At 34.3% G+C, this 55,398-nt stretch overlaps 1 protein-coding gene across 1 annotated transcript; it reads right to left on the bottom strand.

Annotated features, from left to right (window-relative positions):
• Nucleotides 1–11,093: 11,093 nt before the first annotated feature.
• On the bottom strand, nucleotides 11,094–47,610 carry LOC149409307 (uncharacterized). The gene is made up of 16 exons (XM_089649765.1): nucleotides 47,289–47,610; nucleotides 46,513–46,618; nucleotides 44,824–45,029; nucleotides 37,764–37,985; nucleotides 34,964–35,116; nucleotides 33,076–33,468; nucleotides 31,588–31,740; nucleotides 30,866–31,111; nucleotides 27,735–27,941; nucleotides 27,062–27,314; nucleotides 26,610–26,733; nucleotides 26,058–26,389; nucleotides 24,186–24,382; nucleotides 18,191–18,387; nucleotides 14,728–14,848; nucleotides 11,094–11,480 (listed from the first exon to the last, which is right to left on the bottom strand). The coding sequence occupies exons 1-16, from the start codon at nucleotides 47,415–47,417 to the stop codon at nucleotides 11,094–11,096; spliced, it is 3,426 nt and encodes a 1,141-aa protein (XP_089505891.1). The 5' UTR covers nucleotides 47,418–47,610.
• Nucleotides 47,611–55,398: the final 7,788 nt, after the last annotated feature.

Below are 55,398 nucleotides of genomic sequence, written 5' to 3'. Positions count from 1 at the left end.
AATTGATTATTATTTTGTTTTATTTGTTTACTGACATGTTATTTTTCAGAAAGCTTGCTCCTCGGGATGTAAGGAAATAGTCCTTGCAATGCTAAAAAAAGGTAAAGGAATAAAAATTTCTTATCTGGTATTTAAAAATATTTCCCTTGTGGGAGCTGTGAAAATATTTTGCAGAGTTTCACAATAAGTTCTAATAGGTACGTAAATGTTGTGCTTAGATGCGGGCAATGTTTATCATTTAAATATTTGTAGGTGCTGACTTAAATTCTACTACATCTAAAGGACATACTCCATTATACCTCGCTGAAAATGCTATCATAACCAAAAACATAAACGACATGTCTATATTGGATTTTCTGGTTGTAGCCGGTTAGTACTTATATTTACTTAACGTGAATTATAATTTACCGACTTGCAAACTTATCTGAGGGCATTTTAGGTCCACGGTGTAAGCTCAAGGTTCGAAAGAATATTAAACAAGGTTCGCTCATACATGGTGTAGATCGGTGATTGGTTAGAAAGTCGTAGCTTGAAGTCCGCATTTTACCGGGAGATTTGAATTGACTGCTGTATGACTTATTTATGTATTTACTAACTTACGGGAAGTTAATTGCAAGGAGAAATGTTACAATACAGCATAGGGCACCAAAACACTTATAATAATTAAAGAGAATGTCAAGTGAAGGTTTTGATGGAGTTCAGGATGGATATGAGTCAATCATACTGTTAATAATTTACAAAATGCAGATGAGATCAAAGTCCGTCCTAAGTTTTTTCTGAAGAAGAAATAATTAATTTTACTACAAGTTCATCGTAAGAGTAATCGCCTCCTTCTAGGCCTAATTTCCATGCAATTCCCGTTAAGAAGCTATGCGGATTGTAATGATTTAGCAAACTATTTCAATATTTACCAAACTATAATGATCTGGATATGAGACAGGGAAAGTAATTTTATTCGTACGAAGAGTCTCAAAACATGGTAGATAGAAAACGAATTTTATAAAATATATTATGATAAAACTATACTAACAGACCGAGCGATTAGTCATAATAGACCCGATATAGTTTTACATAACAAAATTAAAAAAATAACTTATATCATTGATGTCGCTATACCAAATTCCTGTAATATTCAAAAATCTGTTAGCGAAAAATTAAGAAAATACACAGATTTAGGAAATGAAATAAAAAGAATTTGGCATTCTCAGACTATAAAAATATTACCATTCGTTATTTCGGCTACTGGCATTATACCTAGCTCTCTAATTAAAAATGTAGGCGTATTAGATCTTTCAAAAAAATTATATATAAAGATGCAAAAGTCGGTCATTTTGAATACATGTAGGATAACAAAAGATTTTTTAAATATTTATGTTGAGGGATCAGTAGGAATTATAGGCCCTGTTAGAAGTTCTACCGAGCCGAACCCTCTGATATGAAAATATCTGGAGTCGGTGAATTATTTTCCCATTTGATCTCTTGTGAGTTGACGTGTTGTTCTTGTATTGTTTTGTATTTATTTTGCTTATATAATGCACTTACATAATGTTGATTGACTAGATGATCATTTGTGGAAAAGTGAGTGGAAGGGTTTAGTTTTTCCTATGGGGAAGATTTAACCCGGACAACAAAATCGGAAGCATAAAAAAAATAAACCTTAACTAATTATTATATACCATTCTTACTGTTTATAAATGATATTGTAAATATATTTGATGAAGTAAAATCAAAGACTTAGACATACCTAGCAACAGTAAATTAGTGTCCTTTGACGTTGTTTTAATCTTTTCCCAAGCATTCCCACTAATGAATGTAAAAACCTAATTGTAAACATTTTAAATAATTCCCATTTAGATCGAACCATTGTGAAGGAAATGTCCACTTTCTTAGAAATTTGTACCAATCAAAACTACTTCACCTTTAATGATAAATTATATAAACAGCATAATGGTCTCCCAATGGGAAATCCCGCTTCTCCATTGTTTGCTGAAATATTTATGGATTCCTTTGAAAACAAACTTTTCGAATGTGGACTTTCCCTTTTAGCTAATGTATTTGTTTGGTATAGATATGTTGATGACATTTTTGTAATTTGGACAGGTAGCAACAGACAATTAGACAATTTTCTCACTTTTATAGTTTTATACTTTTATACTTTTATAGGACAAAGTTCAATTGTATCAATGTCCAAATGGACAAAGTTCAATTATATCAATGTCCAAATGGACAAAATTCAATTATATCAATGTCCAAATGGACAAAATTCAATTGCATCAATGTCCAAATGGACAAAGTTCAATTATATCAATGTCCAAATGGACAAAATTCAATTGTATCAATGTCCAAATGGACAAAGTTCAATTATATCAATGTCCAAATGGACAAAATTCAATTGTATCAATGTCCAAATGGACAAAGTTCAATTGGATCAATTTCCGAATGGATAAAGTTCCAATGGATGAATGTCCAAATGGACAAAGTTCAATTGTATCAATGTCCAAATGGACAAAGTTCCAATGAATGAATGTCCAAATGGACAAAATTCAATTGTATCAATGTCCAAATGGACAAAGTTCAATTGTATCAATGTCCAAATGGACAAAGTTCAATTGTATCAATGTACAAATGGACAAAGTTCCAATGAATGAATGTCCAAATGGACAAAATTCAATTGCATCAATGTCCAAATGGACAAAGTTCAATTGTATCAATGTCCAAATGGACAAAGTGCAATTGTATCAATGTCCAAATGGACAAGGTTCAATTGTATCAATGTCCAAATGGACAAATTTCAATTGTATCAATGTCCAAATGGACAAAGTTCAATTGTATCAATGTCCAAATGGACAAAGTTCAAATGGATCAATGTCCGAATGGATAAAGTTCAAATGGATGAATGTCCAAATGGACAAAGTTCAATTGTATCAATGTCCAAATGGACAAAGTTCAATTGTATCAATGTCCAAATGGACAAAGTTCAATTGTAACTTTGTCCATTTGGACATTGATACAATTGAACTTTGTCCATTTAGACCTTCATTCATTGGAACTTTGTCCATTTGGACAATGATACAATTGAACTTTGTCCATTTGGACATTGATACAATTGAACTTTGTCCATTTGGACATTCATTCATTGGAACTTTGTCCATTTGGACATTGATTGGGAGGATTATTGGGAGGGTTATTGTGCACTTATGTTAATGTATTTTATGACCGTCTTTGAGTTGCTAATATTTGTATCATGTTGTCTCTATAATATATTTGTATCATGTTGTCTCCCTCTATATTTTGTTTGTTATATATATGCACACATTATGTACTTCTTGTTTAGTATTAATTTGTACCCTGATGATGCTTAAGTAAAGCGAAACCGGTCGGTTCTTAAATTAATAAATATCGTGGTTTTAAAACAAAAAAGTATTTTATTTTATTAAATATGTCAAACCACAAAGTGATTGCTTTCTACAATAATAAGAAATATTTAATTTCTTTCACAACATCGCAAGGCTTTCAGCTTCCTTTAAAATAGTATCGTTCTAATGATGGTAATGATCAACGGTTTTTGGGGAATTATTCCATGTAAATAGACAGATTGCCATATTTAATTTCTTTCACAACATCGCAAGGCTTTCAGCTTCCTTTAAATTAGTATCATTCCAACGATGGTAATGATCAACGGTGTTTGGGGAATCATTCCATGTTAATAGACAGATTGCCATATTTAATGCACAGCCGAAATGTAGGAATGCTTGTTTGACAATCATTTTTTTGGAGCCTGCTCTAAGGAACTATCAGCATTGATCACCTGTGCACAGGTGAACATGCGCGAAAGTCGAAAGACGCGAGCGGAATACCCGTTCACAGTTGATCTAAGTTCGTGAGAACGGGTCGTTTCTTCGACTTGTTTTTGTGTAAGTAGGCTCGTATGTGGAACGGGCTACAGAAAACTGTTACACCTACTTAATTTATTCCAGAACTCTTCAAATTCCGGTAAGTTTTTAGATTCTCACGGCCAAAAGCATTTTTGTTGTTTGTTTTTGGGGTGTTATGCCGTGTTGCGCTAACTCTTTCGGACAGCGTTGCAGTGTCCATCATCAGGGCAGATCCGGTAGATCTTTCTCGGGAGTCTTCAGATCATCTTCAGATCTACCGGATCTGCCCTGATGATGGACACTGCAACGCTGTCCAAAACGTCGGCTAAAGAAGGAGTTAGTGCAACACGGCATAACACCCCAAAAACAAACAACAAAAATCTTCAAAATCCGTATTAATAAATCCTTTCCTACAGCCCCTTCCTTAACCCGTCCCACAACGCTGCGCGACCCGCAGCGATATAGCTCCACCGTTTTTATACTGTATAGACAGAGGCACTCTTATGAGGTGTCACAGAAAAATAAAATTACTTGTTAAATTTTAAAATTCATAACAGTTTCATAAAAAAACAGTTTTTTGTGATTTCTCTAAAATTTGATAAATGGAGGTTACACATTATGTGAATTAAGAGGTCGATGTATGAGTTTTACAGTGTATTTTGATAATCCAAAATTTTTATTTTATTATATTTATGTCATATTTTACCAGTGTGTGTTTTAGGGCGTAACTGCGAGTTGCAGGTTTGGCGCGGACTTCATGTCTCATCAAGTATTTTATAATACTTCATAAAACGCCGAGCCCCTTCCGATTTCGAAATAATTTATGACGTACATTACTTTAGAATGCTCCATGATGACGTCGATACGAGCTCTGCCTGGTTTAGTAGTGAAACGTGAGTAGATACCGTGATTGTTCTTGAGATGCCTGGAGGGGTGGCGCGGGGGAAGAGTGGCCATGGGGGGAGGGATTGGGTCCCCCTCGCTAGTGCTGCCGCTGCTGGCGTTCGACACATTACTCACGTCACATGGATCCTGAAAACAATCATTATGTTCAATTTTAAAAAACATACTACTGAATAACTTCAATAAGGATAATCAGATTGATCTTATATTGAGTTTGAAAAGACAGAACGGAAAAACCCTATCTTTTACTTCAATGCGTTTATGGAAAACTTTTAAATAGAAATTCAAAACATGTTGTTCTCTCTTTCTAATGTTTAATTTAACCTTTCCCTTACTGTCCTAAAAAAATACACCCGTTACGGTGCTGTGTAGTCAATACACATCTTAAAATAAGCGATTTTAAATCGGAAAAATATGAATATTCATAGCCAATCGCTTATGTTTATTATATTTTATGTCAAAAGTGATAATAATTGTAATTTAATAGCTGAAAACATGAAAAAACCATCGGCAGATGCTAAAAAAACGTGCGAGGAGTGCTTATCTAACGACGGTCCGTGACCGAATGGCGGCTGATTCCGCTGATGGGCGCTGGACTATACGCACACAGCTTTGCGTGTTTACGCTGCCAGTCTTGCAGGGGTTTCAAACTTAAATTTTTTTTTAAATGAAATAAACCAATGTGTAAAAAGAAATATTATATTGAGAAACTAAACATTAAAAATTCCACATGCATTATATTTAAATATAACAGCAAAATTATGTAAGAACAAAACAATACAGCGAAATTAAAAATAATAAAAATTTAAAACCAAATATATAAAATTGTTAATCTAAATTGCATCGCAATTGTGACAGGAAATATATTTTTTTTCTTTTCTGTGGCTTTTGCATACAGATTTTTGACAAATATGACAAACTATGGTGCTTCTTTTTTTTGTGTTGTATGGGCAAAATCTGCAAGTTTTCGACGGTGCTCGGGACACTAGTACATTTCTTGAATCACTCGTAATATCATTCGTAACAGCAGTTGCGGGTGGTGTTTCTTGATAATATGACAAAACTGTCTCGAAAGCATCTTGTTGTTGTTTGTGAAATTTGACCGTGCTGTTTTTTCTTTTCATTACATTGGGCTTAGCCAACTCTAAACCTATCTGTCTTATGAATAATTTCCTTTTACTTCTATTATTTTTTTTCCACTCCGGATACTTTTGAATCCATAATAAATATGTGTTCAGTGCAGCAATGTCTAACATTTCCATGAACAAGCGAAACGGCCATCTTCTTGTCGACCTTACACACGAATACTCGGAGGTCATTTTGTCCCCTGTGTCAACAGCACCTTTGGTTTTATTGTAATGTAAAATAATATCTGTTTTTTTTGTATCGGTTTGGCTTATTTCATTTCCAAGGAATTGAGTTGATAAGAGCAAAACTGCTTTATTTTGCTGAGGCACATATGATACAAGTGTTTTATTTGATATAAACCAAACTGGCTACTATACAATGGCCTTTCTGTTGATGGCAAAAACTCTTTAGGGATTTCCCTCTTATTTTTGCGAAGAGTGCCAGTTATGGTCAGATTTTTAGACAAAAGATTGTCCGCCAGTGGTACTGACGTAAAAAAATTATCTATGGTTATGCCTCTATTGGTGCCATATTGAGGTTCCACCAATTCCATAACGACACGATTGCCTTGATTTATTTCTCTTTTATTATTTATCATACCGCTGTATATTTGCATGTTACATATATATGCGGTTTTAGCATCTGCAGCGATCCATATTTTGATGCCATACCTGGCTGGCTTTGACTTCATATATACCCGAAATGGACATTTACCTCTAAACGCCGCCAAACGCTCATCCACGGTTATATCAAGCGATGGAGAGTAATTTGATTTACACGCATCTACCAATTTACTGAAAATCGACTTAATTGGCTCTAGCTTGTCTGAAGAAGCTTCAAATCTCTCTCGTCTTGTATCTCTATTATCAAAACGGATCTGACTATAAATATTTATGAACCTGTCTCGAGACATAGCTGCCGTGAAAAAGGGCTGACAAAATGGACTTTCACTTGTCCACAACTCATTCAAACTTAGTTTTCGGGTGCGATTTCTGCCGGAAGCAAGCATTATACCGATGAAAGCATATAATTCATCTTCGGATAATTGCTCAATCATATTCCCGGGTAAACGCCTCAATTGACAATTCGTTTCTTGGCATATTTCTGTCACCATATCTGCGCTTATAAATAAAGCAAACATTTCTCTTATTGTGTTAGATAATAAACTACCATTTTTCAGGCCGGAAGTTTCATTGACAATATTGCATTGCCGACGTCTCGATGATGATGGTGGTAATACACTCCATTCGAATCCGTGTTTTGAAACTAGTATTTCTCCCTCGTCTTCATTTTCACTAGTCGATTCCGAGTCTGATTCTTCTAAATGTTCAACCAAATCTTCAGTATCTGATATGTCATTGTTCATTTCAAACTCAATATCACTATCATAATCAAGTTCTTGCGCTATCTCTTCTTCTGTTGAATTTCTGTCAGTCATTATTCTTCCTGAAAATTGAAGGGTTTTTGTAAATAATGTAAAATGCAGTATTGCTTAACTGAATATTAAAACGAATAAGAAAAAAATGTGAAATAAATATTCAAAAATAAATCTTAGATCAATGATTAAATGACGAAAGCGCACAAATAAATAGTTACGTAATACACACTTTTCAATACTATAATATAAGGTAATAGTATAACACAGTATTCGGAAATAAATGAAAAAGTACTTACAAAAAATTATTAATTTAATTATCGAACGGAAATAATGATTCACTTTAGTACCCCTGCACAAGTTGGTCACGAGACGAAGCTACACAATGCGGCCGTAGGTATCGATGGTCTAAATAGAAAAATAGAACTGGGGACAAGTGGATTTCTCATGTGCACGCATAGCGAAGTAAAGCGGGACATCAATAGCGTGTCATTTCCTCGCGCACTCTTCGCGTAGCAATGGCACACGGTTGAATGTATTGGTATATTTGCTCCCGATTTCTTACAAAAAACTCTGATTTTTAATTGAATTTGAAAACTATGTTAAATATTATTTTTTAATTCAGTGCATAAATGTATAACGGAGGAATACCTAAAATCTGAACCCAGAATTTATTATATTTATAGAGTTATTAAAGATATTAGAAGCAATGTGTAGTAAATACACACCACAGATGAGGAAAGGTTAACCTTTCCCTTACTGTCCTAAAAAAATACACCCGTTACGGTGCTGTGTAGTCAATACACATCTTAAAATAAGCGATTTTAAATCGGAAAAATATGAATATTCATAGCCAATCGCTTATGTTTATTATATTTTATGTCAAAAGTGATAATAATTGTAATTTAATAGCTGAAAACATGAAAAAACCATCGGCAGATGCTAAAAAAACGTGCGAGGAGTGCTTATCTAACGACGGTCCGTGACCGAATGGCGGCTGATTCCGCTGATGGGCGCTGGACTATACGCACACAGCTTTGCGTGTTTACGCTGCCAGTCTTGCAGGGGTTTCAAACTTAAATTTTTTTTTAAATGAAATAAACCAATGTGTAAAAAGAAATATTATATTGAGAAACTAAACATTAAAAATTCCACATGCATTATATTTAAATATAACAGCAAAATTATGTAAGAACAAAACAATACAGCGAAATTAAAAATAATAAAAATTTAAAACCAAATATATAAAATTGTTAATCTAAATTGCATCGCAATTGTGACAGGAAATATATTTTTTTTCTTTTCTGTGGCTTTTGCATACAGATTTTTGACAAATATGACAAACTATGGTGCTTCTTTTTTTTGTGTTGTATGGGCAAAATCTGCAAGTTTTCGACGGTGCTCGGGACACTAGTACATTTCTTGAATCACTCGTAATATCATTCGTAACAGCAGTTGCGGGTGGTGTTTCTTGATAATATGACAAAACTGTCTCGAAAGCATCTTGTTGTTGTTTGTGAAATTTGACCGTGCTGTTTTTTCTTTTCATTACATTGGGCTTAGCCAACTCTAAACCTATCTGTCTTATGAATAATTTCCTTTTACTTCTATTATTTTTTTTCCACTCCGGATACTTTTGAATCCATAATAAATATGTGTTCAGTGCAGCAATGTCTAACATTTCCATGAACAAGCGAAACGGCCATCTTCTTGTCGACCTTACACACGAATACTCGGAGGTCATTTTGTCCCCTGTGTCAACAGCACCTTTGGTTTTATTGTAATGTAAAATAATATCTGTTTTTTTTGTATCGGTTTGGCTTATTTCATTTCCAAGGAATTGAGTTGATAAGAGCAAAACTGCTTTATTTTGCTGAGGCACATATGATACAAGTGTTTTATTTGATATAAACCAAACTGGCTACTATACAATGGCCTTTCTGTTGATGGCAAAAACTCTTTAGGGATTTCCCTCTTATTTTTGCGAAGAGTGCCAGTTATGGTCAGATTTTTAGACAAAAGATTGTCCGCCAGTGGTACTGACGTAAAAAAATTATCTATGGTTATGCCTCTATTGGTGCCATATTGAGGTTCCACCAATTCCATAACGACACGATTGCCTTGATTTATTTCTCTTTTATTATTTATCATACCGCTGTATATTTGCATGTTACATATATATGCGGTTTTAGCATCTGCAGCGATCCATATTTTGATGCCATACCTGGCTGGCTTTGACTTCATATATACCCGAAATGGACATTTACCTCTAAACGCCGCCAAACGCTCATCCACGGTTATATCAAGCGATGGAGAGTAATTTGATTTACACGCATCTACCAATTTACTGAAAATCGACTTAATTGGCTCTAGCTTGTCTGAAGAAGCTTCAAATCTCTCTCGTCTTGTATCTCTATTATCAAAACGGATCTGACTATAAATATTTATGAACCTGTCTCGAGACATAGCTGCCGTGAAAAAGGGCTGACAAAATGGACTTTCACTTGTCCACAACTCATTCAAACTTAGTTTTCGGGTGCGATTTCTGCCGGAAGCAAGCATTATACCGATGAAAGCATATAATTCATCTTCGGATAATTGCTCAATCATATTCCCGGGTAAACGCCTCAATTGACAATTCGTTTCTTGGCATATTTCTGTCACCATATCTGCGCTTATAAATAAAGCAAACATTTCTCTTATTGTGTTAGATAATAAACTACCATTTTTCAGGCCGGAAGTTTCATTGACAATATTGCATTGCCGACGTCTCGATGATGATGGTGGTAATACACTCCATTCGAATCCGTGTTTTGAAACTAGTATTTCTCCCTCGTCTTCATTTTCACTAGTCGATTCCGAGTCTGATTCTTCTAAATGTTCAACCAAATCTTCAGTATCTGATATGTCATTGTTCATTTCAAACTCAATATCACTATCATAATCAAGTTCTTGCGCTATCTCTTCTTCTGTTGAATTTCTGTCAGTCATTATTCTTCCTGAAAATTGAAGGGTTTTTGTAAATAATGTAAAATGCAGTATTGCTTAACTGAATATTAAAACGAATAAGAAAAAAATGTGAAATAAATATTCAAAAATAAATCTTAGATCAATGATTAAATGACGAAAGCGCACAAATAAATAGTTACGTAATACACACTTTTCAATACTATAATATAAGGTAATAGTATAACACAGTATTCGGAAATAAATGAAAAAGTACTTACAAAAAATTATTAATTTAATTATCGAACGGAAATAATGATTCACTTTAGTACCCCTGCACAAGTTGGTCACGAGACGAAGCTACACAATGCGGCCGTAGGTATCGATGGTCTAAATAGAAAAATAGAACTGGGGACAAGTGGATTTCTCATGTGCACGCATAGCGAAGTAAAGCGGGACATCAATAGCGTGTCATTTCCTCGCGCACTCTTCGCGTAGCAATGGCACACGGTTGAATGTATTGGTATATTTGCTCCCGATTTCTTACAAAAAACTCTGATTTTTAATTGAATTTGAAAACTATGTTAAATATTATTTTTTAATTCAGTGCATAAATGTATAACGGAGGAATACCTAAAATCTGAACCCAGAATTTATTATATTTATAGAGTTATTAAAGATATTAGAAGCAATGTGTAGTAAATACACACCACAGATGAGGAAAGGTTAACCACATGTAAATCATATATCTCATCGTAAAACAAAATGAGATAGCATGAATTTTATAGAAATATCTCTCAAAAAGACTAAAAAGAGAAAAACTTCCGAAAATTATTAATTAATTATGTAGGTATTCCATATTAATCTCAAGGAATGATCAAATACCACCAGAATGTTGGTGGTATCTGTATTGGCTCCATGGAGGAGCCTTGTCCACCGTGGAATTTGAAGTGTTCGCAATCCTCGGCAATGAAGAAAGAAGAATTGGTCTCAAGCGTCACCTTGTTCCTCCCTGTGCCCCCGTTGTTACTGACGGGCAGCGTCAGGAAGCAGTCGGGCATGGGTTGGGGCGGCGGCTCCCCCTGCCCCTTGACCCGCTGCTCCTGCATCTCCTGGGACAGGTCCATCAGCGTGCGGGCCAGGGCCGGCTCCCGATTGTGCTGCTTGCTGCTGCCGGGCTTGATGTGCTTCATGCTCTGGGAAGTGAAGGATCCGTCCAATGACTGTGTGGAATCGCCGAAATAGCTGGTGTCCTGGATATAAGAAAAAATTTATATCAACTTTTCAAATGTGTAGGTTTAAACCATTATTATATGTCTTTATGTGGGATCCTAATCAGTGGCGGCTGGTCGCATAGTGCGTTCGTGTGCAGCACTATCTAAATTGTAATGGCTAAAATTAATTTATAATATCTTACTGAAGACTATAAAATCTATAAAAATCATTTAAAAATATTACTTACCAATACAATGCAATGAATATTATCAAGGAGAGCGATTTTAATCTCTCCAAGTATAAAGTATGGCCGCTGCGCGGCGCCAATCCGCCGTGCCGTGTACACAGATTTGCAAACGGATGAAAATACGTTTTTGTATGTATTTTTTAAAACACTGCGAGCGCCTCAATCTACCCATTTGTACCAGGAGTTAGCTAATTCCCGTGTGTCACACGGCGCCGAGATAACCCGATCATTTCCGAAGATTACCGATTTATGAGCCTTGACCCGAGGTTACACGGAGACATCCGAAGTTCGTCGAACTTCGAACTCGATATTGGACAATAGATCACAGATGACACATGTCACATGTCACAGATCATAATTTACCGTCGTTATCGCGAGCCGTGACGTAATTATTGTCATTGTTTTGGTATTGATTTATCGAGTAATTTGATCAAGCTAAATACAGAACTTAATCCTTTTAATTTGTAACTTTATAAGAAATAAAAATGAGTGTAATCAGTGTCGAATATATAAGAAATAATAACAGTTTGTTTGAAAATAAATTATTAATTAAAAATTCTGGTCCACCTCGTCCAGTGCTCGTGATTAAGCAAGATTGTAAATCCAAATCAAGAGCTTTTACTCGAGTGTTTGACAAAAAACTTTATGATAAAGCTTTTTGGTTGTGTGGTTGTGACAAAGTTAATCGCTTTTTTTGTTTTCCGTGTCTTGTGTTTGGTGGAGATTCAACTTGGACGTTGAGTGGGATTAATGATTTAACGCATCTATCAGAGAAGTTGAAAAAGCACAATTCATCTACTTTACATTTACAAAATGTTATGAGTTTAGCCGTTTTAGGTACAGTTGACATTCGTCAACAGTTGGATTCTGGATACCGTGAGCAAACTTAACAACATAATGCAATGGTTGACAAAAATAGATATATATTGTCTAAATTAATAGATTGTGTCATATTTTGTGGAGCATTCGAATTGGCATTGCGTGGTCACGACGAAACCCTTGATTCGATAAATCCTGGTGTATTTCGCGGCTTAATAGATTTCGTAGCAGAATTAGATGCAGTATTAAAACAACATTTAGATAGTGCCACTGTTTTTAAAGGGACATCAAAGACTATTTCAAAATGACATATTGGATTCTATAATGGAAGTATACAGCACAGAAGTGAAACGACAAATTACGGAATGTGAATTTATTGCGATTCAAGCAGATGAAACTACAGATGTCTCTACGACGACGCAAATGGTTTTGATCATCGGATATGAATGGAAGGGCCATATTTATGAACGCTTTTGGAAATATTTAATTCCAACCTCGCACTGCGCTGACGGTTTGTATAAAGCCATCTCTGAAGAACTTCAAGGTTTGAACATCAGTTCAAATAAATTGATAGCTCAATGCTTTGATGGAGCCTCAGTTATGAGTGGAAGGGTTGGAGGGGTTCAAGCAAAAATTAAGGCTGATTTTCCATTTGCTAATTATGTTCATTGCTATGCTCATCAGCTGAATTTGATAGTCGAAAAAAGTGTTTCACAAAGCAATGTAATAAAAACGTTTTTCGCACATCTTCACGCATTTCCAATTTTTTTCGAGGTCTCCTAAACGAATGAACGTGTTAAACGATGTAATGAAAAAGAAAATCCCTTCTGCCCCACCAACAAGATGGAATTTCAACATAAAAACTGTGAGAACTGTTTCGGCGTACTCAGAATTGTTGATACAATGTATGGAAACTATTTTAGACCAAAATAATAATGATTCGAATACTATAAACCAGGCCAGTATGTTATTGCATTATCTTAAGGATGAACAGTTTATATATTGGTTAGGTTTCTTCAACAAGATTTTACCCCATTGTGACATTTTGTTTCAACAATTACAATCACGCTCTTTGGATACCATCATGATTAAGAAATATATATATATCAATTTGAAAAATGCATTCAGACAGTTCGTGATTCCATAGACCAAACAGGTGAGCCCAAAGCAAAAAGAAATAAAACGGTGAACTATGCAACTTGCATCGAAGTATGTGATATTCTCTTACAACAGATCAAAGACAGATTCGAGTTTACTAACCATTTATTAGCATCAAAATTATTTGATTGTGAACGCTTTACTCAATATAAAGAAAACTTTCCTCAAAGTGATTTCAATGAAACAGTGAACACGTACCTACATCTTTTTAGATAAATTTAAATTGAAAAATGAACTATGTGCTATATACGGGAGAGATGATTTCTCTAACGCCGATGGTGCAGTGGCAATCTTGCAACTTTTTTATAAAAATAATTTAGTCGAGTCGTTTTCGGAGTGTGTGAAGCTTTTAAAAATAATATGTACAATACCTATGACATCTGTGGAAAGCGAAAGGTGTTTTTCTACCCTAAAACGAATTAAATCATTCTTGCGAAACACGATGAGTCAAGACCGTTTGAATGCTTTATCTGTACTTAGTATTGAAAAAAAAAATTTGCAAACAATCCCAAATTTCACTTCGAAAGTGATAGAAGTTTTTGCTCTTCACAAACAACGTAGAATAGACCTTATCTACAAATAAGGTAGGTGGAATAATTATTTTTACCCATAATCTTTTTGTCATATTGTTTTTATTTTGGATTGTCAGTGAACCACCACCCTTTTAGGGCAGCGGCCGCCACTGATCCTAATGATAGTTTTTTGACGGAACCGTGATTGGTAAATCGATATTGTCCGCTTATAAGTGAAGAGGTAAACCAATTAGAAAAGAAAGTAAGCTCAATTTTATCTTACTTTATGTTAAATTGTCCATACATTTTTATAGTGGACGGGTGCACCACCCAAGTACAGCAAGTACACAAACAAGCCATACACTATAATATATTACAATTCTAATATCGTTTTATAATATTCTTACAGCAGCCCTCTTATAACATTTGACCGATTCCAAACTGGTTACTTTAACCGATTTGACTTAAATTAAGTAATAAAAATTATTACGACTGGGTGTTTTAATCAATATGATAATTTCAATCAAGTATAAAAGGCAATATCTGTACCTTGAAGTTGTCAATAGATGAACCTCTGGATGGCAGCTTGTGAGAAGGTTCTCCGCTGAGCTGGTTGATGTTCAGCTGGTTCCGGGATGAAGACAAGTAGGCTTCATCGTCATCTTGGTCACTGCAAATGACGAACTTTTCAACAAACTAAATTTTTTAAACTTAATTTACTAGTTTATTTTATAAATTAAATCCAAAATTTACTCTGAAATGGGGTAAGATTTGTAAGTAGATACTTAAATACCTACCTACTTAATTGCAAACCATGGATATTTTATATATTTTTTAAATTTCAAATAAGGAATTATACAATTTTTCCAAAGAAATGTCACCAATTCTTTTTAGCAACTTTCTTCAGGCAGGTAAGTAGGTACCATAATCATAGAATGAACCACGATCATGCAGTATCCAGAAGGGTATAACTCCGATAGAAAATTTGAATCGAAGAAAAGATACAGTAATCTCCATGGCTTGTGACATCACATAATTTAACCACATCCACCAATGAACAACTCTGAAAATCTATGGAAAAACTGTTGGAGGCTGAGTGGTTTGATACAATTTGATTGATTGTCCTAAGTAAATGAGGTATAAAAAAAAGATAATTTAAAGCTCTTTTTCGCAGGACAGTACTTTGTCAGATAGAGTCTGGTTGTCGTGAGGGAACATTCTGAAATTCAAATATTTTTATTTTTAAAATAATATGTAAGGCTATTTATTGAATAGGATAGGCTTGGAATGAGAATTTTATTGTCTATGGCCGCACCTTTTTTTTCGAGTTTCCTCTATCCTCGCCGATGGTGTATGATATAGAACAGTTGCACGCATAAAGTGTGTCTAAATATTGGAATATCTATGGTTAAATAGAGGGCCAATTTGTTTCATGCATAAAGCATGGAGTTATCAATCTAATGGGTGGTTTTTTTATGGTAGTACTAGCATGGCAACCATCTTGAACCGGAATGTAACAAACAAATTTACAATTTTTTAAATGCCAAATGGTCGAGTTAAAAAAGGACTTCACTGCGCTCAGTCAATTAAACAACACATTTTTTTTTTGTAAGTCAGGAGAGAGTGAACTTTTCAACATTGGAACTGATGTGTTGAGGAAATCAACAAATTAAAAAAAAGAATCTTTTCAAAACCAGACAAGCAATTGTAAACCCAAAAATATAACATATTATAAGCAGACAATATCGTTTTTTTTCTACATTTGAAATGTGCATACATTATAATGACTTACTTTTACAGGGCATTTTTAAAAGTGGAACTTACAACTTGCAAATACTTGGTACATCACGTGAATTAAAAATATAAACTGAATAACCAATAAATACTAAAAATTTGAACTTTATAAGTTTTTAACTAAAGAAACCAGATTTAATAGATTAAAGTTCAGAAGGAGAAAGAACTTAAGATTTTAGTTAGTAAAAACACATTTCAAATAGAAGATGATTAAGACGGACAAGATGTACATTTATTCCACTAAACTGCACTTGCACATCTCATGATGGTGCATATTAATTATAATTAAAATATATCATACCAATGCTAAAGGATGACTAACAGATGACATAATATGTATTAATACCTCAACCTTCTTATATGTCATATTCTTCAGTGAAAAGGCACTTAACTCAACATTCCTATAATTATTATTGTTTAAGATTTCTTAAAATCACTCAATAATGCGATTTATATACTAATGGCCTGCAAACATAAGTAGCGTAAGAATATATTAATTTATGTAGTTTAAATGACAATACAATTAACCCCCCAGGCCTCTGGTATATTTTGGCAGAAGGTCAGAGTATTATCGCTTTGCTATAAAATCCAATTAAATGGAATATTTCTGAAACTAAATATTGTTTTTGAAAGGTGATTAAATACACTTACAAATGTTGTTATTAGAAACAAACATAATTTTTGAAATATTAAAATTTATAACGCAAAAGTAAAAAAGTTTTAAAAATGGCTCACCTTACGTTTTTTATAACTAAAATTACTGTTAACGATTAAAAATAAAAACACACATGAAAATGGTTCCATGATATTTCATCAAAATGACAATTAAACACACCTTTAAAAATTGATAAAACAAAAAGTAGGTTAAATATAGGGTTTTCCAATAAGAGGTGTTATTTTGAATAGCACGCTATTTCGGTAGATGTTACTTTTAAGCTGTTATTTTTTGACATTTGACAAGTAGAAATTACGCCATTAATAAAAATGGAACGATACACGCTTCAACAACGCATTGAAATTATTAAAATTCACTATTATTAATTATTAGATTTCCATCGAAAAATCATCTTGAGTGATGAGGCCCATTTCCACCTCGGTGGCTTCGTCAACAAGCAAAATTGTCGCATCTGGGGCTCGGAAAACCCAAGAGTTATTGTTGAAAAGCCTCTCTATCCTCAATGTGTGACTGTTTGGTGCGGTTTATGGTCCGGCGGAGTCATTGGATCTTACTTTTTCGAAAATGAGGCTGGAGCAACAGTTACGGTGAATGGATTGCGCTATCGAGAGATGATTAATGATTTTTTATGACCGGAATTGGATGGTATTGATCTGGACAACGTTTAATTTCAACAAGACGGCGCTACGTGCCACACAAGCAACGAAACCATTGATCTTTTACGGGAAAAGTTTCTTTGAATATCAAAATAACACATCTTATTGTAGTTACCTATCCTATGTAACCTAGTTTTTGTTTCATCACTTTTCATGACTTTATATCACTTTTTGTAGGTATGTTGACCTGTCATTTTGATGAGATACCCGGTCACCTAGGAAAATGTATTATATATGTTACAGTCACCTCACTTTTTTTTTCGTTCATATAAAAATAATGAATGAAAAATTCACAAAGTTTCATACATTTTTTCGAATTGCGATCGGAAACTTTGGTTCCATTGAGGTCCACATTTTAAGTTTTCTATGGTTAACTTCTAGATTTAAAAATAAAGCAAGGTGTTTTCTCTTTCTAACACTGTTTAGATCATATTTCTCACCATGACAGTAAGGGAGACAAAACGATTTATATGAGCTGTTTCCAAAAGCAAACAAATTAGCCTGAGGAGTTAATTTCTAAAATTTAAAAATTTACTGAGTTCCATAAAGCATGGTTCTCAACCGCTGATGAATATTAGTTGAAAGACACAACAAACAAAAGTTTAATGCTAAATTTGAAGTGATTTTAGACAATTATAGAAATGTGAGATACTAAACTTATGAAAGAACTTTTATCAATCCCAGGAAATTATTCAACAATTTTTCAAAACCTAAAAATTCTTATTTCTCCCCTATTCTGTTATGATGGGCAACTAGTGTTGTTGTATTTTGGATGAATGCATACATACTTACCAGATACTAGTTGAATGGTAGTCTTACATGCCCCATAAGAAATTCTGCAGAGATCATAAATTGCTAAAATTGCCGGTATTTAAACGCCACATACCTCGAGTACCTATTATCAATGTCGGTTCGCATGGTCAGCGCAGAGCAGGCGCAGTCATCCTCAGCAGCGGGGGGCCCCGGGAGCCCCGCCCCCCCAGGGAGCCCCATGGACGCTGCCTCCTCAGCCCCAGAAGGGGTCGGCTTGGACACAGCGGATTGATCCAAGGCGAGGGACTGCTGGTTGGTCCTGTGGTCCACCTGCCAATCAAATTAATATATATTAGTTTGGGATTAAAAATACCATCAACTCAATGCAAATCGGGCAATATTTTTAGCCACTGGAGTGTTTTTGGCCATATTTTGTCCAATTCGCAACACACGCGAGCGCACGCTAGCCTAAGGCCAATTTAAAGAGATATATTAAAACATTTATAGGAATTATTTAAAAAGTTCCCACGTGTTTGCAACTTGGATATTCACAAAGCTAACAGTATTACACAGCTAGTAGTTTCACAGATTATCAATAGATGTCTCGTTTCTCTAGTAAATACGGTTCCATGGATAACTCATCAAAATGACAATTCAACACACCGATAAAAAGTGTTATAAAGTTATGAAAAGTGATGAAACAAAAACTAGGTTAAATAGTTTACATATGTGTAACTATTTAACCTAGTTTTTGTTTCATCACTAATGACTTTAAAACACTTTTTATAGGTGTGTTGAATTGTCATTTTGATGAGTTATCTGGTCACCAGTAAATACATAAAGCTAAACAAATTATCTCAGTGAAGAGTTTTTTTTTTTGACGGTATGTTGTCGCGTTAAAAATTCCTGTGAATGTTTATTTTACACAAATTTTGTTATGTATCATGTATCAATGTATTTGTTATTAAATTCTCTGCTTATTTAAAGTTATTTAAAATTTTAAAAAATGTGAAAGCGAGTTTTAATTTGCACAAAAAATTTACTTTTTCGGTGCAGTATGTGCATTGTCCTTAAATAAAAGGTGTAATATTGTAAATTATATGATTATTAATCCAATTTAAAATTATAGAAATAGATAATAGAGAATTTTTATTATTCTAGGATAAACTTTGGTCTGATAAATTATGTTTGAAAAATAATATGTCAAGTGAAAAACAAATAATTTTTGAAGTTTTCGTAAGTACATTCTACATTTTATTTAAATAAAAATAATACTAAAAAAAAACTGTTAAAATATATATTTTTTTATTTAATAATAAAAAGGGAAACACTTTGTTTACAGTCACTTTATTGAAATTTTTAACGTCTACCGGTTTCGGTACCTCCGTACCATCATCAGGACAGTTATAAAAATACTAACAAATACAGAATAATACACATATATATAAACAAATAGTTGAGAGAGAAAGAGATAAAAAACAGAGAGAGACAGTATCAGTTGTGGGCGGGAAGTGGGGGAGGGGAGTTAGGGATAACAGGAAACATATTTATTATAGGGCTGAACGTTAAATTTAGTTGATTATTGATAATTTCAGCCTTTGAATTGACTGATTTTTTTATTTCCAACGCTTCCAAGTTGTTAAGTCGTAAACCTATCTCATTTTTGTGAAGGACTTTAATACCCGTGTCACGGTTGAAAGTATGATCTTTATTAATTAGATGTTCTGCAAATTCTGAAAATCCCGAACTGGTTAGACATCTTAGGTGTTCTTTTATTCTAGTTTCTATATTGCGTGATGTTTGCCCTATGTAGAATGCTGGGCAATCATTACAACTAATTTTATATACGCCTGAGTGGCTAAGAACATCTTCTTTATCTTTGGCATTAATTAAAAATTTTCCTAGATTATTATTAGTATAATACGCTGGTTTAATTTCTGGGGGGAATTTAACTGTACATGTAGAGGAAAGGTTATTAATATACAAAATTCTTCTCCACTGCTGGTTGGAGTTATTATTGTTGAGAGTTGGTGGACTACTGTAGACGTATTTATTTATGGCAATACATCTTAATTTTTTTGTAAGGATTCTATCAATAAGGCCTATTTCATATCCATTATTAAGTGCTATTAGTTTAATTGTACTTAACTCATTAGCGTAATTAACATTTGATAAAGGAGTAGTGACTAAACGGTGGATCATAGAGTGGAATGCCGAATGTTTGTGGGAAATAGGGTGGTTAGACGTATTATGGATTGTAGTGTCTGTGAAGGTAGGTTTTCTAAAAATATTAAACTGAATTTTATTATCAATAATCGATAATGTGAGATCTAAAAAGTTGAGTGTCGAATTTATACCTACTTCTAGTGTGAATTGGATCTGTTTATGTAAGGAGTTGAGGAGTAATAGGAAGGAATTAACTTAAAACTAAACGAAAACTAACTTACAACTTAAAACTAACTTACAACTTAAAACTAACCTACAACGAAATAACTTAAAACTAAATATTAAAATATTGCATACCGAATTAGTCCATGAACTCCACCCAGTAGAATGGGATCTTTTTGATGACAAAATTAGAAGTTTTGCGTCAGTGAAAGCTTATAAAAAGAGGATAACCCTGGAAAATAAACTCAAAAAATTGTGCCAATCAAATACCCACATCAATAACCCGGAGACATCATCATCTCAAAAATTCTACGAACGTGTACAGAATCTCTCCTCGGCACAGTTTACCCAACAAGAAATGGAATTACTCTCCAAAGGTTTAAAATATAACCTAAAATATACTAATAAAAATTACAATAGTGCTGTGGAAAACGTTGCAGTAGACATGGAAACAGCGTTATATAAATCTCCGAAACCTTACCTCTACAAAAGTGCCGAGGTCTTACAAAACCTTATCCCAAGATTCCAGCCGAAGCAGAATCAAGAAAACTTACACGCCAAAAATATCCGTGAAAAACTGAAGAAAGAAGATTTAATATTAACCAGAGCTGATAAAGGCAATACAGTTGTAATTATGAACAAGATAGAATATAATCATAAAATTAATGACTTCCTAGAATCTGATAACTTTGAAATTTTAAAAGTAGATCCGACTAATAAATACCAGAGAACCCTTAAAAGTACATTCAACGAGTGTAAAACCCCAATATTCAAAGATGATACTTATCACCAGGTTAAATTCTTAACTAAAAACCCGAAAATCCCCAGGTTATATGGGTTTGTCAAAATACATAAAGCTAATAGGCCAATTAGGCCGGTTGTGACTTGTTGTAATGCACCTAATTATAAAATTGCTTCTTTTCTTACTAAGGTAATTAAAGATTCCAATATATTTCAACCAAAATATACAATTAAAAATTCCCATGAATTAATCAACCACTTGAAAGATTTAACCCTCCCTAGCAACTGTAAACTCATTTCTTTTGATGTAGTGAATTTGTTTCCCAGTATTCCGGTAGTAGAATGTAAAAATATTATAAGCAATTTAGTCAATAGTTCTAACTTACATAAGGATTTTACAAAAGATATTAACCAACTTATCGATGTTTGCTTGAACCAAAACAGTTTTAAATATAATAATATAATGTACCGTCAACGAGATGGATTACCGATGGGGTCTCCCACAAGTCCACTTATTGCCGATATTTTTATGAATAATTTTGAAAACAATATTTTTGAACTTAAAACACCTTTGTTAAAAAATATTTTACTATGGAGACGCTATGTAGACGATATCATATGTATTTGGGCGGGTACAGAGCGTCAGCTAAATTCCTAGTTTTAAGTTGTAAGTTAGTTTTAAGTTGTAAGTTAGTTTTCGTTTAGTTTTAAGTTAATTCCTTCCTATTACTCCTCAACTCCTTACATAAACAGATCCAATTCACACTAGAAGTAGGCATAAATTCGACACTCAACTTTTTAGATCTCACATTATCGATTATTGATAATAAAATTCAGTTTAATATTTTTAGAAAACCTACCTTCACAGACACTACAATCCATAATACGTCTAACCACCCTATTTCCCACAAACATTCGGCATTCCACTCTATGATCCACCGTTTAGTCACTACTCCTTTATCAAATGTTAATTACGCTAATGAGTTAAGTACAATTAAACTAATAGCACTTAATAATGGATATGAAATAGGCCTTATTGATAGAATCCTTACAAAAAAATTAAGATGTATTGCCATAAATAAATACGTCTACAGTAGTCCACCAACTCTCAACAATAATAACTCCAACCAGCAGTGGAGAAGAATTTTGTATATTAATAACCTTTCCTCTACATGTACAGTTAAATTCCCCCCAGAAATTAAACCAGCGTATTATACTAATAATAATCTAGGAAAATTTTTAATTAATGCCAAAGATAAAGAAGATGTTCTTAGCCACTCAGGCGTATATAAAATTAGTTGTAATGATTGCCCAGCATTCTACATAGGGCAAACATCACGCAATATAGAAACTAGAATAAAAGAACACCTAAGATGTCTAACCAGTTCGGGATTTTCAGAATTTGCAGAACATCTAATTAATAAAGATCATACTTTCAACCGTGACACGGGTATTAAAGTCCTTCACAAAAATGAGATAGGTTTACGACTTAACAACTTGGAAGCGTTGGAAATAAAAAAATCAGTCAATTCAAAGGCTGAAATTATCAATAATCAACTAAATTTAACGTTCAGCCCTATAATAAATATGTTTCCTGTTATCCCTAACTCCCCTCCCCCACTTCCCGCCCACAACTGATACTGTCTCTCTCTGTTTTTTATCTCTTTCTCTCTCAACTATTTGTTTATATATATGTGTATTATTCTGTATTTGTTAGTATTTTTATAACTGTCCTGATGATGGTACGGAGGTACCGAAACCGGTAGACGTTAAAAATTTCAATAAAGTGACTGTAAACAAAGTGTTTCCCTTTTTATTATTTAAAATGTCAAGTCACAATGTGTTTGCTTCTTTTGAAAAATTATTTTTTTATTATTAAACTGTAAACATACATTTACAAACATGCTGTAAGAAGTACAGTTTTGAACCATTTTTGTTAACAATCAGACGAAATTCACGCGTTTATGAACTTGATGATTTTTTTTTAATGAAACCTACAAACTTAAGATAAATATAGAAATATAGGTAAATTCATTGGCTTTAAACGACAGTTAACAGATCAGTATTTGGAGATATGATTTTTTTGATGAACACAGGTAAATTCAAATCCACACATATGAAAATCTCCAGCGCTCAATGCATTTTATCGTAAACATCTTGGCGCTCCAGTTGCTAATAAAAACCCCTATGGGAGGAGGTGGATTGTTGTTGTATGGGGTCATTGCCCCAAGTAACATACATTGATAAAAGTGTTGACATTTGCCAAATGAGAATGGGTTGTTTTTATGAATCCTTATCAATAGCAAAGTTCCACAATAACCAGTTAGCTTTTGTTTTTATTTTATTTGAAACATCTTTTGGCACTCCTAGGGGAGGTAAAACTGACTATTGCGTAGCACAGTACGTTAAGACAGGACAACGCACTAGCATGGACCGACGCTTCATTCGGCTAGCCTCATGACTCGTCGGCTCTTTCCGCCCGACGGCCAAAACTCTGTGCGGTATATTTGCTTCTATTCTTACTAAAATTGGCAATGGATCTAAATCAATCTATCTAAATGAAGAAGTTGTAATATATATTCACCGGCCTCAAAACGCTGAGCAACCGGGTAGCGACATAGTTCCCCTGCCTTTACACTGTACAGAACAGACAGGGCCGCTCTTGTGAGGCGACATAATAAATTCCTTTGTGTATGTTTTAATAATAATTGTTAATAACTTGTGTCTCCTCAATACCCACAACCCATTCCTGAACAGAGTTAACTTTTCAAAATTATTACATATTTAAGAACCCTTGACATGAATTTCATGATGAAATTGTTACCACACAGATCATTTGAAACTAAAAAAGAATGAGTGATGTATGCTGGTCAATTAACATAAGGCAACAATTAATTTAATTATTTAACATTCAGTATAAAGTGTTCTCAACACTGTGACAGTCAACACTGTAGATAAAGACCAAATCTGTTGTTTTATAATCTGTGCGGGTGACTTACATCCTTGCTCATGAGGCGCTCCAGCTGTTTCTTTTTGGCCTCCAGCTCAGCCTTAAGCGCCAGCTGGCGACGCTCCACCGGGCCCCCATAGGGCGGGTAGCCCACCACCGTGTTGGAGGAGGTGTTGCCCCCGCTCAGACTATTGGTGCGCTTCTTGTCCTCCGACTTGATGGAGGAGCCACTGGACATACATGTGTCTGGAAATTATTTTTCATTCATTTAAAATACATTCGGTACATACTTAAAGAAATATCTCCATTCTGTCTTGAAAATGTTTTTTAACCCTTTGTACTACTAATATTTTTTATATGGTATACCAGCTACTCCATAGAGTGTAATGTAAAAATATGAGTAAAAATTACAATATCTTTAAAAAATTAGAAAGAAATGTTTTTTGGTAAGGCAGCAAATAAAATGATATAGTTATGTTAAGAAATATATATTTATTATCATATAAGATTGTTAATAAAAGAAAAATTTTCATATTCTAATCTTTATAATTTTTCAACATGTGGTATTTTAGAAATCAGTAGCCCAAATGCATACGTGGCTTGTTAGGACACGTGTCACAGTACTCACTGGTTTCCCGTCTGCCGCCTTTTACTTCCCTTTTCGAGCAGACCACACAGTCCCGCTTGGAACCTTTTCTTAAAATATGGAGGTTCCCATTGGCCTGGTCTCTGATGGAGTGAGAATATTTATTGCCCAGTAAAAATATTCAAATAAAATGAATGTGTTATGTTAAATTGTTATGTATGAAAAACAGAGCAAAAAGCACAACCAATCGTAAATGGGTAATGTATACAGCTGAATAGAATCATGTGTATACCTGTAAAAAGACCCTTTTATTTTTTGACAAGACATTAACTCTACCTATGTTTGTTGTTAGTTTAAGACGATTAGAAGAGTTTTTAATATGTTTTGTATAACAAGTCTGCAGTCTTGGCAAACCCTTCCCCTCATACTACTTCCCACTCCCATTTTATGACAAGACATTAACTCTACCTATATTTGTTGTTAGTTTAAGACGATTAGAAAAGTTTTTAATATGTTTTGTATAAACAAGTCTGCTGTCTTGACAAACTCTTCCCCTTGGTATATAAGTCTTATCTATGGTATTTAAGTCTCCTTCTCTATGGTATTTAAGTTAGAAGATCATTGATAAAAATAAATTAAAAGAGTGCAGTTCCCCATTACTGCACATGAAAAGTTTTAGCCCATCGTCCCACGAGTCAGTAAGCAATCAACATAAACCGAATGCTGCGAACCCTGCGCAGGATCGGATACAAATAATTTGTAAAATTTTGAGAACTGGTAATTGTTAATCTGAAAACAATACTTTCTGTGAGTGGGATTTTGAGCTGGAGCACGGCATATCAAAGGTTAATCCATTTTGTCCGAACCGCCACAATTAAGTTTTTAGATTTTCACGGCCAAAAGCATTTTTGTTGTTTGTTTTTGGGGTGTTATGCCGTGTTGCGCTAACTCCTTCTTTAGCCGACGTTTCGGACAGCGTTGCAGTGTCCATCATCAGGGCAGATCCGGTAGATCCGAAGATGATGATGGACACTGCAACGCTGTCCGAAACGTCGGCTAAAGAAGGAGTTAGCGCAACACGGCATAACACCCCAAAAACAAACAACAAAAATCTTAAGCATTTATTTTTATATTATAAAAATTTATAAAAAAAATTAATTTATATTAAATAAATACAAAAACAAAGAGTTATGTTATTTTTACTACATCAATAAATTCAGTAAAAGTTCTTACAACAATTAATTCAGTTGCTGTGGTCAGTTTCAGTGTAAATAATTTCAGATGGGATGGTTTAAAAGCAATGCAGGTTTCTGTGCTGATAGTAATGATTAGTACCTCTGTTGGTGGCGTGTTTCAGGCGCCTTCTCTCTTCGCTCAGTCCCTGGGCTGCCTGCTTCAGCTCGTGGGTCAACTGCTGGATGACTGCCAGACCAGAACCAACACTGTCACCAGTGCCTGTAGTTTGGTTTTGCTCACTGACATTGGTGCACTTATTGGATCCTGACGATATGCAATTCTGAAGTCTGGACAATCCCAGAGGAGTGTTCTGACTCTTGGAGTTGGCGCCACTGTTCTGGGCCCCCGACTGGCCGTCTTTCATTATTTTAGAAGATGAAGATGAGTCTGTTCTGCAGAGAGGAGCATTGTTCACGGATGATTCAGAAACTCTGGAAAAAAAAAACTCTTTTTAGATGCAGAAGCTGTGCGAGGAGAGACTGGGCCAGTGATGGACTGAGGCCGCCAAAGTAGAGCAAGATAGGGACACCTGAGGTTGTCTTGTCAAAACAATGGTTGCCTGTCTCCACTAGGAAATGTGTGTTTAAATTGTATTTTTATGAAAGAGGTAAACAAAATCTCGGCAGTCACGAGTAATGGATAAATATGTACCTATTTTGATTTCTATTATGGTTTTCTTGAGGAATATGAGGAGTATTGTGAAACACATGTTCTTCATCAAAAGTTGAATTGATTCCGAAATTGTTTTGGATAGAATCCACAGTCCTTAGCATATCTGAAAAAGAATTAAAATTAATTAACCATTAAAAATATAATTCTGTTTTTGAAGTGGAGCATTTAATAGTGAAGCTACGGGATTTTGCCATGTACACATAAAATAAATAAACCATTAATAATACAATTCTGTTTTTGAAGTGGAGCATATAGTAGTGAAGCTACGGCATTTTGCCATGTACACATAAAATTTTAAGAAAACACTTTTTTTTAATTACTTAAGGCTACCACAGATTAACCATAATCTCTATGGACTTCATGCCTTGAACAAGCATTTTTAAACACTAATAGGAATGATTCTACGTCGTGAATTACTTTAATTTACTCACTTTTCAGTCTTTCCAGTTCCACTTTCATCACATTGACGGCGGCCACCTTGTGTCTGATGATGTTCTCAATTGTGCCCCCCTCCTCCTCGCTGGCTTCGGAGCCCCCCCACCCTCCGCGGCCACCCTCCTGGCTACCCCCCTCCCCACGTCCCCCCTGTCCACCCAGGGCCCCAACGTTGTCTATGGTCTGGGGCATAGAGACGGCGTCAGCCAGTGAAGAAGTCGCCGCGTGAAGATTCTGGATTTTTGCCACCTGCGAACTCTGAAACTAGTTAGAATCGTGTCAGGATAAGAATACAAAATATATCATTACATTTTCTAACAAAAAAGACAAAGATTCCCGAGTAACGAATAACTTGAAAATATTTAGAAAAACTCCTACTACCATCACTATAAGCGGATAATGTTGCTAATGTACTGATGGGGGTATAAACCAAATACAAATAAATATCAGTTATTTTCCAAAATTTAAAATATTGAATTACCAACGAAAGATATTAATTTATTTATAATGAGTCGTGATAACAATGGTCCTGCCGTTAAAAGGTTTGTAACCTTACTTTCCGATACATGCTTTTATTAGAAAAATGGAGGCGTTTCAACGGAAATATCAGCAGTATATGACTTAAATCATTAGTACTCATATGTGAAGAGTATTCTCAAGTGTGCATACCTGGCTCTCCAGATGCTGTCGCCTCATCTGCAGGTCCCGCAGCATGTCAATCTCCGCCTGGTCCGAGGACACCACCGCCACAGCCACCCCGCCTTTACTGCTGCGACCCTCCGAGGGTTCGCGCACAGTGGAGAGAGTTCGCTCATTCAGCTCACGCTCTCGAGAACTCGATGCTCGTTTGCGGGCTCCCTGGTTGTTCCAATTATACTGGGGAAATATATTATAGAATTATAGGGTACTTGTTATATGGACACATCATTCAAATTTAAATAAAAACCTATTTTCTTAACCTAACCTAACCTAACCTAACCTAACCTAACCCAACCCAACCCAACCCAACCCAACCCAACCCAACCCAACCCAACCCAACCCAACCCAACCCAACCCAACCCAACCCAACCCAACCCAACCCAACCCAACCCAACCCAACCCAACCCAATCTAACCTAACTGATCTAACTATCTGATTAATTCTTCAGTTTGAATTGAACACAATAATATGGTTCACTGAGCATTCATAAAGTGGTAACGTAGTAACTAATAATAATTTTTGTTAATTTATTTTTGTCCGTCATTCGAAAAAATTCGATTTTTGCGAAAATAAATCATAAAATTTCGTAAGTCTGAATTTGAAAGACAGCCGTGGCGGTAAAATGCCGAAAAATTTATTTTTAAGTGGTTTTACATCATCCTAATTAGTATTGTTATTTTGTAGATCTGAATCAATTTACACTGGAATGTCATATTTTTAGAAATTATTTAGATTATCTGAGTTTGAAGGGCCGAGAAAATTCGTTTTACGCGGAAAAATTTCGTATTTTTTACAATTTTACACCAAATATCAGAATTTAAAGGGTTTGGTTGCGAAATCTCTATTTACACGGAAATAGAGATTTCGCGATACATACTATAGTATTTTTATGAATTTAAAGGGTGTGAAAATTTGATTTATCAAAAATGTGTGGTATTTTTACGAATTTGCTTTAAATAACTGAGCCGCTGCTGTTTTCGGCTGCGAAAATTCGATTTACACGGAAATAATTCATATTAATACGAATTTACTCGAAAGATACTACCCGAATTTGAAGGGGAGGCTGAGGAAATCGATTTTTGGCGTCTTTTTTAATATGTTTTATAAAATTTCGAATTACATGGGAATTTGTTATTTCGAAATTTGATTTTCTTGTCCCGTGGATTTCGAATTAACGAGGTTCTACTGTAATAGAGAAGATCATTTCGTCTGTCTTTTTGCTGAGCGAAGACCTCAAATCACCCTTGTATTAAAATCAGGAATTTTTTAATAAGCTCCTTCCCACCAAAAGATCAAATTTGATCGTTTAAAAAAATTAATGTCATAATTAATGTAATGGTTCCCTGAATCCCATAACCGTATACCTGTTGATTCCTTGTTGCTTTTTACACAAGGAACATTACTATCCTGTTCAAAACCTTCTTCGGAATACTTTTGGATGTTTTGAATGCTCTTCATTATCATAATTAATGTTATTTTTTTTATATTATAGAAACAAACAGTACATGATTTACAGAGATGAAACAATATACAGGAATAAGATACTTCATGTTGAGTACCTATGATATGTTTCCTTGTAATGTTTGATAAGTGGTATGTTTATTCCTTAATTACCAGCTGACGTGTGTAGTATATAGGAGTGTGTGTAATGTATGTGTGAGTGTTTGTGTGTGTGTGTGTGTGTGTGTGTGTGTGTGTGTGTGTGTGTGTGTGTGTGTGTGTCTGTATGTATGCGCATTGAACAGTTTAAATTATCGACATGATGCCACATTTGAATTTGGGCAGTGAATCCGAAACAATGTCAATGTTAGAGTTTAGACAAATATTATTTAGAGTGTGAAGAGCTCGGTTAATTGGCGAATTAGATGCTGCATTTGTTTTATAATTAAGCGTGTGGAATAGCACTGTATGTCGTGTACGTCTCAAAGGTATGTTGAAGTTAATAAGGGACAGAAGTTCGGTACAGTCGATGTCATTGTTTATAAATCTGTGTATAAATTTTGAGTCGGCTACCACTCGTCTTTGCTGCAAAGTTTCAGATGTACACTCAAAGTTATTGTTGAATTTGTAGGTACATAATATATTTATACGACCTATTAACGATATAGTCAATGTGCTTATTATATATAAGTTTGCTATCAAGGTAAACGCCGAGGTCTTTACATTCCGTTTTAGAGATGACAGGTTCATTGTTGAGTGAATATGAGTACTTAATTACGTGTTTATTTCTGGTGAATGTCATAGTGTGATATTTAGAAACATTGATATCTAGACACTTTGTAACGCTTCGCAGTCCGAAAGAGATCGAATAACTTTGAATATTTTCATGTCATCGGCATATAGTTCAATGTAATTTATATAAATGTTGAACATTAGCGGACCTAGGTAGGACCCTTGGGGGACACCAGATTTTACCTCGATAGATTTTGAGAAGACACCGTTGATTAAGATTACCTGATTACGGTTACTAATGTAAGATTTAATCCATCTAAGCAGGTCACTGTGTATACCAAGTAGGACGAGCTTTTTTAAAAGAATTGAGTGTATTACGCGATCGAAAGCCTCAGAGAAGTCTGTATACATAGTATCAACTTGCTGTTGTTCGAGCGTTGTTTTGAGATGACTGGGACAAGTCAATCAAGACAAAAAAAACTCACTGTCAGAGAGTTTTGGAAAGATTACTTTCACATCGTTACTTGTCTCAAGATGATTGACAAGGCGTGGGAAGGGGTTACCAAGAGGACCCTCACTTCGGCTTGGATGAAACTTTGGCCAGGAGGTGGCAAATTTATTCAATTATAATGCTATGTCACATTTTCACCAAAGTTTGAAGCGTCGGCAAAAACAATGGTAAATTATTTATGTTGAATATTAATACGATTTTTTTAATTGTTTTTGCAAATCGACATTGAATTCCAGGTTGCTCCTTAACAATTTATAAGTATGTAGTTTTATTTGAATAAACATAAAAACAAAGAAAATTGAGTATTTTTTGCCGTGGAATGCATTATCGTATTTTACATAGATTTTTATGGGAAAAATTTCATATTAAATAGTAGGAAATTTGTGATCATCTAGCTTTAAAATGAAATAATGGTTACATTATTGTTGTGCTGATTTCCATCGGTCACGTGAGGCAGCGTGGTTGCCACTCCGATCTGGTTAGAGCCGTAAACCCTGGCAGCCTGACCTTGATGGGCTAGGGGCTGGTGATGGTAGTTGGAAGGTCCCGAGGAGCCCTGGTGCTGTTGATGCTCGTGCAGGTCACCCCCCGAGGACCCCGCGTGATGCTCCTGATGGCCGTTGCGGGAGAGATGCATCTCAGCAAGTTGCTCCTTAGCATCGGCCTGGAAGGATAAATTCATTGTAATTAAACGTAGAATAAAGAAGAACATAATAAATGCTGTGTAATTACAGGGGGGGGGTGGTACATAAAAAACAAAAAAAAATGCTCACAACCTGATTAGCTGTTGGGACAGAGAGCTGGATAAGTTGTAAGTTCAATATTGTTGATTTTTATGAGAAAAAAAAAGTGTTTTATGTATAGTGATATGCAATAAATAAATAAATACAGCGTATGAGCCAATAATTTCAAAATACGTTTTTTTTGGCATTTTTAGTTGAACAGCACAAGCCGCATTGATTGGTGCTTTCAATTTTTTAAATTGACCAATAGGCTGCTTGTACTCTTAAAGTCAAAACACAAATGAACCATCCCCAGTACATAAGCAAGCAAGAGCGCAAATATCCCAAGATAGTATTTTTCCTGCCTGAAAATTTTTTTACAGTATTATACTTACACGAAATATATAAGAACACATACCTGATACTTAAGCAGTCTCTTCTGCTCTTGTAAAGCAGCTGCCAGCCGCAGTTGCGATATCTCCATGTTCGCCTTTAGTTCGTTCTGCCACAGGTCATTGTCGCTGTACGCCGACACGCTGCTCTGAGCGGAGGGGGGGCGAGGGATAGCCTCCTATAAGGCATGCAACGTCAGGGTTACCACAAATATAATTATCACAATAAAGGGGTCAACACTGATTCCAGTTTGATAGGAAGAAAGGATAGGGTTTCACAACATTGAACATGTCCCAACACAAACAAAATACATCAACACCGTCTCTGAATTTCTTGCATCTCTCTGCGAATTATAAATCTGAACTAATTAAAGTACTATATATTTAAAACTGAGACTGTACATTGCATTGTTTGTCGAACATGGCACCAAACTTATATCAAAAATACATTCAATGTTTTATCTTGCGTGTTATTTGAGTATGTTAAAAAGATTTAATCCAATCCAATCATACAATCAGGTCATCACACAATTGGTGACACGAAAACACACATCTTGTGTAAAACCAACATTATTTGTATATACACTTTCAAAAAGAGGCCAAAACGTTAGGTTTGCAAGACATCAAGGTTAAGAAAACAATTATACACAAATATTTTAGAATAAAACAGCTGACAAGAACATCTTTGCTTTGTTGAACATGTCAGCCTGCATTGGTATAGCAATGAAATTATCAAACATTTCAGTAATGCAGAAGTGATATCTATTAAGCGTTGATAATGATAAGAAAATCAAATTACATTTGTTATTTCAAATAATATCAATTTGTTTTTAGTATCTATGACAATAATATAGCACATTATATACCAACTGTAAAAGGGCAGAAGGGAATATGTAACACTTTTTATAAAGAGAATAAGGATTATAATATGTTAATTAATCTGTTAAAATCGAATGGACTCTTAACTTAAGATATTCGGCTTGTTCTCTCTTCATTGCATTATAAATAAGTCATAAACAAATTGGTAGGTGTCCTTGCTCTTTTGTTGTTAAATGCACCTTGAAAATGATTTCTAGCATTTAAATGTCACCCGGCACATCCAGTTACATCTACCTTGATAAGATTTTAAAATTAAGGTGAAATTAAATATTTTTTTAATTTATCACTATCACTTATATAATGCGTATTTCCTTTTGTCAGAATACCAAGAAGGTGATTTACGTGAGGCTACTTTCCTTCTGACTTTTCAGTCAATATTGTTGGTCATTGAAGAACAATTATTTTTTGTGCTAACAACGGTTACGGTTAAAGATCAACATACCTCTAACTTGAATTAGTGAATCTAAAAACACCTACAAATGAAACCTTAACTATCCAAAAGTAATGTTTGCGCATTTATAAGGGTTATTGTATCATTGTATCATGCAAAAACACAGCAACCAAACAGCAAAACAAATCAAACATCGGTAGCGGGAATTGTCCAAGCTTTGAGTACAGCTCCATCAATAATTCACCTGGTCTTTCAAGCTAGATTCACTGGCTTCCGTTACATCGGTGATAGTCACACTATCGTTGGACCTCACAGGAGTCCAATCCTTCAGAATGGACACTTCAGAATCTTGATTTTGAGAAGACTCCGAAGTCTTTGCTGTTTCAGGTTCGTGGCATACAGCCTTAGTCTCCAGGATGCCTTCATCTTCATCGTCTGACCATTTATCACCATATGCTGTTAGTATGTCTTCCAGCTTTTTCTCGCTGTCTTTGAGGTGGCTCAGGGTTGCCATCAGGTCTGCGACGTCGCTGTCGACCTCTTCCCTTTCACCTCTTTCAGGCTCCTGGCAAACACTCCCAACCGTCCCCATTAGCAAATCGTTACAGCGCCTCAACGAGATCAGTCTTGTTCGTAACTGTACAACATCAAATTTATTTCACGACGTACATTATTCAACTGGTTGAAGTAAGGAAGTTGTTTAATTCTATAGATAACATTATAATAACATGATAATATTTCCTATTACAGTAGAACCCCGTTAATTCGAAATCCAGGAGACTTAATGAATTTTCATGTAATTTGAAATTTTAAGAAAACAAAAAAAGTGGCGAAAACCAAGTTTCGCGGCCGTCTCTTTAAATTCGGAATAGGTTCTTTGGTGTAAATTCGTAATAATACGACTTATTCCCGTGTAAATCGAATATTCGCAACTGATTTCCGTCGCGGTCGGCCCTTCAAGTTCAGTTATTCAAAGTAAATTCATACTAAAACGAAATATATCCAGTTTTTCGCAGATTCAAATTTTCAAAGTAAAATCGTAAAAATACAATATATTTGATCATAAATCGAAATTTAAAAAAAAGTCGTACTTCGAATTTAAAAAACATTATGTATTAAAATAATTTTCTGGCGAAAATTTCAATTACGCATTTTTTCGAATCACTGGGGTTCGAATTATCGGGGTTAGGTAGTGATAAGAATACAATAACTTGGGTCAGGTTAGTAATATAATATAATAACAATTTTGGTAGCCATAGCTCTAGTATTTCAGTAGTTGGCTTTTTATGCTTATTTTATATTTATATTGAGAAGTTGTGAATGATGAATACATGGAGCAGGCGAAAGGGTTTGTGTATTTGGAGAGAAGAAGTGGAAAGGCTGATAGTGATAATGAAAGAAGGGTAAGAGTAGGTACATAACTCCATTAATAGAGGACTGAACAACAATGGAGTGTGGGTACCTACCCTGATGTATGGCAGTGAGGCATGGAACTGGCAGAGGTGTATGTGTGGTAAAACCACGTATGATAGTGTGAGAAATGAGTAAGATTAAGAAAGGGACATTCAGATGGTTTGGGCTAGTGATGCAACAGAGCTCTGCTTCCGCTTCTGCAGAAGTTCCGCAAGTTTTTCACTTCCGCTTCCGCTTCCACTAAGATTTACTTTTGACATCTGTTTCCGTTTCTGCTTCCGTTCAGACACTTCCGTTGCATCACTAGTTTGGGCATGTAGAGGGAATAAACGAAGAAAGGAGTGTAAGGAGAATATATGACTCAAATGTGAATGGTAGAAGAAGTCAGGGACGCCCAGATACTTGAGTTGGGCCATGTCAAGAGTCAGAATAATAGAAGAGAAAGAATGTGAATGGGGCAAGGAGTGTGTGCCAAGACCGAGTTGTTTGGCGGTCCTTCCTCTCTGCCTCCCTTGCAGAGAAACAGTGTGATGGTTAGTTAGTTAGATAACCCAATCCGACTCATAACATTCTTGAGAATTCATGGCAAGATATGGCACTGGCGCATCTCTTCAAAGTAATACTTTAAGTTTGAATAAAGCCCCCCTGCACGCTACTATAAGTTTGTTGGGCAATCTGCACGGATGAGCTTCAGTAAATCTGATGGGGGAATGGCTCACCTCATCCTCCGAGTTCCTCATGCTGTCCACGAGGGTGGAGGTGACACGGATGTACTCTCGGATCTGTCCGAGACGCTGCTCCACACGAGCCGTGTCAGGGCAGGCGGCCACCATGCTGTCTCCGGTGGAACGCGCAGCCTCCGTCCGCGGGAGCTGATCATGGAAAACATCTCGTTGAAAATATCGATTCCATCAAAAAACAGAAAAGTTAGGAGAAGTGAAAAAAAAATACCTAACTAAACTAATTTAACCCCTAACCTATTTTTTTTTTTTTTTTAAAGAAAGACAAACATTCCCGGGTTACGAATAACCCAACAATGTTTGAAAATCTCCTACTACCACCACAGAAAGCCGAAAATGTTGCTTGTGTTGTGATGGAGGACTTAGCCAGCCGAGGAATCGAACACGCGACGCTCGGGTGAGACCCAAGCGCTATGCCCACTCAACCACTGACCGGTCATTTTATCTGTTCTGTTCATATTCTGTTTGTTCTGTTCTATTATTTTATCTGTTCTGTTTTGCCATCGTTCTGTTTTATCCGGTTCCCGAAAATATTGCAGAAAGAACTCATTATCATTGGAATTGTTGACAATTTGATTTTATTAGTTGTGGCAATCCAATTATTTTGGAAATCTGCCGACTTAAATTGGTATCATACAATTTTAATATTAATTCTATGCAAATAACATTAATAAATACACATCGTCACTATGGTTTGACAAGGTTCTAACTGACAATTTGGACCAAAATAACCTTTGAATGGGAAACCGTTTCTTTAGCTCATATCTATGTCCAAAAGTAATTCTGTTGAGTATTAACAAAGTTAGTAATGTGCCAGAGTTCTAATATCAGACTTTTATTTTTAATTTATTTTGACAAAGATCTGTTCTCCAACTTTCTGACATCATCTTTAAGAAATATAACGGGCAATATGTCAGATGCCTGAAGGGTTAATAATAATGAAAATAAAGACACAACAAAACTTTGAAACAAACCATTTTGTTTCTAACTGTGAGTTAGGAACAAAATGTCAGTTGAACAAGGATCAAAAAGGACGTTATAACCTTGTAAAATTATATACGAGGGTGATCTGAAAAGTTTCCGACCTCAACGCAAAGATGGCGGTACTCGTCAATAAAAGTTAGTGAATGTAGTTGTGCATCTTTTGACAGTTACTCACCAAAGTTTCGGCCATTTTGGACGTGCAGTTTTTAGTTTACAGTCGTTTGAGTGAGTCGATGTGTGTGTTTTCGTGAAAATGGAAAAAATTGAGTATAAAGCTGTTATTAAATTTTTGTTTTTGAAGGCAATACGCCTACGCAAATCAAAGATGAGTTGGACTCTGTGTATGGGGACATCATTTACCACAGTGAAATTTTAGTAAGCTGAATTTAAAAGTGGCCGTAAGAGCATGGGAGACGATGAACGTTCAGGACGTCCAAAAACTGCAACTACTAACGATAACATTGCTAAACTTCACCAAATAGTGTTAGACAACCGCCGAATTAAAGTGAGAGAGATAGCAGAGGTTATGAAAATGTCCAAAGAACATGTCTGTCACATATTAAATCAAGATTTAGACATGAGAAAGCTGTACAGAAAGCTGTTGGGTGCCGAGTTTGTTCACGTTAGACCAAAAACGTGTTCGAATGAACATTTCCAACGCTCTGTTGGCGCAGTTTAGGCGCAATAAATCCGAGTTTTGGTGCCGATTAATTACTGTAGATGAAACTTGGATACACCATTATACGCCAGATGAGGAGGCAATCACCTTTGTGAACAATTATTTTGCAGAGAAAAACGCCGACTACTATTTGGACGGGTTAGAGAGATAGGAGAATCGCTGGGAGAAGTGTGTAGAGTTACAAGGAGACCATGTAGAAAAATAAAGAAAAAAATTCTTGTTTCATTGTTAGGTCGGAAACTTTTCAGACCACCCTCGTATTGTGTCCTTGCTGGTCGAACTTGGTTCTAACTTCACAAGTAGGTATGTTCAAGAATAAAAATATACATCCAATTTGTACATTTATTTTCTTTGTTTGTAGTGAAGAACTAAAATACTATTAACACATTAGATCAAACCATAAATTTAGCAATTGTTATGAGAAATTGACATTGTAATGTTTGGAACCCCATAACTCAGAATAAGGTAATGTTCAGTTACAACCTTGTCAAATTAAAGTGATGATATACAGTAGAACCTCTCATAATGAGCTTCATTCGTTCGTTATGTGAAACACTCATTAAACCAAACAATTTTTCCCATATAAATCAACTAGCTGACATGTAGTCGGTGATGCTCGACTTTTCTCTACTTTCAATAAATAAAATATCCTTGTATTATATATATAAACCTTCCGGAAGAAATTCTCTAAAACTCTAAATGATACTAAAAACCCTATCACACTCCGTTGCATAGTTTAGAAGGACTAAGCTCACAAACAGAGAAGCGGATAGTGACTTTGTTTATACTATTTAGAGATGTAAAATACTATAATGCATTCCATGCCAAAAATACCCAATTTTTTTTACATTTATTTAAATAATTACGTTGCAACAGTTTCCCATGCTTTTAGCATTTCTCTTATTGCGCCAGAAAACTGTTGCTCTGCTACTTCCTCCTCCTCCACTAACAAACTCACCTCCATAACTTCTTGGTGTGAAACCAATGCAACTCCATAAGCTCTTCTGTGGTCAGCTCTTGAGTGTGCTCTTCCACAAGCTCATCAATATCATTGTTATCCACCACATTTGACAACGCTCTTTGTCTAAATTTTCACAAAAAGTTAAAATATTATACCATGTTATGTTCCTGTTGATTCTGCACCATATTCTCATTGCCGTGTGTCTGGCCGTTGCCGCCATTCTGGTAGACAGAATCATGGGGATCGTGGGCGGTGTTGGTGGGCTTTGGGCCGCCGCCGGCCGGGTGGGGACACACGGGGGCTGTGTTACTGTAGGAGCCCTCGCGGCTCGACGAGGAGCCCCGCACGTTGTTCCTCGCGCCCGAACCCGAACTATTCTGAATGACGAAATATACAATTTAGACTATAATTAATATAAGATAAAATATTTATTTGTAAATGTCTTGTAATTTAATAATTATCATCCATTTGTTGGCTATTTGATGGCCTCTGTGGTTGAGTGGATACGAAGTAAATTCATTCAAATTAACTTATTTAGGGTTATTTCATAATAATTTATTAATTTAAAAATAATACATAGTATGTTAGCGGCACGTTCCAAGGCGGTAGATACTTTCAGTATCTCCCTGGAATTAAGGTACTTCCCCACCTTCCTCTTCCCATCTCCTTCATCTTCCCACTACCTTCAGCATCACAACATAACTCAATTGGGGATACCATAGTCTCACTGGCTCCAGACGGTTGGGAGGAGTTTATTATTGTGACTTGTGAAAGTTGTTTCAGAGTTCAAAGCCTATATCAAACTGTATCAAAAAGGGCTAAATGTATTTTAGTTTCTTAAATCCTTTAACCCTTGGTGTACGCAAGCTAATTGCGGCGCTGTCTATAGTGCTTCAATAAAATAAGAATTTATGAATATTTATATTACGTACATAAAGAGAAATAGACATGGATAACCTAGTATTATTATACAGAGCTATTGTTTATGAAAGTTGTGTTTATTAAAAAGTACACAATCCAGGATTCAAATTCGAGTCTGCGCACACCAAGGATTAATATTTATTTATTTATTATTCATTGGCGCCCTATCAGGCTTTTACAAAGGAAATTGACAATTTATGTGTGTAAGTGTAACATAATACATGAATAATAGCTAACTATATACATAAGTTACTAACTCAGTCTAGTTTCTGCTGCCGTGCAGCTCGCACGGACAGAAATTTCGATAAACTCAGTAACCACAAACCACAGTGATACCCAGTTTAACATATTGTTGTTGCAAAAATAAAGCAGGCTGGCTGCGTTTAGTCACCAGACAGCCCGCAAAAAAATAACTCATTATGGACCGAAGTGTCCAATCATTAATTGACTCAATTAAAATTGAAATTGGAAAATGCTCATCTGTCAAAGAGGCAAAACAAAGAAGTAACATAGAACAAGATATACACCAGCTAGAGGAAATATGGTGCAAGGAAAAACTTCAACTACAAGAAAAAATAATTGAGCTACAAAATAAACTTATATTAAATGAAGAAAAACATTCAGAAAAAATTGAAAATTATTTAAGGAAAAAAAGGAATCAATTAATACAACGTACAACAAGTCAACCCTCTCAATACCTATACCAGAGGCCAAATACTCATTAATAATTGCAAGTGAAAATACTAATACAACTTCTGATGATATTCGAGACATGATAGTTAAAAAAATTAAAACATCGCATTTGGGGATTGCAGTAAATGGAGTACAAAAAGCATCAAATAAGAAACTAATCATCTCTTGCCCCAAAAATGATCACGCAAAAAAACTAACAGAAGAAATAAATATAGTCTTCAAAAATAATTTGATCGCGAAAGAATTAGAAAAAAAAAATCCTAAACTATTCATCAGAAACCTACCTATCGACCTATCAGAAGAAGAAATAATAGAATCATTAAAAACCCAAAATGATGGAATTAAAATCATCATGGATGAAAATCCGAAAAACTCAGTAAAATTAGTAAAAATGCTTAAACCAAAAGGACAAAACAATCTTACAAACTATATAGTCGAAACAAGTGGAAAACTTAGGAAATATCTCATTTCTAAAGAGAAAATTAATATTGGATACCACAGAGTGCGGGTGGAGGATGCTAATCCAATAATGCAATGCTTCCATTGCCTGAGATTTGGAAATTCAGCTGTCAACTGTTTTAATAAGGACAAGAATGCTTCGTGCCTGCACTGCGCCATGGACCATCCTTGGAAAGACTGTCCCAATAAAAACAAAGAAGAGAAATGCAAAAATTGTGATTTCCAAAACAACACTTTCAAGTCAACAAACGATACAAATCATAAAGCAAATAGCAAAAATTGTATGTATTTAAAAAAAATGATGACTATTGCCCAAGGGCGTATAAATTATGAATAGGTATGTACCTACTTTAACATTCTTAATAACTAACTTTAAAATTCTTAACGAGATTAAAAACTCAATACCAAAATTTATATTTTTGTTTCAAATACGCTTGTTTTCTGACTTTTCACACTTTTCTGACTTTTCGCACAATTTAGCTATTAATACTAAAACTTTAAAACAATTGAGAAACATTTCAATGTTATTAATCTACCATCGAAGAGATAACGATTTATCAGTAATATCCAAAAAATATTTAATTAACTATTTCTGTAAAATTTTAAGACAAAAACAAAGCATTAAAATATTAGCCTACTCTCAAAGTGTTAATGTTTGTAAAATATTATTTATACAAAACAAAATTAATATACTACATAGTATGTATCATCTTTATAATATCATCACTAGTAATATAATGCTAAGTTGTTCAATATTGTCACCAAATCTATTTCAAGTCAACCTTGATATTATCCGTGAACATATGCTGCTAATTTATAGTTTGTCATCAAAATCAAATTCATTTTTGACAATTAGTTATAACAATATTATTTCCTTATTTCTTTAAAAATGAATAATTTCTTCACTGAGGAATTAGATAAAACGCTTAATATTTCGGAATATATTTGTCATACTTTAAAAGATTGTAATAAAATCGTGGATAAAATAACAAATTCATTCTCTGTACTCCATTTAAATATCAGATCAATGAAACAAAATTTCAATGAATTTTTACTCTCAATTAATTTACTAAATCATAAACCGGACGTTATAGTTTTAACTGAAGCATTCACCAACGTATACAATAAATTTTGCATACCAGAATATACCTACTTCGCAACATCTTGTGCTATTAATAGAAATAGTGGTATTGTTGTATTTGTTAAATTTTGCCATTCAAACATCGCAGTGGAAGAAGTACCTATGCAGCGAGTTAATTGCTTAGATATTAATCTAAATGTAAATAAAATGTGTTTTAATATTATTGCAATTTACCGAACACACGGATCAAACGAGTACACATTTATGGATGAATTGAGAAGCATTATCTTATCAAAAAAAAATAAACAGAACATAACAATAATCGGCGATTTCAACATAGATGTTTCAAACGAAAATAGTAACAGAATAAAAACTGAATTTATCAATTATATGACGGAAATGAATTTCATATTGTGTATAAATTTTTTTTTTTTTTTTTTTTAATTTTAGCGACTATATAAGATAATTGTTACATACAAAATATAATGGTGAAATTAAGTATAAAATATTGTATTTCTTAGTCCTCCTCACTAGGGGGTCCTGTGCCGAGGCGGACTAAAGTTATTTAAATATGGTTTATTTGTCTTCTATGTCGTTTTTAGTGTCTTCTATGTCGTTTTTAGTGTCTTCTATATCGTTTTTAGTGTTTTCATTAGGGTTTTTTCATTGACCTCTTTCAGCCATATTTTTATTAATGATTTGTATTCATTAGGATTTTTTATTAGTTTTATGTCTTGGGGAAGGATGTTATGGAGTTTTGTTGCAAAGTATGTATAGTTTCTTTGTCCGAATGTGGTTTTATAACTTGGAATATTTTTTATATCATTTTTGTTCGATCTAGTGTTATGCATACACAGTCTAGTAGAGGATTTGTTATTTTTGAAGAGCTTCAATAATATATTTTTGGCATATATTTGCTGTACATTTGGTACGTCAAAGGAATTGAATATTTCAATTGAAGGCGTTCTAATTGGTACTTTCAATATGGTCTTTATGATTCCTTTTTGAATCGTATTCAGGTTGTGTAGGTACGTATGTGTAGCAGATCCCCATCCTATGATTCCATATTCAATTCGAGAATGACATAATAAATATACTAGAGAAATTACGGGTCAACGTCCATCTTGTATCGATCACATATGGAGTAACACTAAAGATACCGACAAATTACACACGATAATATTAAAAAATAATATTACTGATCATCACACTTGCATCTATATACAAAAACTTAATATTAATAATCATATTGATTTAAAATGCAATACTTTTACAAAAAATTCACTAAACCATCATAAATTAAACCTAAAAATAAAAACAGAAACATGGCGTTCCGTATTAGAATCAACATGTGCTGAAACATGCGCAAATATTTTTGATAATATACTATGCAATTATATTACAGCATCAACAGATATTAAAACCATAAAAATTAAATCAAAATTCAAAAAAATAAAACCATGGATTTCACATGGCTTAATCGTGTCTATTAGAAAAAAAGAAGAGTTATATCGCTTGACAAAGAAATTTCATTTAGATAAAAAAATATACACAGATTATAAAAAATTTAGGAACAAATTAACCTGTTTACTAAAAACAACTAAAGAGAACTTTTACAAAAATGAAATTTATGTGGCTAAACAAAATGTAAAACATATATGGAAAACAATAAATGAAATAAATAGTAGAAAAAACAAAAAAACTCAAATTAAAAAAATTAATATCGGAAAAAATTCTATTAATGCCCTAATGGAACCGACAAAATGTGCTAATGCCTTCAATAAATATTTCGCTAACGTCGGACAAAATTTAGCTACACGAATCGATGAAAATTATAAAATAGATAATTTCGAAAAGGACTGTCACAAACAAAATAATCTGTCAGTTTTCAAACCGGTAACAACAGATGACATAAAAAATATTATTAGTGAATTAAAAGGTGCATCTGCACCAGGGTTTGATGGAGTCACAGTAGAAATATTGAAAAATTATAATGAATTATTAAGCATTCCAATTACACACATTATAAATATTAGTTTAAATAGTGGAATATTCCCCTCCGTTTATAAAAAATCTATTGTAACACCCGTTTTTAAATCTGGCAGCCCTGAAGAAATATCAAATTATCGACCCATATCTGTTGTCTCAAACATTGCAAAAATTTTCGAAAAGATCGTAAAAAAGCAACTTTTATACTATATTGAAAACAATAAAATAATTAGTCCTAGCCAATTTGGATTTAGAGAGAAACTAGGCACTCATGATGCCATTGCAGAACTAACTTCAACTATATACCGTGCATTAGATAAAAAAAATAAATGCCTTGGCATTTTCATTGATTTACGTAAGGCTTTTGATAGTATCTCCCATACAAAACTAATTAATAAATTAAATGATATCGGTATTATTGGTAAGGTAAGGTATTGGCTGCAAAGCCATCTAAGAAAAAAAGTAAAAGAAACCAAAAAGTAAAATTAAATAACTCACTTAGCGTAGATGAAACTTTAGAATTTGGAATTCCCCAAGGGACTGTTATTGGACCAATTTTATTTATAATTTACGTTAACCATATGTTTAAATTATCACTTAATGGTAAACTTATATCCTTTGCTGACGACACTGCAATAATTATCGAAAAAAAGACATGGATCGAAATTACCAATGCAGCGAATCAGGATATGAAGGTTATAAAAAATTGGTTCGATGGCAATTTATTATCACTTAACACAGAAAAAACATATTGTATTCCTTTCACTCTACAAGAAGATGTGCCAAATAACCTAATTAACATAACAATTCATTCTAAAAATTGTGTAAATGACGGTACATGTAATACGGACTGCGCGAAACTAAATCATAAATCCAATATAAAATATCTTGGTATCTAGATAAAAATGTTAAATGGAAAGACCATATTAATCTCACTGTTGAAAGAATAAGAAAACTTATCTATATTTTCTATAATATACAAAATATTTTAAATAAGAAAACTATCAAAATTGTTTATTATGCATTAATTCAGTCCTTATTGCAGTACGGGATTATTGGGTGGGGAGGGGCTTTTAAGGCTTCTTTACAGCCAATAATTACAATTCAAAGAATAATTATAAAAATCATCCTTAGAAAACCATATGACTCCCTACTTTAGAGATATTTCAGGAATTCAATGTACCATCTATAACAGAATTGTATAAGAGAATCGCTTTATATCAAATTTATAAAGAATATTTTATTTATAAAATGCACCCCTCAGATAGCATAAGCAATAGATTCAAAACTAATGGCTTAATAGCCATTCCTATGCTTAGAACGACCACGGCTCAGCACCACTATTCATATTTAGGTGTGAGATGGTACAATATATTATTGTCCAAAAATAAAATTAGTGTAACCGAAACTGTGAATTATGAACAATTCAAAAAGTTAATTAAGTCCCTCAAATTGGATAATGATATATTGTACCCCTAATTTTCTTACACTTACTCAATCTGTAAAAAATATATATTAATTTGATTGTCTTTAAAAAAAAACTATTTTTCAAAAATTTTCTTGATATATTGTACCCTTAATTTCCTCACGCTTACTTAATCTGTAAAAAGATGTATTATTTTAATTATCTTTAAAAAAACAATTTTCTAATTTGTGTACCCATGTTAATATTATGTTTGTATTTATTTCAAAAGTTTTTGATTATTGTTTAAAAAATCATTAGAACTAAATGTAAAGACTCCTCCCATAAACACGAGCTCCTGGAGCTCAACTTATGGAGAAATAGAATAATAACGAAAAAATTATTTATAAGTCTGCATATTGTAATCATTTATAATGTTAAATAATAAATAAAAAAAATAAAAAAAATATAACAAACAATTGACCAGTTATAAGTAGCCGAGTAAAAAAATGGATCAGGTTCCCACGCAGGTGTGGTGGGTTCAATTCCGCCGCTACCTAAGTCCTCCATCATTGTACAAGCCACATCTTCCTCTTGTAATGATGGTAGTAGGAGTTTTTCAAATATTTTCAGGTTATTTGTGATCTGGGAATGTTGATCTTGCTCATACCATATTCTGATTAGAGTTTGGCGTGGTGGGGTTCACTATCATGATAGCCGTGTGACTGGTGTGGGGGCTGTGTCCCCCTAGGATGCTGCCGTAGGGGGCGCTTTCCTCGGCACTGTCCAGCAGGTCGCGCTGGCGGAGCACCAGAGTGCGGGGCTGCGGGCGGACTGGCACGAACCTGCTGCCGCCTTCGTGAGTCGTGGAAGAATCTAGGTGGATACATTGATTAGACCACAATAATAGGTGGAGACACGTCAACATAATGCATGCATCATTTTGTTATGTGAATACAGCACAACAGTCCACACTGCTCCCAACCATCTGGAGACAGTGGAATTACAGCATCCCAATGGATAGTGAGCAGAGGAAGGAGAAGGGTAGAGGAAGGTGGGAAAGTACTTGGCTATTCAGATTTAGTCACCAAACAAGGCCAAAAGCCAGTTCAAGCAAAGTATCTATTCTGATTGGTGGTCTTTCTCCAGGGCAATACTGGGCATAGCATCCACTCTGCATAAATATTTAAAGTTTTTTTTTATGTGAATACTGCACATGAGTCATGTCTTCAAAAAATTTCATACCAATTTAAAGAAACATTTTGAAAACTTTTTTTAAAGCTTTTTCTTCCTCACTCCTTCCCCTCCCCAGTACTTTCAGCCCCACAACACACTACAACTGGGGATGCCATATTCTCACTGGTTACAGGCAGTTCAAAGAACCGGACCTCATGTCCAAATTATGTTTCTAGTCTTCTCTTATATAAATCGAAAGCAAAATTTCCTGTAAAATCATAATATTTGTAAGTAGGTACTTAAATACCTACCTACTTAATTAATAATCAATTCACAGTCTATCAATATTTTTTCCATGCAGTGTCAATTAACAATAAACAAATTTAAAGTAGACAAAGAGAACTGCAACGTTCAATACAAAATTAGGTAAGTTGCTGAATTCCGCCTCAACATGCAATTAAAAAAAAAATAACACTAGATTTCAACTTACTTACTACTGGGAATAACTATTTAAGTCAGTGGAGATGTAAAACATAAACAAAATAGGTTTTTAGGTTGGTTAGTTTTTAGATTCTCACGGCCAAAAGCATTTTTGTTGTTTGTTTTTGGGGTGTTATGCTGTGTTGCGCTAACTCCTTCTTTAGCCGACGTTTCGGACAGCGTTGCAGTGTCCATCATCAGGGCAGATCCGGTAGATCCGAAGATGTGTCACATCACACATCTTCGGATCTACCGGATCTGCCCTGATGATGGACACTGCAACGCTGTCCGAAACGTCGGCTAAAGAAGGAGTTAGCGCAACACGGCATAACACCCCAAAAACAAACAACAAAAAAGGTTTTTAGGTTGTAAATTTTTTGGTTATTTTAATAATTTATGCGTATTTCCTAACCTTCAAACATAACTTCGATTGAGAAAAAATGGAATGCAATGCATCTTTTACCATCTCCCCAGACATAAACTAAGTTGAAACCAAGTGCTGTTATTAATTTTTTTGCATAATAAGCGTGAGGCGGAATTCGGAAACTTTATTCAAAATTATTCCAAGTACAATCTACTTGTAAATAATTCAGTTAACATAATATGGTTGTAATACAAAATGTAATACTAATACACTATTTTATACATGTGATAACATTAATTGAGTAATCATGGGAAATATTATATAGACTTGAATACCAACCTAATTCAGCGAAATCATTGTCTGTTGGTATGTTGGTCGGCTTGCGGGATTTGTTCTGTGATGATCTCGTATTATGTTCGGATACTGACAGCCAATCCACAGATGTCTGTTATTGGAAATACAATGTTATTAAACACCCAATTATAAACACAATGTTGCTGAGAGCAGAATGTGAATCATTCATGTGAATTTATGTAAATGTGTTATGGCGAGACACTTGATATACCTATTAATAACAACATTCACAAAATATTTTAACACGTAGGAAGACACGTAATTGTAATTTGTCAAACAAATTGCTAACACGAATAAGAACAGAACTTAACACTGAGAACATATCTCAGGGTGAGCAATTTTGTTAAAAATACAAGTTGGGAGTATTTATAAATTACTGTCATTGTGAAATCCACCATATCTAAGGCTTCTTTTTAACAACATTTTATCAAATACCGTACCTTCAAGAAGGTCCTTTTTATATCAAAATGGTAACTTCGAATTCTAGAACCTGGCCATAGTTACACTGTGTTCTATGCACTGCCTACTAATTTTGGAACATCGTAAGCAAACTTATCTAAATTTAGAAGTCTCGTGTGGCAAAAGCGTGTAAGAGAGTTTGGCATTAAGTCAGCAAAATTCAAACAGTTACCGCCTTTTCAATCTGATATACAAATTGCACCGGTGGAATATGAATTGCACACAATTATACGAAATGCCACCACTGCAAGTTCAGTATGCAATTTTGATGATTCTAAAGTGTCTACAAATATTTTGCTTACCGTCATAATATTTGTAGAGTGAATATCTCTACGGGTAGGTGTGACAACTTCTTGAGGAACATTGGAATTATTTCGAGCCTTTGTTTTAGGCACCGTGCCTGTTTGGCGATCGCTCCCTCCAGAGGCCATAATCGTTTTCAGAATGTAGCTGTAACATGTAACACCCAATTATACATTTTCCTTCATAAACGGATGAAAAAATGTTATTCCATATATGCCGCACTTCCGATTAGACAAAAATGCCACTTTAAACGGTGGTTATAGTTTCCGTAAATATTTTTTACACATGTCCAGCGCAAATTGAAAAGCCACACAAAATCATCATAGAATTCCAACTGTCAAGCTAAAATGAAAATGATCAAAATAAGATCAAAATAGTTGCCTTATATAGAAGTATTATAATTTACTCCGGTAAGCAGGTACCCCTTTCAGGTGAAAGTTTTTTTTTTTTTAGGTACTATTTTTGCAAAAAAATATATTGTCATACGAAAAAGGTATGGTACATGGTTAATAAGCACATTGAAAAAAATACTTTGTCTCAGTTAGATAATTATGAGAAGTAAGTATTTCAGTTTCCGGGAATGGAAAACAAGGCATTTTAATGTTTACGATTGTGCACTTGGCGGCCATTGTTATTGCTGGGAATGTTTTAAGGTTAGTATTATTTCTTCGCTTATTTAACCAAAAACATAAATCTTAGAATTAAAAATTGCTTTTTCATTTGTTTTTTTTTTTTTAATTAACAACCTCTATTTAAAATTGTTATGTCAAAACATGGCGCAGAGAAAAGACATCAGGTTATGCGTTTTTTAAACATAATAGCTATTGAAATTTATTATTTTCCATTTTCGGTTACTGAAAAACTTGTTTCTCATTGTTATCTAATAAATCGTTTTTTTTTAATAAAAATTAATCGTGCCTTATGATCGTTTTAGACCACACCTTTTTTCATCCAGTTTGTCTAATACCCCTTTCTCTCAGGGCGATTTTAGTTGATCAAGTCGGAGTTGAATGACACTTGAAAGCTAATCGACAAGTGTGAACAGCCTTTTATCAGAGTTGATCAAGTTTTTAGTTGCACGACAAAAATTGAAAGCCCGTCTACTTTTGTTGTTCAAGTATGAGTCATCGTTCGATTTTCCCGCCGAATCGAAACGTGTGAACATATGTTTCAAGTCGCTTGCGATTTTTATTTCCCTTCCGGTCATGAAAAAATGTATTAAGTGGTCGGATGACATGATGTTTAGATTTATCGATCTATATCAAAGCCATCCCTGTATTTGGGATCAATAGCAAGAATTTTACAAAAATAAGAATGCCCGTGACACTCCAATTAATAATATTATTTTTGTAATGTCACTGTAACTTAGTAGTTATTATTATTAAATAACAAATATCTGAATGTTTCAAAAAATTATATTTTTTTTACCTTCATAACAAATTTTAGGGCATCAACTACTGCAACGAACACTTCTTTTATAAACAATCATATCGTATTTTTTGGAACTCCGTGCATACATCAGACCTGAAGAAGAATCCCCCGTTGAATTTGTAACTTAGTTTTTGCTGGGACAGCCGCGCGCCTGTGTCCTGTTTTTGGATATTTTCTTGAATCTTAGACAACAGTACATCAAATTGTTCTTCCAAAGTTCGTAAATGATTGCGATAGCCTTCGGTATCTTCTAACGCCGTATAATTAAATCCTTATATTCCATTTTTTAGCCCACATAAGAAGGTTTTTGTGCTTTTTCATATTCTAAAGTTCGTTCCGTAAAAGGTCCGAAATCATAGGGACGCGCGCAGCAATAACTTCGCTTGACGCCATCTTGATTAACAAAATCGGTTCGAGCACTGCCATCTCTATAGAAGGCCGTGCTGTAGAAAACCAACTGACATTCAAAGAGTCCTGTTTTTGGGACTTCGTGGTAGCTTTTTTCTATGCGCCAGTATGGATTTTGTAGGCGTCTGGAAAGTGTGTGCAACTGGAACTGATTGAAGTAGTTATTTTACATTTTACATCACGTTTCTGCAATATTTATACTTCATTTTTGTAAAACAATACGTTGGTGGTTATATACGATCGTCAAGGTAAGACATTTTAAATATATTTACAATTTGAACGTAGTAAATGATGTTTTCAATAACTTTCATAATGGCGGATGACGCTTAGCTTTGGATCTGTACAGATTATCATTAGAAATGGTGTAATTTACTAGATAATATAATATAATCTACATAATAGTACTATGTAATAACATGTGTAGAGCTTTCTGAGAGAATAATAGGGCAATTCATAAGCCGCCACGTTTTTAGTAGGCACTTGGAAATGATACTTCGTTTCAACTCGATTGTTGATTTGTTTTCAAAGTGAAATTTGATTTGTTTTGAAAATACGTAATATATTTACTAATGGATATTATTTTCAGATGCCTCATAAGTGCTGTGTTCCCGGATGCAAAGCAAATTACACCAGTTCTCTGAAGAAGGAAGGAGCGGTTACCATCTTCAAATTTCCAGCAGAGGAAGAACGCAGACAGTCATGGATCAGGGCCATTCCTCGCAAACATTGGATTCCAGGTGCTTTCGCTGCCATTTGCATCAATCATTTTGACAAAAAGGATATTATATCGCACCCTAAAAAACCAAAATTGGCCATCGGATCTACACCAAGTATTTTTAAAGGTTTGCCAAGTTATTTAACAAAGAAAAAGGCACTGGATAGAGTGAATCCCGAAAATATGAAGTTAAAAATAAAACACCGACACGAGGAAGAAGTTGAACTTTTCTTTCAAAGTGACACAATAGTGAATTATAGTGATTTTGTTATAAATATGCAAATAAAAATTAAACTCGGTGAGTGGAATGTAAAAACTATAAATGACATAACATATTTATACGCCACAAACTTTGATAATGTAGATAAACATTTATATTTAAGTTCTCAAGTTGTAGTTGACCATAATCTGAATATCAAAGTATTTGTCGGAACAAATGAACTTTCTCATAGTGAATTGAAGTGATTATTCCCCAAAACTATGATATTGAGTTTATGGTCACAATTAGAAAATTTGTTGGTACGATATCATAATATTAATATAGATGACAATGTTAATTATGAAGACAAGAGTCAGAATACTGTAAATAATCATTTATTAAAAGCTCATATTTATTTAAAGTCCGCACTAGACGCTGCCAGTAGTCTTGAATATGAATTTAAAAACTCTTTAGAACTACTTTTAGATCAGGTTAGTTTATTAACATCAAAAAGGAGACGATATGGTACTACCACTTTAATCTTTGCTTTCATGATTTACTCGAGGTCTCCTACATGTTACAGATTAATTAAAAATGCAAAACAATCGTATCTCTTCAAATAAAAAAAGTAATACAAGAAAACTTATAACATATTGTAATTAGTTAATATTATAGTTAGGACGGGTTGTTTCGGAGAATTTGAACAATTCATCAAATTTCAACGTTCATTTTCGGGTTCTGTGAAAGTCCTATTCAAGTTCTGTTATTATATCTTTGTAGGCTAGTTGTTTGACAAAACTGAAATAAATACAGAACTTGAAAAAATCTTTCACAAAACTTGAAAATGAACGTTGAAATTTGATGAATTGTTCAAATTCTCCGAAACAACCCGTCCTTAGTGTTCATCTTTATTTTTTATCAATATTATTGTTGATTTGAAAGATATAGCAGTTGATCTATTTTGCTTACTTAATAATTTATATTCTATGTTACCTACTTTTGTAACATTTTATGTAACCTGTGTTTTGTTTCTTTATTTTTATGGACTCGGAATTTGTATGGTGGGTCCCCTCCAATGTTCCTATCCATATATTATAATACAAATATTGAAAATAATTGTATTGTGTATAATGTAATAAAATATATACTTGTACAAAAAATTCTTTTACTATTTATCCATGAAATTCTAAAATACGAAAATGGTCATCGTGTAAAGTGAGTAATTTATTTATGGTGTAAAGCGAAAATTTCCCGAATAGGTCCTGATTTGGGAATCGGTATGAAAAAAGTATCGTCTAAAGTCTTCGGATGTGAAGGCCAATTTTTTATCCAAACAATTAGGATAAAATTAAATAAAGAAAAAAATAATTTTTTTGAATAGAAATAAATTTATTATATAATAAATATAAATAAAAATTTTGGAACGATAAAAAATTCATTCCACTGTATTAAAAACGGCGAGCAGAGCAGCAACTTCTTCATGACCTGAAACGGTTTGAAAGGGAGATATGTAAATACGAATTTTATTGGGACCCCGCTAATATAAAAAAAATTAAAACAATTAAGCAAAAATGGTAAACATATGAAAGCACGACTCGTTGCCAAAATTTCTCGACAAATGCTTTAGTTTCAGTAAATTTTTTCAGGCCTATAACATATTAAATAAGAAAACAAAATGTGTTTTTAATAGTTTTCAGAGCTTACTTTGCGATTTTTCTCTATCGAGGGAATTTCATATAATTAACGTTTCAGTATAACAAATGTATAGATATTACATATATTAAAAAATAACATATATTTAAATTATAACTTAAAGAGTTATAAATTGGAAACTTGTTATATATCGATAGAAAATGGGAATGCGGGCGCTTAACCCTTAAATGCATGATTTATTTATTTTTCTGGAAAAAATATATTTTGTAGATATTTACATGCATATAATCAAGAAATACAAATATAGGGCAGGACGACGCAAGAAGATGCAGGAAGAGATTAGGAGAGCCAAGAAGAGTCAATAAAAAGCACATATTAATTCCTATGTCTGTGGTTGATTTATTCTGTAAAATATTATTGAATAACACATTTATGTTCAGATGAAGTTTGTTAAGAGAACACCAATTAATTAACCTGTTCAAATTATTTTGTAGACAGATACAATCTTCAGCGCTTTTGATTATTTTAAATATTTTTAGATCATCTGCGAAAAGTAACGCAATAATATCTTCATCAAATATATTTACAATATCATTTATAAACAGTAAGAATAGTATATAATAATTAGTTAAGGTTTATTTTTTTTTATGCTTCCGATTTTGTTGACGGGGTTAAATCTTCCCCATAGGAAAAACTAAACCCTTCCACTCACTTTTCCACAAATGATCATCTAGTCAATCAACATTATGTAAGTGCATTATATAAGCAAAATAAATACAAAACAATACAAGAACAACACGTCAACTCACAAGAGATCAAATGGCAAAATAATTCACCGACTCCAGATATTTTCATATCGCTCGGTCTGTTAGTATAGTTTTATCATAATATATTTTATAAAATTCGTTTTCTAAAAATTTTATCATAATATATTTTATAAAATTCGTTTTCTAAAAATAAATAATAAAAATAATAATAATTCGTTTTCTAAATTTTTTTTTATTAAATATCAAAATAATATACAAAAATCAAAAAGTCCCAATAAACTACTTTAAAGTAGTTTGTCATTGGGTGCTTTTACATATATATTATATATAATAATATTATCATTTACAACTCAACACACCTTAAGTGATATAAAGTCAAGCGATGAAAAAAACTAACATAAACCTTAACTAATTTTTTTTCACTTTTCAATAAAGGTTTGTTAAATTGTCATTTTGACGAGTTATACGGTATAACCAAAAAATGTGTATTGCATTTTGTCTCCAGTGACATTTTACAGTGTAATATTCTTTAGCATTTGGAAAGATCAAATAAAAAACTTTTTTAATAATAATTATAATGCTCTGGCCAGGGCTTTTTAAGTCCATATTTAATCGCTTAAATATAGAAATAGAGAAGATGATAGATAACAACACGGCACATTAAATTTTAAGAAACTATGTTTTTACTTATAGAAAAAAAAAGTACTGCATTTTTACTTACCAACAGCGATGAATAAATGGAAGCGCAAAATTTTACATTAATTTTTTTTGTTTATAATAATTTTTGATAAGCCGAATTCAGAAAACATGGTATGAAAATTCATTCCAGTTGACCAGCATATGGGGGAGACGGGCAAGGAACTAAGGTTGGGTTAGGTTAGGTTAGGAGAGCTGATATGAAAATGAATGTTACCATTCCTTCTGGCCAGGATGTAGGGGGAGACAGAACAGGACCTGGGATTTGGGTCTGCCCCATGCTCTAGTAACCACTGCACCAGCCGGTGGTTGCCAGCGCGGGCGGCGAGGTGCAGAGTGGAGTAGTCTATGTTATGTTGCTCGTTTACTTTACAACCTTCAAAAGATAACAAACTAAAGGGTATGGAAAATAATTTGAATTACTACAAACATAAAACAATGGTTCCATGATAACTGAACACATTTAATAATAATAAGAATTTATTCCAGAATGTATGCAGGGGTAGTGCAATGCAATACATTCCATATTTGAAATAATATACAAAATAAGTAATAAAAATAATAATAAGGGAGGTAATAACATAGGTGATTCAGACAGGCACAAAATGCGGAATTTAAGTGAAAAAATATAAACACAAAAATGAGTGTGAACAGCCGTTTATGGGGGATATTTGCACATATCCCGTCTAAAGAGGGCCATCAGAGGGGACTCCATACAGGCAACCATGGCAGTGATGATTCTGTTACTTGATTGGCGTAGTCTGTGCCATAAGCTTCCCATTTGATGGCGGAGAAGCGCTCTGAAAGAGTGTACTCGTCCCTCCAGGAACATTTCCGTGGCGCTGCAGTATCTCGGTAGGCTGAATAGTTGGCGATAAGCATTATTGTAGGCGACTTTTAGCTTATGCCATTGGGATGCAGTGAAATCCACCCACAGTTCTGACGTGTACAACGAAGTGCAAAATGCGTTGAAAAGTATATTTTTCACGTTTGTACTGCAAAAGTGAAAACACCTTGACAGCATACCTGCTCTAACGGATATCGCTCTTCTTTGCCTTTCCATATCCTCGATGTCTTTCAGGTCGTCTGTGATAACATGTCCCAGGTATTTGACGCTACGACTAACATCCATTTTCCTTCCATCTAGCCATACTGAAGGTGTTAGCATGTTTTCGTTTTTGCATTTGAAAACCATAACTATTGATTTGGACGTATTATATACCAGGTTATGATTTTATGGAAAATCTTCGCACATTTGGAGTAGTTTCATCAGTGCCCTAAGTCAGTGTTCCGCAAAGTGTGCTCCGCGGCACACTGGTGTGCGGTGGCCATTTGTAAGTGTGCCGCGAGTCCCGCGTCACTTCTCACAAAGTGCTCTGTAAATCGGTCTATACTTTTCTGTGCGGCGCGGCGGCCGGAGGTGACGTGGGTGGGACTCGATCGCTGCGAAGTGGCCGTGTGCTACGCCGCTACGCTACATTATCACGTGTGCTACACTACATAAATGGGGTGCTATTGCTACATTATCACGTGATTGCGCACGAGCTATCGGGGTGCATGCGCGTGACAACATAACATTACGAATTACGACGGCAACGTTACGCCCGCTTGTTTAGTAGTCATTCGTTAATGCTAGTGTTTGGTTGTGTCGTCGCGAACTTTAATGAATTTTTTAATTGCAAAAAAATATCCCATATTACGTGTTTATAATGGATAAATTCGTTAAACGTACCGCAAGTTTGTCAAGTGAAACTAATGATTCCCAAGAAGAAGCAGAGTGAAAAAAGAAAAAACCTAAGCTTTTTGATCGGAAATACGATGAGAGCTATGTGCGTTATGGCTTTATATATTGCGGTGGCGAATCGTGCCCAATCCCAAAATGTCTTGTTTGTGGAGAAACTTTGGCTAATAATTCGATGGTGCCAAGTAAACTTTCACGACATTTAACAACTAAACACCCATCGGTGGCTCACAAAGATAAAGCCTTCTTTCAACGTATGAAAGACCAGTCTAAGAAACGGGTAACTCTCATGAGTTCGTCTTTCAATACATCAAGCAAAGCGCAAAAAGCAAGCTACGTGATCGCTAATATGCTGGTTAAATCGAAGAAACCTCATTCTCTCGCTGATACTTTAATCTTACCTGTCTGCAAAGAAATTGTCAAAATTATGATTAGCAAAGAAGCCGCTAACAAAATCGAAAAAATACCTGCGTCAGCAGATACGATCTCACGTCGCATT

The sequence above is a fragment of the Hesperophylax consimilis genome, chromosome 31 (assembly GCF_061612785.1).
Source record: "Hesperophylax consimilis isolate HC1 chromosome 31, BYU_Hcon_1.0, whole genome shotgun sequence".
Taxonomy (NCBI): domain Eukaryota; kingdom Metazoa; phylum Arthropoda; class Insecta; order Trichoptera; family Limnephilidae; genus Hesperophylax; species Hesperophylax consimilis.
The sequence above is the reverse complement of the archived record's forward strand: the minus strand, read 5'-3'. Positions and strand labels throughout refer to the sequence as shown.

What these genes read in the sequence shown, in the direction of transcription:
- LOC149409307 (XM_089649765.1), bottom strand. Translation starts at nt 47,417, where the DNA reads ATGGCCTCTGGAGGGAGCGATCGCCAAACAGGCACGGTGCCTAAAACA. An exon ending in AGAGACTGCTTAAGTATCAG is followed by an intron (nt 31,112 to 31,587) that starts GTATGTGTTCTT and finishes TTATCCTTCCAG; the next exon opens with GCCGATGCTAAGGAGCAACT. An exon ending in GGAACTGGAAAGACTGAAAA is followed by an intron (nt 26,734 to 27,061) that starts GTGAGTAAATTA and finishes ATTCTTTTTCAG; the next exon opens with ATATGCTAAGGACTGTGGAT.